Raw genomic sequence first — 72089 nt, 5'->3', positions numbered from 1 at the left:
TTTTGGTCAGATGTGAATGCAGGAGAAAGAGAGCAAAATATTGTGGATCAGGAGAAATGTGTCATCAAATAACTAAAAATAAATCTCAAAATAACACCCTGGGGTTATAAAGGATCACAGTGTGTGGTATTACCAATCATCCTCTCAAGCTGGCATATTGTTTGGGGATGATGTCTAACTACCAGGGTGGGTGTTATTGAAACAAGCCAAGGGGCTTGCCTCATTCGTTAAATACTTGTAGGATGGTAGTCAAAATAAACCATGCCAATTTACCACCATCCAATAATGATAGTTTTTCTGAGAGAATAAAATTTCCTTTTTCACTCTTACTTGATTTATATGTTAAAACTTTCTATTTCTCACTCTACATTCTAAGTAACATTTTTATTGTATTTGACTCATATTTGCTAGTTTTCTGCTCATAGTCTGATCTTTTCTACCAGCAGGGATTAGTATAGTGTATTTGCTATAGAATAGAAAGTCTATATTCCATACTGTGTTCATGAGAGGGCTTGTATAGGGAAGAGGAGGACTGGACAGCCCACAGATGTTTCTACAGTAATTTAACATTCATACACTCTAAATAAGTTGGGGGAAAATATGGATTTGTTACATTCTATATTTGACTTTGCTTTGCTCTTGATCTATTCATCTGATTAAAAAAAATATTCCCAAGCCAAGACAAGACACTAAAACTTGATGATGAATAATAACTTGTGGTTTCAGGCTCTCAGGTTAACTCTCTTAAGGGTAAAGAATAAATGAGTTTGGATTTTTTAAATCTCTTCTATGCTGTTAGTATTCTATCTAGGGATATATAATCTCATGAGCACACACAAAAGGGAGTTTTGACCCAGTTGGTCCTTCATTTAGCCCTACTAACTCTGTCTGAGGAATAATTGACAGTTCAAGGCATTTATACTGCCCTTGCAGAGTACATATTCCCAAATATCTAGATTGTGGCACTCAAGGTCTGTGCCCTCGGGAAAGCAGAGCTGGCAACTCCTGTCATGAAGCTCAGCAAGCTCTTTATGGCAGCAAGGCTTTGAATTCTCAATTTTTGGGGCAGGGTTGATTTTCTGAGACTCCCTGGCCTTTCCTTAGGGCTTTTGACCTGCAGTGGTTTCCACAGACCAAGGCAAAACAACCACTTGGTAGTTTTGTCTAGTTTTATATAGTTACTCTTACTTTTCATTTTAGCCACCTACTTCTTCCTTCACACAGTCTTGCTGGTACAGTGGGAACTTATCCACACTGTGCACTGGCTGTAGCCTTGCTGACCCAAGGTTACAAATGTTGACGTTTCTTCTGCCTGTATGGCCCTAGGATGATATCTCCAGTTTGTACACGCAGAAGGAAACAGAGCAGAATCTGGAATCTTCCTAGATTTTTCCTCATTCAACCTGGAATCCAGACCAGACCTTCAGTTGTAGGACTCTCCTTCTCTCTAAACTCTGACTAAGAGACCATAGGCAGCAATTGCATCTAAACCCAAATCACTTTAAAAAAAAAAAAAAGTCTCACTTTCTCACCACAGAGATTGAAGAAATTTGTTTGAATTTTTCTATCTGAAAGTAAGTACCTTCTATTATATCTTTTTTTCAAAGATTCTGATAGCAAAACTCTATGCCTCAAATTCCAAGTTCCATCTTAATACAAAAGGAAGCTTTTGGATTTAGAACTCTTCCCCTTCTTGTTATAGTTTGGATGAGAAAGTGCATGTGTTGAAAGCTTGGTCTCCAACACAGCAGGGTTCACAGGTGGGGCTTTTAGTCAATGATCAGATCCTAGGGCTCTCATTTTATAAGTGGATTATTCCGTTGATGTCTAGATGTACATTTGGGAGGTGGAACCTAGTTGGAGGAAGTAAGTCACTGGGCTGTGCCCTGGAAGGGTTCATCTTCTCCCTGATTCCTCTCTGTTTCTGCTTCCTTACTGCCATGGACTGAGCAGCTGTACTCTGCCACATCTTTCCACCATGAGGTTCTGCCTCAAATCAGGCCCAGAGCAATGGAATCAGCTGACCATGAGCTAGACCCCTAAAACAAATGAGCCAAAATAAAATTTTCCTCTTCTAATTTTTTTTCAGGCATTATGTTCACAACAATGAAAAGTTAACTAATATACTCTTTTATTTTTTCCAGAAAGCCATGACTTAGAGATACTGTCTTTCTCAGAATTTTTTTTTAAAAAGGGAACTTGAAATTTCAGATTATTTATTTCATTCTCTGTTGTACCCACTGAAGCAATATAAAGCGATTTATTCTTTGGATTGAATTATGAGGTAACAAAATTTGGAGAAAAGTTTTTAATGTTAAAACTTTTAGTTTGGTTCAGTGGCTTGAAACTAAACTATCTTAGAATTTTATCAATGATGTTCTTTGAAAACTCTCAATCTTCAATGATGCTTTTTGACAAGGTGCTAAAGGCCTCCACGTGTCCCTCACCTGCCTTCCAGGCTTCTCTGTCAGGGCAGTCAAGTACAGGAACAGACTCTGGACTTTTGAGCTGAGATTCACAGAAATGGAAGAGAAATTGCCAAGAGGCAGAGGCAGATTTTTATCAACCTGTAGTCCCACATAATATCAAAAGTTAGGTTCTGAAATTAGCGCTTAAGGCAAAAACTGATTTTATAAAAATTATCTTTGACAATTACTTAAGTCGTCTGTAAAGTACATTTTGCTCAATGGAAGAGTCCAAAAATATCTTTTATTTAGTCCCACAGAATTTTTATTCCTGAAGTAGAAGGTACGTTGTATGAAAAATACATCTGAGAGAGATTAATGGGACCAATAAATTTTAATTTCTCTTTTCCATAGAATACGGAGTTTCCCTAGGTTAAATGTACTTACGATGTGTCTCCACCAAAGTGCAGGAAAATGTTCCAATAAATATTACTGAAAAGTAAAGTGATACAAATATGCTGAAAGTGACCAGATGGTGGGGCTGTAGCTGTGGCTCAGTGGCAGAGCGCTTGCCTAGCACATGTGAGGCGCTGGGTCCGATCCTCAGTACCACATAAGAATAAATAAATAAAATTAAGGTATTGTGCACAAAAATCTTAAAAAATAAAAGGAAAGTGACCAGATGGTGACAATGACAATGATGGTAACAATAGCAGCATTTGCATGTCTCTGTGTCAAGCATATTATCTCATTTAGCCCTTACATTAATCCATTGAGGGAGACACTATCATGACCCCTAAATGTAGAAGAGAAAATTGAGGAGAAATATTTGGAGATGTATATATGTCATTATGTCATCAATCTAGATATAAGACAAAGATATATATTTCTCAGTGCTAGTTATTAGACTTACAGGTTTTCTGATTTAAAAAAATCAGAAAGTGGAGTGATTTCCCTCAATGCACAACATAGATATGAATATTTTCATTAAAACTACTGCAAAAAAAACTTTTTTTATTTCTGCTAGGTCTATGGGAAAAATAATAGAGAAATTAATTATAGGATAAATTTTCTCTTACTAAAGATCTATAATATTCTCTTGCTTAGGATTCTAATATAAAATAAATCATGAATTGCCTGAGAGGATTCAGGATTGGACAGCTGTATTTTCTAGGTGGTAGATTTCTATTGTTTCCACATGTATGCATCAATTATACTAATTTCAAACTCAATTTGTTACATAACACTTTAGTCTTACAGAGTATTTTAATATTAAAGTTTGTCTTTCTCTGCAGACTAATCTTCAAAAACACTTTCTAAATTGGTTCTTGACTGACAAATATGTCTATTCAGTTTAGCTTTTTGACATGTGTTCTATAATAATTGTGATTCTTTTTCCTGAGGCACAAATTGAAGGAAAGAAAAGCATGAACCCACTGGATTTGTTTTTCCCTTTATAAGCTTATACAAAGATGAGAGGACATGTCTTTAATTAAGTAGATAACTTCTTACAGTTTGCAGAAGTAGATGAAGGAAATGATAATCTCTCTGCTGATTAGAATGCCTGATTTCCTCTAGGAAACCTGAAAGAAAGCCAATTAGTGTTAGCAGATGTGTATGTGGTGGAGAAGGTGAAAGGAAAGAGGGCAATAGTAGCTTTTTAAGGACTTAAAGAAAAAATTCTTGGAGAAGGAGAATGCTAGGGTTCAGGCTTTATGTGGAAGGTCATAAAACTGTGTAGTTACAAATTCAAGGAAGATCTTTGGTATTAAAATGGACAGTGTACATCAAGTGTTTGTCAGGGGAATAATGTGTAAGGAGCCTAAGTGCAAAAACCCAGAAAAGCATTCTCCTAAAAGGGAAAACATATATTACATTTTCTTTCATTCTGTGCTCCAGAGCTAAACATTGTACGGAGTGTTAGATCAAAATAAGATTCCAAAATTCTTCAGAATTCAGTGTAACTCCCCAAGAAATTCTGAACATAGCTTAGTGTTGCTCAATGTGAATATAATGTGAGCCAGGTAATTTTAAATTTTGTAGTAACTACAAAAAAAGAGAAACAGATGAAATTAATTTTACTATATGCTTTAATCCAATAGATTAATAATATCACTTAAGCAAGTAATCTGCATTTGAATGTTAATAAGATGTTACTTGTTAGGTTATTGTACCTGATGTGTTGTCTACTACACTTACAGTCTATAGCACATACTGTGTGGGAACTAAATTTTCTCTAGAAATGTGTGATCAGTACTTAGAGCTCATAAAATTCATCACTAAAAACACAGATTCACATGCCTACGTTTTCCCAAGCATGCTTGAATCTTTTACGTTAACTGAAGCAAGTAACAACAACAACAAAATCATTTTCTATTAATATTCATATCCACATTGGCAAAACTGGCTCATATTTGATTTTCCTCTAAATAGCATCAGATCCAAACAATAATTTTTTTCTACCATTTATTGAAAAGCAATTTTCTTGTTTGAACAAAATCCAAGATTTTTATAGCTTATTGAGTACAGATCCCATTGAAAATATTATTTTAACATTTTTTGGTGGACATGAAATTCTGACTCTGCGTGGCTAAATTTGTCAGTGTTTGTGAACTTGGGTTTGCTAAATATTATCTACTATCTTTAAAAACCATTTCACACAAATAAAGAAAGCACCATTTTTTTTTTTTTGCTTTGATCACCCCAAGAAAAATGCATTTAGACTTTTGTACAAACTCATGTCTTTTATCATGGGAACCAACTGGCAGTAAGAATAGGCGTTTACATGAAGGCAGAGCCCATTTAGCACTTGAGCCCAAATAGTTGTTGGATGTCCTGTTTCCCAACAAGCTTCAGATCTAGCGTAAGCGGCAGCTAGTAAGTTCCCAAGGAAAGCGGTGGGACTTAGTTCCATATGTGTTTGCCTGTTGTGAGTTCCATTCAGAGTGGTTAGGCAGACAGGACACAGTAATCCTAGATCCCTTAACTAAACATCATCTGATTATAGTCTAATGCCACAATTATCTTATGTCACATTATCACTTTTTTACATAGCTATGAAGAAAAGTGATGGAGTCTTTTTATAAACAGACAAATAGGTGATACCTGGCAGAGGGCTATATCCTTATCAAGCTAATGATGATATTAATTACACTGATGAATTTTGAGGTTATATAGAAGACATTAATGAGGATGTTAATACATGATTTTTCACTCTTGTCCTTAGCCACAATAACAAAGGTAACTTTAAAGAGTTACATGTGACTTGTAAGTATCCCATTTATTTGAATAGAAATATACACAATTTCTGAGGCTAATTCTTTAACCCTCTTGCTGCAGACCATAAAGTGTTCTAAGCCACCACTGCCACCTCGTGGTAGTTCCAGGAACTGTCTGATACAAATTTGACTTTCCTCTGTACCATTTATTCATTTCACTCATCTCTGTGTTTCTTGTCTGGCCACAGTTATTTTCATTACATACATGTGAAGGAAGGATAGTGGAGTGACTAAGAGTATAACTCTAGAGTTAAACTTTCTAAGAACAACTTTTTTCATAACTTCCCAGTTATGTGGCTTTGGATAAATTACTCTTGAGAGTCATTTTCTTCATTTATAAAACGATAATAATAACACTTACCTCATAGAGTTGTTTTGAAGAATGAATAATATAATTCATGTGCAGAGTTAAAAATTAGTGATTTACATACAAAATATTCTCAATAAATGTCAATAAATGATAGCTGCTATATGTACACAAATCCATTTGATTATGACCCCCTTTTCTCTCTCAATTTTGGATATTTTTTTATTCCTTTCAAACCAATTCAAATAATGCCTGGTAAGTTTGCTATTATTAGTATAACTGATTAAAGAAATGATTGTATCAAAGAAAAATAAGTTGTCATGTTTTGATATGAAATTAAATATGATCAATACAATTTGTAAATCTCTTGGAAATACCCAGAAAATTCATTGAGAATCTCAGTAGAAATCATTCATCCTTTAACAAAAAACTTTTTAAAGATCATCAGCTGTCCATAAAACATTTTAAAATATTTTGTTCCATCTTTAAAAGTAAAACCAACAATCAATTTTTTTGCATTATGTAAACAATGAATGAATACTTTCTTGAAAAACCATTAAAACAGAGATGATGCAAAATTTTGTCTTGACTTCCTCCTCCTTCAACTCTACTAACTGCTTCAGAGTTTAAGACTTTCTCTTCGGCATATTTTCTCCTAGATCTTTTCCTATGAATTTGTCCATTGCTTCAAATTTCTAGAACATTCCCAGCTGATTCTGGAAAATTCATTTTTGGTCATTTGCGCTCTGACTTCCAGTTTCCTGACTATGTGGTCTGGGTTTAACAAATGTCCCCAAGAAGTGGATGGCAAGGGTCTCTTTTGCCACTAGCAGAAGTGCAGCCCAAGTTCTTCCACTTCACTTCTAGGTCACAAGGAAAGTCTTCTTCCTTTATATTTGCAGACTCTTGTCTTCTCACTCTTTCTGACTAAACCCATCTAACTAGACCCTGTGGGCAGAATTGACTTTTCAAGCAGGGACTGAGATCTTTCTGTGTTGAACTTTGGTCAACAGTTGTCTTTGAATTTCTACTCTGTTTTGTTATGGATTAGAGTGCCCTTGGGGTGGTTTAAGTAAGAGAATTATAAAGAAACCCAGGGGTTACTATTTAGGGTTATTATTTCATCACTTGTTCATTTATGCATAAAAATAAATATAGCCTAGCTTTGACCTTTATTCACACAAATAAAATTACAGTGTAGATATTGTTTTTTTTCAGATTGTTTAACAATCAGCTTGAAATAAATGTTAAAATATTTATTGAGCCACTACCACATGGGATAACTAATAATTTCATGAATCAAGAAATAAGTACAAAGTGGTATTTAAGAGTCTCCCTTTTCTCTAGATTTTCGTTCTAATAATATCAAATTTAGCATATTTTTCCAATTTTTTATGCATCAACTTTCAGACTATTATAAATAAACTTTATCAATATAATTTATATATGAAGTAGAAACTTTCATGTTTATACTAGAAATTATTTTTAGAAACAGTAATTTTGAACTTATTTCCTCAAGAAATTATGTGCCTTTAAAATCTTCTCATGTTAATTTCAAACTAAAAAAATCCCCAAACTTTAGTTGCACATATTTTATATCTTTCAAAATGAATTTGATAAAACCTGATTTGTCTTTCTACACAAAATGTCATATATAATTTTCTCCAAAAACACACATACTGGTTATTCTTTTCGGTGTAAAGTGTATCTAAAGAATTGCCTTATGCAGAATTATTTGTAAATCAAAGAACTAAATTGTCTACATAAAAGTGGAATTAAAACTGAAAATTACTGTAGTTTAGAACTAATTATAATGTGTATTTATTTACTATTTCTTGTCATCTTTGTTATGTGTAGAGTGAGTAGCTAAAGAAAATTCATTATCAGGGACAAATACTATTCAAGCAAGTTTTGTTCAGTTTTAATTAAACTGACAATTTACACTTACAATACTGTGTGTATATTGTAATATTGGCAAATTCACAGACTCATTTTCCTTTTGAATAAAATAATTCCCTTTTTATTAAATTCGCCATACAAAGCTATATAACCAGTATTAGTAGCTTTCCAATACTTTGGAATGCCCTTTTGGTACAATTTTTAACATGACATAAAACTACCTGTTACAAGTACAAACTTTGACCAAACTAAAAAACAAAAGCTTTAGAAAATGTGACTGAACAATATTTTAAAACATTTTTTGAGGGGAAATGTCATTGTTTAATGGCGCTGGGTTGGTAAAGATGGAGTTTGGGAGGGATATTCTATGACAGCAGTTGCTATGCTGATCAGGATAGTAAGTTGTGTTCTTTTTCTGATTAAAGTATAAATCTTTCATTATTCATGCATTTTTTAAAATAAACTCAAAGCTTCAGATGAAATATAAAAGAAAGTCAAATGATTGAGTTTCTTACATTGCATGAAAGTCTTAGTCTACCTGGAAAAGCTTATGTAGAACAGGTTCACAGAACACCTCCCTCTGCAGACAGGGCACACCTCTGCCGTGCTCACATTCCCTCCCAGCATTGGTGGAGGAGAGAAAAGAATGAATGAAAGCAAGAAATTGTATTTTATTTTGCTTTGTTTTTATACTATTATAGTACTGAAAAATACCTCTGGACTTAAATTGGGCAAGGAAATTTTTGGGGGGCTAGTCAGTAAATTGCATATTCATCTGGAATATGTAATTGCCCACTCCTTTTATTTTATTTTATTTTATTTATTTATTTATTTTTTTACTCTTGGCACAGTGAGCATCTTGCCAGCCTGGTCACAGAGTTAGGACTTTATGTGATCTCATTTTCGCAATTACTATCTATCATTCACAGGTAAGTGTTTAAAAAAAAATTTATGCTGTGCATTTGTGGATTTGGTGTCTCACTCATGGGCTACTTGGCTTACACGCATTTTTCTGTGGTTAGCTGCTTAACTCCGAAGCTGTTTTTTACCTTATGATTCATGCCATCCTTCTCACTATATCAGGTCTTGGAGGAATTGTTCTGGTGTCACTGAGTATGCAATTATCTTCTCATCATTTCTGTTTTTGTCTCTCAACTTGCACTCCTCTGGATTCTTTCCAACAATGAAAGGTGGAGTTCAAAACTAGTGTAAAAGTTTTATCTGAAATATAGGCTAACAATAGAAATACAAGGCAATCCAAATATTAACTGGCTTGGCAATTCCTCAGATGTCATGGAAATGCGATTATGTAGAGAATTTCAGTTTGTTCTTTCTTATCTCTTTCCAGATTTCAAGGCTATTGTGAATTAATATGAGAGTATTTGTATCCAGGTACAATTGTTATTTCACACTGATATCAAGTCAGTCACTAATTTTTAAATGAATGCTCACACACCCTATTTTCTGCTGGGTACCATGAATGATGTAACAGTGATAGAGAATGGGGATTTCCACAGTGAAAAACAAAGGTTCATCTCAGATTCCTGCAGAGGACCTCAGTCTCTGTCTCTTCTAGTGTCGGTCACATTCACTTCATGATTGCTGGAGGATTAAATAATGTTTGCTTAGCATCTGAACAATGCTTTCAATATGAAAAGCTCTCACGATTCGGTAGCTATTATATTATTTTAAAGAAGTCTATTGGCCAGGACCAAAATTCTTGTGTTGGATCATAAAAGCATAGAAATTTAGAATAAAAAGGTTTTTTGAAAGGCACGATTGCTAAGAAAGCTTTTATGACTTTGGGCTAGACTGTGGGACACAGGGGAATGAGAAAAAATTTAGTATGTGATTTATCTGGAGAAAGAAAAGAGGCCTATTTGATAAGCAAGAACGTAAGATTGGTGGGATGGATAATGAGGAGGAATCATATAAACTGAAAATGGAAAAAGAAGAATGTTGGATTTTGTGTATTAGCCAATGCAATGTTTAAAATATTTATTATAAATTTAAAGAAACACTTTTAGAAAGGGGGGAATTCATTCTTTTCCAAGGTGAGCTCATTGTATATAAAGAAGAGACTCAAGATCCCTGATCTAAAATAATCCTATCAATTTTGATTGTTTATGTTTTCACAATAGGGAGTTCATCTGGACAATAAGCTCTCTGTGATGAGAACTATTTCAAGAGATCATAGAGTTATTTTAGAACACTGGCCTTAAAAATAAAGTAAAAAGCATGTTCAGGAATAAAGGGAAGAAATTAAAGAGAAAATAAAATACTAAGTATCCACAGCTATTTTCAGATTAGCACTGGCAGAACCTAAAACAGAATGTGAGAAGTGTAGTACCCAAGTTGGTGCAGTCTTTCTAAAGTTTTCTTTATTCCTGGTGTCCTGCTCTTGTTTTAAAGTTTCGTTCTTTAAAAAATTAACTCTTATCTTCTCAAAGTCTTTAAAATATTGAAGTTAGTAACCTCCACACATGTCTTCATAATTTTATTTATCAGATACTGTGGGCAGGGTGACATCCAGGGCATGTGGGCTATTTCTGAGCTGCCTGGCTGAAAGTGAATTTGCTGTTTGCATGAGCCCCATTTCTGCAAGTCTCCCCACTGACTCAACAACACACCTCACTGGATGACTGGCTAGACAGTCTGGGTTTTCTTAAAGTACCAGCTATGTGTACATCATTCTCCTCCTCTCTGAAACAGGCCAATTCTCTGTTGGCCAAGTCAAAAGACATGGGCCAAGTCCAAATCTCCTTTCAACTGATGTGTATGAACCAATGATCATGGGTCTCCTGTTATTCAGACATCCATTACCTAGGCAGAGTTGCCAACTAGCTCTGGAAAACCATCCCGTGTTCTAACTCTAAGGCATTTATATTAGTTCTCTGTGGAGCAGGTCAATGCATAATAAATAGCAAGTAGCTTCATAATAGAATATAATTCCTAAAATAATAAACATCTTATTTGCTCAAAACTGTTTCTAACAGATCTGAAAAGGGTTTGAAACTTATGCCTACTTCCTAAATAAAGCCATGGACTTCAGAAATCTCAAAGGATGCGTATGTTATTTATGAACCTAACATAGTCAATCACAATTACTTAAGAAGGATGGGTGCCTAAGAAAATGAGACCTAGGACAAAATAATTTTCTTCTGAGAGATGAAACAAGGGAATATAGAATATGAGTTTATTTTGGATGTCATGTATAGAATGTATTTATAAAATATTTTGTCATTCTCAAGCTAGAAGTACATTTGTATAAATTAAATTTATTTTGCTTTACTTCATTAAGGTAGAGAAATATCAACCTACTGAAAAAAATTTGGTTTTTTTTAGTTGTAGATGGATACAATATATTTATTTTTATTTTTATGTGGTGCTGAGGATCAAATCTACTGCCTCACAAGTGCCAGGCAGGCACTCTACCACTGAGCCACAGCCTCAATCCAAGATTTTAATAATATACTTGAAAAAGATGCAAAGAGTACTATTGCCAGTATGTCCAAAGTTTTTTTTAGGTTTCTAAGTAACAATGCACAGACCTAGAAAAACTATCGAAAAAATATCTACCTTCATAAATAGTTTTCACTATAAAAAGAGATATATTTTTAACTGGATAAGTTTATATGACTGGGGTCGTTATATGAGTCTATGAAAAGTTAAAATAGACTAATTAATAAAAATAGGTTTTATTTCAGTTTCCAAATATTTAAGTGTTCTAAATACAATGTACAGCACAAGGAAATAAGAATGTGTCGGTTTTGTGCATTTATCAAAGGAGTTTTTTTTAATTTTTATATGACTTTAGAAATACTTTTAGAAAGGGAAAAATATATTCCTTAATATGGAATGAAATGATCAGTTTTTTTCTTTGTGTATATTTAAACAAAAATAAATGTGGTTTATTTTATATTCCAAAGAAATGGTCTTACATTGATCAATTCTTCCAAAACAGAATACACACAGAAAAAAAAATTAACACTTTCAGTGAACTAATGAACAGAAAATAACTATTTAATACACACGCCTTGGTAATCTCAAGAAAAACAAAATATGTGCAGTTATTTAATTCATCGCAGAACACAAAAATATAAAATGCAAAAAAAAACAGGCAACAATAAACAATATTAAACATTAGAAAAATGTTTAATTAATTAATGCCAAATAATTTTTTCACTAAGTGTTCTAAACTCAGTCTGCTTTTAGGGTCTGAAATTATTTTTTACAGATGTCAATTTACCCATATCATGAGACACATCACTTAGTATTTTCAAATCTATGATCAAATTAAACAGAGGAAGAAGACCTCTAGATCACTCACCATAAATCTTTACAGTTTGCAGTAGGACATTTGGTTTAAAAAATGAAGTTAGGTCTGAAAGTGAAGCTCTAGTCCATCAAACTGGATTGGAGGAACTTGTCAATATGTCAAAAGAACTGTTTGACCTCTGGAGATGATGCTCCCAAACCAGACAAAATTGGGCAGACTTTTAAAATTCCAAAGAAAGCACATGTAAATTAGAGGTTACTAAAATTTACAAACTTAGCCAAAAAACTTGCTGTAGGTTATATAACTCTTGTCTTGTATTTTTGTTCCCCAAGTGCTGAAAGATTCTCTGGTTTTCTGCTCTTTCTCTCATTTTATTAATTTGGAAGAAAATTTGCTTTCTGGGGAAACATGGTATGGCATATAATTCACATTACATCTTGTGTTTTAAACCTGATTGGTAACATTTTAAGTGCTACCCATGGCACCTAATTACTAGAGTATACAGAAGTTGGTAGAATACAAGGATTTGTGAAATCCCATGGGGGGAAAACTGTGAGATCTTTTAAAATCATTATATTCTTCATTTTTTCATGGGTATAAAATGATAGGCTTGATCTTTACTTTATAGAGACTCACAGGTCATAGATATGTATCTTTACAAAATGACAAAGGTAGCCATTGTTAGAGTTGAGTCTAAAAGATAACTGCACCCCTATCCAAATTCTTCAGTATACTTTCCATTATTTTAGATCACTTCTATCGTTGTTACTTTTTAGTAGCACGGGGTGGGGGGGCACTATCCAAATATTTGAGTAGAATTTATAAGTCTTCAGATTGTTTATATTAAAGCCCCAGAATTATTAATTTTTAGAACTGGAAAAGAATATAAAATCATGACTTAGCACAATAATCATAATTTTATGGATGAGACAGCTTAGGTCAAAAGATATTACTGACTTATTAAAAATAAAACATTTCAGTAAGTCAAAATAATATTCATAGTTACTGTCACAATAAATATTGACTAACTTTTTAAAAGTTTTCTATTATTCAAAGTTTATTTCTGCTGCTATAACAGAGTACATGAGAGAGTGGGTAATTAATAAAGAGAAGAGGCTTATTTTGCATTCTGGTTCCGAAAGTCCAACAGCATGGCACCGTCTTCTATTGGGCCTCTGGTGAGAGTCTCATGCTGCTCCATGTTTGGTGGAAAAGCAGAAGGGCAAATGGTTTATGCAAAGAGAGGAAAGAGGGCCAATTTCTTGCAATAGCTAAGGCATTCCCTTGAGAAAAGATTGTTCCATTCAGGAAGACTCTATTCCCAAGAAGCTAGCACTTGCCACCAGGCTCCATTTCCCAACATTGCTACAGCTAGAGAATAATACTCCATGTTGTGGCAGGGATAAACTGTATTCAAACCATAGCTTGCTCCAAATTCTTCATGTCTACTAACTCATAATCTTTTCACCATCCTTATAAGGATGAATACAAATATTGTTCCTATCCAGGGGAAGCTGGAATACAGAATACAGAAAATTCAAATAACATGCCAATTAGTGGCAGAGGGAAGACTCACATTCTGGTCTTTGATTCAAAAGAATTGTTCTCCATATGAATATTTTAGTGAATATTAGGTCATTAAGTTTCATGAGGATTTAATTGAATCTTATATGTAAAATGTAGAGAGGATAGTGTCCTAAGTAATGACAAACAACTAATATCAAATAATTTGATGTAAGACGATATAAATATCACCTTTGAAGATTCAGTTTTCTAAAGATGTTTGGTTAACAAATATACTTGACTGAATTCATTTTTGTGTATCTTGAATCAGAAGGCTTTATATAGTTTATATTTAAATGTAATCTTTTAGTTGGTTTTATTGCTGGAGAGACACTAATTTTTCTGCAGAGTGATATTTACTACTCTTTTCCTTGGTTTGATTTTACAGGAGATTCCAGTCAACTTTAATTTGTGCTATTTTAATATTTTACTACAGTTTTACTCCTTTAAGAGAGAATTTATTCCTCCTTCAAAATTTATGGGATTCCTTTACAGCTTCTTTGTGAAAAGAAAAAAATAAGTCAGGTTGCAATTAATTCTCTTACAGATAGTTTATGAAATTAGAGCTGACTCTGTCCCTTCCTTTACTGTGGTTTGTGAGGCCTTAAAATGTAATTTAAGAGGTGAGATTATAAGTACTTCCTCATTCAGGAAAAAGCAAGAGGAAGAAAGCTTGTCTCAGGAAATACAAAGACCTTAGAAGAAAGATTATTTTGTAAGCATTTCAAGGAGAGGGGTTGATCATGTGAAAGTCCTGTTCTTTCAAAATAGTCAGTGGCTCTTTGTTAGGTTACAAATTCAAATGTGGTCTCACAAATGCAAGTCAATTTAAATCAGGAGGAATCTTAGAGCACCATTTAAGTCCATACTGTTACCAGGACAGGATTAAGCACCCCAAGGCACTTTCTCAGTGGGAGACCAAGGTCTAGCATTAGAAAGATTGTAATCCATCATTAGTAAAGAGAACAATCAGAGTGGTATAATGGGAAGAACTGGGTTTCCAGGCAAAGATCCTTTCAGTAATATGAACTTGCAGCAGACAAGGTATATTCATTCAGCCAATCTCCTGAAATGCATCCACTTTCCGGAGCTCTTGGGGTGAGATGTGTTAATTTCTTCTGCATTTCATATCTGTTCCTGGTCTTCTAGTAGCAAGTCTCAGTCTGAACTTTCCCTTCCTCCCTTAGAAAAGGATATAAACAGAATACTTTAGAGATCCCTTCCAACTCATACTACGCTCTAAGAAATGTTTGAAAATGCAAGACAAAAATGGGCAAAGAAATGACAACAGAATATTTAACCATCAAAAAAGGATATTAATGATAGTAAAACCAAGATTACTGGCTTGGGGTTGTGGCTCAGTGGTAGAGTGCTCGCCTAGCATGTGTGAGGCCCTGGGTTCGATCCTCAGCACCACATAAAAATAAATAAATAAAGGTATTGTGTCCGACTACAACTAAAAAATATTTAAAAAGAAACAAAATTACTGATTTTTAACTCACTTTTCAGTTTTGAAACCAAAATAATCTACACAAATTGTCATAATATTGTAGCTTTCAAAGATAATCTCTATAAATAAAATTAGAAATAAAAACCCCATAATTTGACCTGAGGATCATAAGAACTGATTATTTGAATCTGGGTTCATTTGGCATTTATGATATCTCCCACCTCCATCCTTTCCAGAGCAGAACTGGTTAATCAATTGTAACCATCTTTCTCTGAGCTTTTTAAAAAAATTTTTTAGTTGTTGACGGGTCCTTTTTTTATTTATTATTTATTTGTATGTGGTGCTGAAAATCGAACCCAATACCTCACACATGCTAGGCAAGAGTTCTACCACTGAGCCACAACTGAAGCCCTTTCTCTGAGCTTTCAGGGTTTAGAATAAAAACATATCTATCATCCTGCCAACCACTTAACCCAGTTAATCTCATTACTCTTTTTAAGAAGGTAATTAATTTCAGTTTCAATGAGTTAACCTTGGATGGAAAAGACTTAAGATCAGCCATTGGCAGGCAGAGCAGCCAAATTCTTTGTGCCTCCAAGGCCTGTGCTCTTGATCACTGGACTGCATTGCCTCTTTTCATAGTAAAAACAAGAGAACTTGAAAGAAGATGAATCTAAATTGAACCACAGTGTTCTTTCATTCATTTTGTTCATAGTGCTTATTGAGCATCAGCAATTTTCCAGACAATATTCTAAATAGAAAGAATACATCAGTCATCAAAGCAGACAAATATCTATTATGTATACTTGTGATGGAAACAGATAATAAACAAGATCAGTAAATAAAGTATAAAATTTATTAGTAATAAATGCTACAGCGAATACAATAAGCCAAGGAACATCAGGTTAGAGGACTATAAATTAGATAGTTGTAGGGAAGTTGTTATGAGAAGTCACATCTGACTGAAGAAGAATTGAAGGAAGGGAGACAGTAGTAAGAAGAATATTGCCAACTGAGAGACAGCAGGCATATAAACATTTAATGAAGAAACCTGTCATAGCAGTTCAGGACACTGGACTAGAGAGATCAAGTTGTAAAAGGTGGTAGATGAATTCGGAGAAGAAACAGACTTCTGCTTGTACATTTAAACAAGAGAAGAAGAGGGTGGCAAGCTTTGACAAAAGGGTGGGTGATCCGATTCTGTGTGTACTGGCATTATTCAAATATGGATGGTTTTCCTGATGAGAAAGAATTAGAAATATATATTACAACTTAATAGACTTTCATAAAGAAAGACGCTGTTATTTGCTGAATTGTGCCCTCCAAATGCATATGTTCAAGTCCTAATCCCCAGTACTTCAGTATGTGAATGTATTTGGATATAAGGTTTTCAAAGGGTTTGTTAAATTAAAATGAGGCCATTGGGGTTGACAGATGTCTTTATAGGAAGAGATTGGAACAAAGAAACACCGGTGATGCACACACAGAGGAAAGGCAGGTGAAAACACAGACAGAAGGCAGCCATCTGCACACCAAAGAGGGAAGCCTCAGGAGACTCCAAAGCTGCCAATGCCTTGGTCTTGGACTTCCAGTGACTACAGCATGAGAAAATAAATTTCTGATGGTTAAGTCACACTGTGGAGTATTTGTTATGACAGCCCTAGACTTACAGGTATCCTTGGTAAATCATTCAGTCTTATGCACAAGGCCTTAGGTTCAATCCCCAGCACCACCAAAACAAACAAGCAAACAAACAAATAAATAGATCATTCAGTCTTATGCATATATTTCTTCTTATGGAGAACAAGCACACTCAAACTACAACAATGTGGCAAAAGTGATTTTTCTTTCTGTTCTTCCCACTATAAAAGTAAATATCTTTAATATAATATTTAATATAAATATATGGACAGAGTATATCCTACCCGAATATAGCAATTAGAGGCAATCAGTTGTAAGCTTATTTTACACATTAAAGGGAACTACTTTACCTAAATATAGGCCCTCTTTAAAGGAGTTACATACAACCAAAGTATAAATAAACCTAAATAAAATTCTAATTCCCAATCTTTTAAAATCTTTTAAAATACTACTGGATTTTTCTTACTCAACTTTTGAAAGTGTTGGAACTGAGTTTGATCAAGGTAGAAATCCTCTTTAAATAATGTAGAATTTCAAAAGAGTTTCATTTGCTACTTTTAACTTTTCAATTCTGCTTGTCAAAGTCTCTTTTTGACCAGAGGACTTAGTGTTAAGATGAAGTAAAAAAAATGGGAATATTTTCCCATAACATTTCTCTGTCCAAACAAAAGACAATGGAGAAAAGAAACTATATATCAATCCAGTGAAAGCAGAGGCTCCCTGGTGGAGGCTAGAGTGAATATGGAAATATAGACCTTTTTAGAGCCCTCATTTATACCCCCAACACACTAGAAAAAAATTCCTTCTCTCTCCCTCTTTCTCCCCTATCTCTCTCTCTCTCTCTCTCTCTCTCTCTCTCTACACACACACACACACAAACACACACACACAGACACCAGTCCTCTACAGAACTGTCAGATAAAATTCAGGATATCCACCTAAATTCATATAGACCTACTGTTTCAGTTTTAGCTGTTTAACTATATTCCAAATATTTATTTGCAAAATTTGGTAACCTTGCCTCTCTTTTCATTCTGGAGCTCCCTCCTCCTCCAAAATAACTTTATTTTATTTATTTTTTTTATGTGGTGCTGAGGTTCAAACCCAGTACCTCACATGTGCTAAGCAAGTGCTCCACCACGGAGCCACAACCCTAGCCCTTGGAGCTCTCTTCTTTATGCTCTGAAATAACTGATTGCTAAAATTCTGGAATTTTTCAGTCTAATTGGCATAATGTTGCTAGCTTGAAATCAGCCAGGGTGGGAGTATTAACAATGCAGAAGTGGATGGTATTGCAAAATCAGGGTTCATTTTGAGCTAGTTTTTAAGCACGTACCAGAGTGCCACTGCATCCGCAGAATGGACTTCTCAGAGCACTATCTGAAACTTCTGCTCTATAGGAATAAACTTGGCTTACAATTGTAACCACTGTGCAATTTACAAACTTGTTTTGCACATATTAAGTCACTGAATTATTATAGCAATCCCATGTTTTATTGAAGTAGACTTTTAAGAAAGGAAGCTTAAAGTAGATAAACTATGAGGTAAGCACCTGGTCAGGAACCACAGTGGAGAAGGAAGGAAGAATGGATGGAGTCAGGAGAGGCTAAACCCACAGATGACTCACTCACTGTCAAGGGGAAATGTGTCTATAGAATGAGAGGCCTGGTCATACCCACATTAACCAAGGAATCAAATGGTGGTAAAACTTGACATTAGGTCAGCTCTGATGTGATGCAATATGAAATACTTCCAATATAATGCCTAAGATATACATCAGTATTGCGACACAGCAGTTAAAAGGGGACAAAGAGAGGATGCTAAATGCTTTACTAGGATTGGACCAAAATGATATTGAAATCTTTTCCCCCTTACTTTTAAGATGTATACTCATAAAATAAATTAAACAACTGACTACAACTAAGAAATAAATATTTTTTTAAAAGGGGCGGACTGGGGTTTTGCTCAGTGGTAGAGTGCATACCTAGCACGTGTGAGGCCCTGGGTTCGATCCTCAGCACCACATAAATAATAAATAAATAAAATAAAGATATTGTGTCCAACTTCAACTAAAAAATAAATATTTAAAAAAAATAAACTAAATAAAATCTTTCCCAAATCTTTCAGAATTTTAAGTATGTCGATGTTCCTTGTTACCTTATCAATCAAGTAACAGATATGAAGCTCAAAGGTTAAATTCAGGTTTGCAAGAAATATAATCTTCATACTTCAGAAATAATTTAACTTCTATTTCCAAGTATCATTTTTTCTTTTGCTCCCCAAGTTGCATGTATCTTCCAGTACTTCTTGAAATAACAACTCTTGGAATCTGTCCTTGTCCATTTAGGCAGCTATATGAAAATACCTCACACTGGATAGCTTATAAACAACAGAGATGTATTTCTTACAGTTTTGGAAGCTGGGAAGTCCAAGATCAAGGCATCCTCTGATTTGAAGTCTAGTGAGGGCCTGATTTCTCACAGCACCTTCCTGCTACGTCCTCACATGGAAAGTGCTAGTTAATGCCTGTGGGATATCTTTGATAAGGACACTAAAATCATTTGTGAGGGCTCCACCCTTATGACCTTATTATGTCCCAAAGGCTCTGTCTCTTAATACTGTCACATGGGAGATTTGGCTTCAACTTATATATTTTGAAGAGACACAATCATTTAGACCAGAGTAGTCAGAAGAAGTAAATCTGGCTGTAGATCCTCTAGGCTTAATGGAGGTATATATAATCCTAGCTTTTTCTCAGCTCTCCATCTGGACCAGTTGATACTTGGACATTTTTCACCCCTGTTGATAGGCCTCCCCCTATGGAGCTCTCTTTCAGTTATTTCCTTATTCCTATTGAGAGCTTGGGAAACATGCAGATCCTCTCTGTCATGAAGTCCTCTGGCACTGGGGCTAACTAAGACCATGTTCTCACATAAACCATCAAATGATCATTTGTATTTTGCAGACTGAGTGCCAGGCTGTGTTGGTCAGAACCCTGGAATGTTGCTATTTTGCTGTGTAAGACCAAAGTCTTCAGGGTGTGAATTACTTTATTCCCTCTCCCACTTTCAGGTTGGTGGTCTCTGTGAAATGCAGGCTAGAGGCCCCTTACCCAGGAACATGATGCTACCTAAACTCTCTCATTCTTTCTCTCTCTTCCTCCCTACTCTTCTTCAGCTGGTGAAAGTTCTGTTTAGTTTTAAAGATAAGAGAAATTCACTCTGAATGTTTGGGGCATTCTTCCATATCCATTGTTCATGCCCCAAGTTCTAGGCTTTTGAAGATAAGAAATGAACACTTATTCTTTTGTTCTCTAGGTTCTATAGGCTCATCACTTCCCAGGGATTAAAGATAATCAGTCCTATTTGTCTGAATTAGATGGGAGACAAGGTAGGGATGCAGGGATGCTAATACTATTGTTTTACATGTTAACAAATTATTCATTATATTTATCAAAACACTGAAATGTACTTATTCATAATTTTGCCAGACTACCCTTCTCCCATAATCATTTTATAATTTGGCATGTACTAATTCTTTCCAATCCTATTTGACATCACATTTTTTTTCAATTCACTCAATCTCATGCCCTAACAAAATTCATTCTCTAAAAAAGATGGCAATTCAACACAATATGTGTGTCATATATGTAATTTTTAATTTTCTAGTAATCACATTGGGAAACTAAGAAGAAATAAGTCCTATTAAATTAATAATGCATTGTATTTAAACAATATGTGCAAAGTATTACTGTTTTGATATGTAATCAATAAAAATATATACTTTATACTCTTTTTTACTAGGCTAAATCTTTGAAACCCAATGCTAATTTAAAATTATAGCTGTCTAATCTTGCACTATAAGTTCAATGCTAAATACAGGAGATAAAGTACTGGGTAGTGTGACTCTAATATCCCTTGTTTCAATGAATGTCAAAATATTAAAAATGTCAAAGCTGAATGTAGTTTATTTTTATAACTAGATTAAAGGTGTTCTGATATTTATAATGCTTCTCTATTTCATTTCTGGGGGCTAACTATTGACATTAAAAACCTCACATACTCAAAAACACAGATAAAAATGTGTATCACATTAATTTTTTAATTTGAAAAATTATGTTTTTATATTTATGCAATTTTTACTATTTCTGTTTGTCCACAGTAAACTTATTAGTAGTAATAAAATGAGTTATGATTATTCTCTGTAAATACACAGAGTTGTTTTTGACTAAACAATAAGACCTGCCTAGTAGAGAGCATTTGGCAGAGCAAAAGGAAGAGATTAAAGATATATTGAAAAATAATATTTTGCTATTTCAATTAGTGGTCACTGATGGTATTAGGCTACATCAGTTTGGGAGAGCAAGATCAGTGTTAACGTATGAAAACTAGAAGAAAATCTAATGTCATAGTTTGGATTTGGAATGTTGACCCAGACCCCAGTGTCTTGGTTCTGTGGTTGGGGTTGTGGCTCAATGGTACAGCACTTGCCTAGCATGTGTGAGCCTCTGGGTTCGATTCTCAGAACCATATCCCCCCTACACACACAAAAAAAAAAAAAAAAAAAAGAAAAGAAAGGTTCACCAACAACTAAAGACATATTTTAGTAACAGAAAGGACAAGTACATATTTTCTCTTAAAAAAAAAAAAAAGTCTTGGTCCTCAGTGTGCTATTGGAAGGTGGCAGAATCTTTAAGAGTTGAGGCCTAGTGGAAGGAAGTTAGGGCATTGAGAGTATGCCCTTGAAAGGAATATTAAGACCTAGCCCCTTCCTGTCTCTTTTTATTTCCAGGCCACTGTGAATTGAACAGGCCTCCTCTGCCTTGTCTCCCACTATGATATATTGTGCTGCCTCCATCCCAAGCAACTGAGCCAAGTGACCATGACAGAAATCTCTTAAACCATGAAACAAAATACACCTTTCCTCCCCATAAGTTGATTACTTCAGGTATTTTGTCATAGTAATGGAAAGCTAACATAGTGTAGCAACTAGAAAAATTCTAATGAAAGTTTTGGCATTTGAAAAGAAAATGAAATAGCAAAAGAAACATGGTCTGTTTTTAATGTAAAAGAGACCCTATCTATGGGGGTACACATAAAAGACCATCTGTACATGCTTACCTGATGCTCACCTAGCACAATTCTTTTATGCATTGGGTATACTTTATAATATTATATATATATAAAATATTATAAAATATATATTTTATAAATTTTATATAATAATATAAAATTAATATAATTATAATTAATTATAGTAATTAAAATTATATTAATTTTTATTAATATAATTAATTATAGTATAATAATGTTTATATATAATAATGATATATATAAAATTATATATATAATTTTATATCTATATAAAATATATATTTTTTTACACAGTACCTTTATTTTTATGTGGTGCTGAGGATTGAACCCAGGCCCCGCCCGTGCTAGGTGAGCGTTCTACGGCTGAGCCACAATCCCAGCCCCTATAATCAATATTTTTGAAATAATACAGTAGAATTTTAACTTCTTTTCAAAACCTGTCACTAAATGCAATACTGAGTAACTAAGACACAGGTTATATGGATTGAACTCTTATTATGCTTTGACCAAAATTTAAAAATGTGGAATAATATACTCAAATTTGACCTACCTTATACTCATTCTTAACATAGTGGCTCCCATAAAGTTATGGGGCTGTGCTTTATGAATACCTCCTGTCCTGTGGTAACTATTGACTTTTAAATTCCTGAATAAGTATTGTGATCTCTTTATTTGTCCCAGAGTCTTAATTATGAGGTCACCTTTATAAATGTAAACTGTGTCTCCATAGTTCTACCAAGAACTCAGTCATTCTCTAACTAAAGTGTTTGCTTACCAGTGAAATAGCTACACAGCTCACAATGATACTGAGAACAGTAGCTTTAATTCAGTCCTTTCTAAAACCTATAAATAGTTCAATAATTTATATGAAACCATCTTATCTGATTTAAAATAGATTGTAGATATGTTCACAGTGTTTGTTTTTAAATTCAGCACTTTGTAAGTTTCCTGTATGTTATATATCAAATATAAAAAGTGTAATTTGAACCAAAATCATGTAGTTTAGAAATTTAATTTTATTACTGGAAGAATTGCTTTAAATAGGCCTATAAATTGAAGTAATAGCAAAATTGGGAAAATTTTGATATCCTTTAAATGTGGGAAGGATTCTTATAAAATTTTGGTTAGATTGATTACTTGGGGGAATTTTAAAGAAATATTAGGGGAAAAAATTTAATTCAGCAAGAATGAAACATGTTGTAATTTAATCTCATGCAGTAAAATAAAAAAAAAAGTCCATGACTCTTTCCCAGTAAAGAGTTACATAAAACTTGAAAATGTCATTTAAAACTATTTCTAACTCTGTAAGAACTCTCAAGAAAGCTTAATGAAGGCTTTTTATTTCAGGACATAAATAAAGCCTAAAATGATTACTAAGAAATACTAGATTTATTATTTCCTTTAAAGAACTCATGTAGCTAAGATTTATCATATTGATGGATACTAAGAAAATAATCTATGGTCTTAATTGCCAAGTTCCCAAATCATAAAAAATGATACTAGGATCAAAGGATAAAAATCACTTCTTTGATTGCAGAATACAAACTTTATAGAATCTCTGTTACCACACGAACATCTCTATGGGGAAATCAATTTGTAAAATGCACAATTATATTATTCAGAGTTTCTTCAGAGAATTAAAAATTCATGTTAACATTGAACTATAGTAGCATGGTAAGTACCCTGTACTTCAAAAAAAAAAAAAAAATTCAGCAGGACCAAATAGATGATATCTAAAACATCCCTCATAAAGTTTTATAATTCTATGAAAGTTTTCAAATTTGGGAGAGAAATAGTTTTTGTTTTGGCTTAGGAAACTTGTATTTTTGAAGTTAGTATCTATAGCTTTACCGATGAGCCAATGACTCTGAAATCCATTTGCTAAAAATCCAATTTCTCTCTATAGAAACAGAAACCTAAATCAAACTAGTCACTGAACAGCTCTACCTAGTTCCCCCAGCAGCACCTAAAACACATCTAAGGTGGAAGCTATTGCCATCTAGAACCATCCCAGGTTTTTATATCATTTATCCTTGTGTATGTTGCAACCACACCTATTCCTCAGAGCAAAATCCGAAGACAACTTAAATGGCTCTTTACGTTCAATTTTTTCTAAAGTCATGTAACAAACAATGTGAGACAGTAAAGTCCTTTCCTGCTCCTGGAAGTTATCAGTAGAAGAAGACATTATAACAAAGACACATGTTTTCTTTAGGTGAGAACTTTTGTTTTCCTCTAGACTCAAGAGAGACTACCTTGATGGTCTTCATCAGCTAGAGGAAAAAAAGAAGCTAGATGAAGAAGGGCTGAGTGCTATTTTTAGAGACATGGATCTTTATTAGCTCTGGAGGCAAGAACTGTGAAGAGCTCTCCATAGTCCTTCATATGAGAGTATTAGTGAGGACTCCACCCTCAGACCTGATTGCCTTCCAAAGGTACCATCTCCTCATATAATCATGCTGGGGTTAGGATTTCAACATATATAAGTTTTGGAGACAGAAACAGTGCATATGCAGAGTTTGGAGAAAAGTAATCCCCCCATTTACTTCCTATTTCTCCTTATAAAGAAGAACATTCATCCTTTCTGTCTATATTATATGAGATGAGAAGTTTAAAATCTTCCCTCTCCACACACTTTAAGTTTGAACTGGTGAAGGACACTTGCCCAAAAGTTGCTGAACCATCAAAGTGGCAGTGAAATACGAGTTATCAGGGTGTACTAAAAGGATCCAGAGAGAAAGGAGCAGCAAAAGCAGGGAATACCAGGAGGCCCTCTTTGTTCCCATGCATCTAAATTTCCCTCCTTTAGACTAGAGACTGAGGCTTAATGCATTTTTTTTTCTGGTTTCTCCTCCACCGCCTGACTGAGGGCCATGAACAATCAGTGGTTTCATCAGGAAAAGATGTGAATGGATCTCTTGTAGGAAAATAGGAAGAAGAGGAAGCCCAGGGGAAGGAGGAACTGCTTCATGAATAGCCATCTCTCCTAAGTCAGAAGATTGCAAGGGACAGTCTTATATCAGATTCCAGATAAACAAATAATCCCCAAAAGTGACTGGACATTGACTTCTCCAGGCATTTTTACCCTGAGAGGCAGTGGTCAAGAGAAAGGGAACAGCATGTCTGCCAACAGCCACTTGTGTTGCTCAAGAAAGCAAATGTCACCACTCCCCCACACTCTGCCAGTGATCCATACAGTCTTGGGGGAGGAAACGAGAGGAGAGGGATGAGGTGAACCAGAAGGTATGCCCTCCCCATAGGTCTAGTCTGTGCTGAAGGAGTAGAATTTTTAATAGAAGAAAGAACTGTTTTAAAAATCAAAAGTGACTAAAATATTCTGACATTATAACATTATACTGAGCTTCTATAAACAGATTCTGTTTCCCAAGACAGAAGGAGTCTATAATTAGAATCAGTTTGGGAAAGATAAAACTGTTCCATGTTTTCATCAGTATAAGCTTGGACTTGTCAATCAAGCACGACATGACTATTGGAGCTCCTGAACATTTCCCAGATCTGCTTTTGTCTCTCGTTCTGTTGTAACTGCCACAGGTCAAGTGTTCTATGTGATTTCCTCTCAACCTGGCTTTCCTTTCTTCTAGACAGTTATCTTTCCATGGCTTTTCCAGTATTTTTCTTTATCTTCCTAATTTGCCAATTTAACAATCATTCTTCAATGGTACCAGAGTCTGTAAATCTTTTTTTTTTTTCTTTCTTGACGTTCAGGCTCTTTATGATCTGACTTCCTACTTACTCATTTTATCTGTTGCACAAAATTTATATAACTGCAAAGCTGAACTAGGTAGAATTCCTGAACATTCCTTCCTTTCTCAGCCTACATATATTTGCACTTGCTTTTGTCCCTTGCTTGGAATGCTGGTGATTTTGCTAGGCAATTTTTCCATTTTTCAAGATCGACCTAAATGTTAATGGGCCACACTTCTCATTTCTTCAGGCTGAACCCAGTGTTCCTCTCCTAGGTTCTCTCCGTATCCTGTATGTCATATCATTGTAACAACTGCTTAACTGGTTCATTGTGATTGTTTGCCATCACCATTGAAACAAATTAGACTTGTTTTATGAAGATCCACAAGAGCACTTTTACTCAGCTCTTAATGTCAGGAAAAGATGTGCTTCTCTTGAATAACTTCTTGCATTTGAATACTAGGGCACATAATTTAGTCCCCCACCCCCTTTTTTTAACCAGGGAGTGAACTCAGGGGAGCTTAACCAGTGAGCCTTTTTTTTTTTTTTAAATTTTGAGAAAGGGACTCTCCAGTTCCTTAGGGCCTCACTAAGTTGCTGAGGCTTGCTTTGAATTTATGATCCTCCTGCCTCAGCCTCCCAAGCTGCTGGGATTATAGGCATGTGCTACAACACCCAGAAATTTTCTCCTTTCTTTATAAGATTTTGATACTTTCAAAGTCATCTAGCCTATACTAGCAGATTAATTACATGCCCTTGAATGAAAAAAAAATGAATGCTACTATGTTCCTTTTACTGTAGTCACTAGAAAACTCAATGATAGTTTGTGAACTATCTTTAGTTCTTACACAGTTCTTCATGGTATGAGGTTGTGTATTAACCATAATGAAAGTTTTACATTATGTTTTATTCCTTTTTGTTCTTTATTACTCATGTTACTTCATAAGTTCATTTTTTCCTTTTTTCAATCTTTAAATAGAATACATATACATACCACTTCATTTTCTTTCTAAAAGCAAAATAAGATATAATCAAAAGTAATGATCATTATTTAATGAGAGAAAATTAGATGTCAATACTATTTCACACAGTTTAACTGGGTTTAGCAAAAGAGAAGGTTGAATTAATTTTCTTGTGGACCTTGTTGTGGCAGAAATCAATAAAGTTTACTAATTGTACTTTTAATTCAACTTTCACTGTTATACAAACTGCAATCTAAACTATAGATATTATCACTTAGAAAGATTATGGGTAATTTAATCAGATTTTTCAATAAAATATGCTCACATGAAAGGCATGAAATTATCATAAATATTATGTCATTTTAGTTTTACTAAACCAGACAAGATTTTCTGTAAGTACAGCCATGATGAAGACATAAAATTACAAAATGTTCCCAGTCACAATGGAAATGACTCTAACATTGGAATAGCTCAAGACTTCCTTAATGTGTTCGTTATTGAGTTATCATCTGTACCCTCCATTCTTCAATACAGAGAGGAAAATGATTGCTGAGACCACGAGTTGAGAAAGTTTATACTTTAGAAGAAAAAACAGCAAGTGGGTTAAAAACCAGGATTTTTTGTTTGTTTGTTTGTTTTGTTTTGCTTTTAGGTGGAAAAACTTTTTTTTTTACTTAATAGATTTTATTTTTTTAAAATACACGACAGTGAAATGCATTACAATTCTTATTACACGTATAGAGCACAATTTTTCATATCTTTGTATATAAAGTGTGTTTATAACAATTCATGTCATTATATGTGTACTTTGTTTTTTGTTTTTTTGCATTACAATTCTTATTACACATATATACCACAATTTTTCCATATCTCTGTTTGTATATAAAGTAGGTTGATTGGTAATGCTAGTTTTCTATTTACCTATTGGATTAGAAAGTGTTTCAACTTATAAGCACTACTGAAGTTTTTCAGAAGAGATAGAATTTCTCATGTATTTTGTTATGGATGCATAACCACTGAGAGTCTATTCAATTAGTTTTTAATTTCACCTTTTCCTTTTATGAAACCTCCCTGGATGGTAAGAAACAAAAGAGAAGAAATCAGGGATCTTACCTGAACAAGCACTTGCTGGATAGACAAATGGTTTAATGTAGGATAAATAGCTTCTCTAAGAAGGAGTTGATTCTTTACCATTAAGCCCTGAGATTTTTTTAGGTGTAACCCTTTATATTTCTATGCATGTATCTGCTAGGATTTGAACTATTTGAAAAAGAGAAGCACTAGAGGAAAACAGAACATTGTATTAAAATAATTCAAAAAATACATTATACATTATTTAAATCCTGATGAAAAAGAATAATTAAGTTATTATATTCTGTCAGTAGACTGAAAGTCCCAAAAAAGAAGAAGCAATGTCTATGTTCTACGAAATTTTATATTTAATGTACTTAACTTCACAGCAACACCTTATGGTACAGATGAGGATGATTATACAAATTAGGGGACTGAGCCTAAGAGAGGCAAGAACTTTCCAAAAGCTTCCTTTTAATACCTGGCTAAAACAAAGGCTTGGAAGCCATTGGTTGAGAGGCAGCCAAGATTAAAGGAAATATTCTGAGGCACCGGCTACATGGTCTTGTGAATTATTTAGCCTCTTTGAGAACCTGTAAGTTGATAATTAGACTTAGTGATAATGATCTGTTAGTGTTATACTAAAATGAGATTGTGCATTAGAAGTATAGTAGGTACTAAATAAATATTTGGTGTTATATTATTAAATAATTAAATAGTGAAAAGTTCTACTATTGTTCTTAAGTATTAAATTAGATTAATATTTATGATGGCATGGCACATGTAAGTACTAATGTTACATCATATTGTATTACCAAAGATCAAAAAAATTATTAAAGTTTTAAATAAGAATATCTATTATAAGTCTTCATTTACTAAGCCTGATTTTATTTCTGAATTCCTGTCTTACTAGTTATCCTAATCAGAAATTATAAATATCCAGGCTACCCAGAGCAAAAAAGTCTCCTTTGAAAGTTTAAGCTGAGAAAATGCTATATATTTGAGCTCTTGTCTCTGTAATTGCATAGCTACTTACAAATTCATATCTTGACTATTCTTTTTTATTTTTCTAATATTCTATACAGAACTACATTTTTAAAAAAAGCTTTTAGTGAAAGAAGTTACCTTACAAAACCTGCCTTTTTCTAATGGAGGCTGGCGATACACCATGTTCCCTTTCTGCTCACCAAGGGCCATTTCCTTGTTTAGGAGAGATTTGACACTGCCATTCCCAATTCGTGAACCCACATGTCACTGTCACAGGCCTTGTTTTGATCTTTGAAGCACCTCTTCCTAAACTAGTATTCAGACTCCTTGCTTTTAAGAAAAGGAGACCTGGTGCCTCCATCAGATATTATTAACCTGAGGAGAAACACGAATCCTGCCATGACAGATGTGGCTTGTGACATAAGCATGCTGTTGTCTCCAAGAGTCTGGCATGGACAAACAGTCCAAGGGTTCAGCCCAGCCTGCCGACTGGCACTGCACATACAGGAAAGCATCAGAAATAGGGCTGAATCTGTTTCACATTAGGGGAGCAGGAATACAGTAAGATGATTGCACTGTGATTAACTCACTGAAAACAATTTATCAGATCAAGAAGTTGTCACACCATCTGTCACATAAATGAGACAGTAAAACAGATTTGGTCTATAACACAGTCTGATGAAATGCAAACCGGACCTGATTGTTCATTTTTTAATTCCTTGTTTTTATTACCATTGTGGAGTGAGTTTTCTAGTTTTAGTAGTCATTCATCAAGAAGTCAGTCTTCTCCTTGGTGTTGTGTGTGTGTGTGTATGTGTGTATATATATATATATATATATATACACACATACATACATACACACACACACACAGAGTCACTGTGCCAGTTAACACTTTGCTCTTTGCCATTTCATTTTCTGAAATATTATTTTAGGGGTGACTGCTAGGAGACTGTATCCAAATAGTCGATCATGTTTTCATTCATTTTAGGAATCAATAAATTTGAAATTTCCTTCATTAATAATGCCTATCATTTTTTGAGGACCTATTATGTGCCGGGCTAAATATTTAATAGGTAGTCATTTAATCCTCACAGAAATTGTCACAGATTTTACAATCTTCTTGTTATGGATGGAAAATCTGTGCTTCCAAAAAAATTAGATAATGTACTCAGAATTACACAAAACCTAAATGAGAGATGTAGAATTTGAACTCAGGTCTTTCCCACCGCCCAAACTGTTTTTCATCACTTAAGCTTCATTCGGATACAATTCAGTTAAAAAGACTATTTCTTGAGACCCAGTAGCTTAATAATGTAGGGAATGTGGGTAAGTATACAGCAGATTTAAGTTGGTAGGAGCAATATATAGGGTATAGTCTAGGCAGACAGGGTATAATTATAATTATAACTGAAAGAAGTTTATTTCCTACTCCATTGCCCCACACCAATCAAGTATAATTGTCTAAGCCCTATGGCAAAAATCTAAAAATGTGCTATTGAGGAAACAAAAGAATCTATAGATATAAATGCCTTGATGATAACTGGAAAACTGGTTTTCAGTTCAACATAGACAAGTTTTATTCTGATACTTTATAGTCTGAAGATAAGTGAAAAATGGAAGATTTTTTAATCATTTGGAGAAGTATACATATACACAGCCATCATAACAGTTACCAATTTGCTGCCTCTTAGATCCAAAGCCACCCTCTTTTGAGCTGGAGTAGGCCCTTGTAAATGTTTCTCTTTGTCAGGAGACAAAATGTCCTGTTGATAAAGAAGCAAGGGGAGGGGATTGACATCTGTGAGGGGAAGAGGTATCTCATCCCTGTTCAAGTGCTATATATCTTGCTCCAAAAGCTCAGCTGCCAATGATGTCTTTCTCTTCAGCAGGCAGCCTCCCTACTGACAGGAAGCTCCCCTATCTTTGGTGTGAGTGGTGCACACCCTCCCAAAGAGTATTTCAGCATAACTATGTTCATCTTGGTGGGCAGCTTTCAGCAAGTCTCTCTGGCACCCCAGTTGATGGCTTCCAGCTTTATAGTTACCGTCAGTGGCACTCAGAAAACTTTACTGTCCGATTAAGAAAAGGAGACCTGGTGCCTCCATCAGACTTGGCAGAAGTCTAGATGTCAACCTTGGAGCAGGGCAGGGGGTTTCGTCCTTGGACAACTCTCTTTGGTTTCTGCAGTTAGAAATTGTTCCCTACATCTAATTAGCCCTGCACTTCTATTACCCTTCAAGCCCCAAAGCAAATACCCCCATAAATTCCTTTATGATTCCTAAAGTAATTGTCTCTGTTTTCTTAATTTCTCTTAATAATATACTAAACTCCCTCATAGGCTTCTTGGGACTTTTCCCTTATGTTTTAACTACAGGAAATACTTATTGTTCCACAACTTTCAGGTTAGGAAAAAGATTACATTGTGTATTTTTCATATTTAATTAGAATGATATTCTAGAAGCATAGAAGAAGTCAAGATTATCAGAAAATCCAGAATCACATTCTTGAGGGCATACAAGATAATCTGTGTACCAACAAGATAATTCAGAAAAATTTGAGCACAGAAAAGTGGTCCTCAGTCTTCCTTTCTAGAAACAGAAAGGGTCAGTGCTCACCCTTTATGCACAGAAAGAGAGCAAAGGCTTAGACTTCCAGCAAACTCAGGACATCAACCAGATGAGCAGAGTTCACTTTATTTTTTAAATTAGAAAATATAGAAAGAATGTATTTTAAATTTGGAATGTATACATAAGTCTAGCACTTTATAATTCAGTATTATGTTGACTCTGATCTATTTAAGGAAAATTGAATGAGAGTTTCTTAAACTCTTCAATGCTCTGAGTCTCTGAAATTCCTGCTTGGGAAGAATTCTGGCATCCTTTTTTTTGCCCCTGGAACACAGGGCCACTATTACACAGTTAGGGCCCTCCTCTCCCTATTTAATCTAGCATACTTGCCTAAATGGGCCTAGTCTTTTCAGGAGAGTGACCCTGAGTGTGATTTCATTCTTTCACTGCAGCTTAGTCATGACTTGTCCTTGTTCAGGTGTATCACCTCAGGAATCTGGGTACCTACGCAATCATCCTCCTCAGAAGCATCCACATTAGAGGTTCTGGATCCCAGTGGATTTGAACACTTACCCACAGAGAACCAAGTTTTTGTCTTCTTTTTCCTGAGAAATCTTTGCAACACCAGGTTTTGTTCCAGGGGCTGGTGATTCATATGAAAATCTTGATGATCTTTAGAAAGGACTGATAGGGAGGCCTGGCCACCCTGAATAAATCACTCTCCCATTTCTTCCCAAAGACGGATGTGGAACTTATTGCACAAACTCACTCTCTTTCTCTCTCTCTCTCTCTCTCTCTCTCACACACACACACACACACACACACACACACATATGCACGTATATACACAAGGCACACTTTAAGTTCTTTCATGGTCACCTATATTTTTTGTCATAATTTTTTTTTTTTTACCTTTTCACTGGACTCCAAATCCTGAATGTAAGTTCAACTTCTAATTTATTTCTGTCCTTTCCTGACTCACATAAATTAGTATTTTTGTATATGTTAAGTGAACAAAATATTTATTGAATGATAGAATAAATGAACTGCATTATTTTTAAGGCTGATTAGTAGAACCACATGATTAAAGTTTTGCTTTAAAAATAATAAATCACTGACAATAACAGAATTGGGACTCAAAATTACTTACTTAAGGACTACTTATAGTTAATTAGTCATTCAAAAACATGATTAAGCACTCATTGGACCTGGTACTATGCTAGGTGATAATGTTACAAAAATAAGAAACCTGCTATCAAGGAGTTCATAGTTTTTAGAGGACAATTGGAATATACACATATATTTACTTTTCAATGTAATGAGGCCAATGAAGATAACTCTAAAATACAGGAGAGCAGAGAACACAGTTATGTGGTGCTCTGTAATTCACCAATACACCCGAGCACAATTATTGGTTAAATAATTGCCTCCTCTAAAAGATGGTAAGCTTTAAGAGGTCAGTAGCTCTGTTTGTTACAGTTCATAAAAAACGAAATTAAGATTGCAGGTAGAATTAAAGTTGCTTATTAACTGACTTTAAATAAGAAAATTATTTTAAACTATCTGTCACGTAGGATGTAATAAAAAAACATTGTTTTTTATCTTTTTCCTCAAACCTGCTCCTCCTCTGGTATTTCCAACATTAGGAAATGAGACTTATTTTCTTCTAGCTGCTGTACCCATAATATTTCTAGTCATTCTTGACTTCTCTTCACATTCAAGTCTTCAAAGATCCTGGTCAGCTCCACCCTAAAAATTCATCCAGAATTGAAGTTTAGTTTTGATATTTTTTGATTCCTCCCATGATCTCTGATTTCCTTTAGGAATGGAAATCATTCTTCTAGTGTGTCAAATTTCATTGCTTTCAAATTTGCAAAGCAGTTGGCAGATAAACTGTGTGATTTTGACCTGTATCAAGTTAGTGATAGACTAACTACCATTCCTGGCCTCCCTGTTTCCACCCTGGCTGCATCGTAGCTTCTTCTTTCCCTTGTGGTCATCAGAATGGTGTCTTTGTATAATTATTCCATGCTCTATTTCCATCTTAATGAAATAAAATAGCTCTTATCATGACTTACAAAGTGATACATGACTTGGTCTCCAGAAGCCTCTGTTCTCATTCTTTTTTCCTGATCCTTATTGTGGTATTCCGACAGCCATATCATCCTCCTCATTGCTTCCAGAACTCTCCAAGCACATTCATACTGAAGATTTTCTACTGCACTGAAATGTTCTCCCCAGATATCTACCCACATGACTGGTTCTCTCCCTTCTTTCTGATCCCCTTGACACCTGTCTAAAACAGCCCTCCCCACTTTCTTATTTTCATGTCTCCTTGTCCTATTTTATTTTTCTTTGGGTGCTTGCCCCCATCTGTTTGTTTGGAACATAATGGCCAGGACAGCAGAGATGTGATCTATTTTTGTGATTGTTCACTACTCTACTTTTTTCACCCCAATCAGAATATGAGTCACGGGAGGTACTCAGAAGAGTTTTGTTGTTGTTGTTCCCAGGGATTGAACCTAGGGTCTCTCCACCACTGAACCACATCCTCAGCCCTTTTCTGTATTTAATTTAGAGACGAGTTCTCTCTAAGTTGCTTAGGGCCTTGCTAAATTACTGAGGCTGGCTTTGAATTCATGATCCTCCTGCTTCAGCCTCCAGAGCCACTGGGATTACAGGAGTGGGCCCTGTGCCTGGACTCAGGAGATATTTTTGACAGATGGAATAACCGATGCTTCAGTTTTCATCACACAATTTATCTACTCTGTGGTCTTCAGTCAACTGCTTCGCAAATTTGAAAGCAATAAATTTTGACACACTTGAAGAATGATTTCCATTCCTAAAGGAAATCAGAGATCATGGGAGGAATCAAAAAATATCAAAACTAAGCACAAAAAGAAGTCTAAGTTTCAAATATTGACAGTGTATTTACTTTGGAACCAGATGTCAAGTCAAATCCTAATTCTGCCATCTACAAACTGTGTTATCTTGGGCAAGTTATATAATTTCTCTGTGGCTACCTTTTTCATCTATGAAAGACTAAAGTTAACTGAATCTTTCTTTGATGATTCAAATCCAATCAGCATTATTGTTTTTAAAGTTCTTTCAATCGTATCCATTTTCAAAAGCTACAGATGTGACACCTGCCCTTGATACTATTTAACAAGAAAGGGCATGTGGATAAGCTGCTGGACCTGAACTTTCCCTGTCCCCCTGTGGTGTAGGGTATTGGTCATGTATCCTGCATCCTCTCTTGGACCTATACAGTATTGACCTTAGGTAGCTACATATTGTTCCTTCTCATAGCCCACCTACCCAAGAGGAAGCTCAAGCCTGGACAGTTCACATGATTGGTCCAAGGCAGAGTTTCTAAACTTATTTGTCCCAGTACCTCTTAATTATCTTGGAATTATTGAAGATTTTAATTGTTTTATTTGGGTCATATATATTGATATTTACTACTCTAGTGATTAAATCAAAATTTTAAAAAATGTTTATTATTCAAGATAACAATCATAAATCCAGCTTCCATTAACAAAAATAACATGAAAAAAAAAATGGGAGACAACAGTTAGTGCATGCCTGTATCCTCAGAAGCTCGAGAGACTTGAAGAAGGATCTCAAGTTCAAAGCCAGCCTTAGCAACTTAGCAAGGCCCTAAGCAACTTAGCAAGACCCTGTCTCAAAATTCTTTAAAAAAATTTAAAAAGGAGTGGGGATGTGACTCAGTGGTTAAGGGCCCCTGGGTTCAATCCCTGGTACCAAAAACAAAGTTTGGGGGCCATACACAGAGATCCCCAGATGTCCCCCAACTACACTTTCAAAACTATTGGTTCAAAGTAATACATTACTACATCCAATGAATGAGAGGCTAAAAAACAAACAAAAAAATCTCCATTTGGTATTTTCCTTGTCATAGGGTTTGGCAAAATTTCTCAAATTCAGGCCAGTGAATCTAGAAAAGAACTTCTCTTATTGCTTCTGAGAAATGAATCTCTTAAGGTAAAATCTCTCTTCAGGTAAAATCTCTCTTGGTTTGCCAATGAAACCAAAACCTTGCCTTGCAATACCACAGTTTCTCTCTCCCTCGCTCAGTGTGTGTGTGTGTGTGTGTGTGAGAGAGAGAGAGAGAGAGAGAGAGAGAGAGAGAGAGAGAGAGAGAGAGAACAGAGATGTGTATACAAAAAGAGAGGATAAAAGAGAGAAGAAGAAGAGTTGTAACAACAAAGATCTAAAGGATAAAACTAAAATTTAGAGTTGTCATTTGTTATCCCAGTTGAGGAATTCAAAAAATGATGTATTGATGAAGAACAACATCAAGTTTTCTTGCTATTTCCCTGGCCTGATATTTTGGCAATCACCTTACAACAGAAATTGTCATCCAAACAACTTCTTTTTACTGCACATTAGAAGTGCAGAGAAGAGGTCATCTCTCTTTCTTCAGGTGATGAGACAAGTAGAATTCAGCCAGTGTGCCTGAGAGGGTTCCAGTTCATGCTTTTTATCTAGAGTTGATATTGGGAGGGAGAGATAAGGCTGAGCAGATACAAACTTACAAAGAGGACATTTTTTAAATCAGGACCTATGTGACTGGGGTCCATGACTCTCCAAAGAAGGAAAAATTCCTTAGTGATATTTTGACTGGACTAAAGGCTGCATGAATATACTGAATGCCTTACCCAGGACTGGCCAGGGGCTGACTTCCTTAAACCTATATAAACCTATATAAACCTCTACACAATAGCCACTCTGGGTGGGTCTTGGGATCCCTCCATTTTTAGGAAATCTGCTTTCTTGGGGGAAAAAAGGAAGGGTTGGAGGTAAACCTTCCACTATTTACATTTTTAATATTATGAAAAGTTTATTTACTTCATATTCACATTAATGCATTAATTGAAGTACTCATGATAACATTTCAACATGCACAAATATTCTCATCATAAAATGCTCTTTTGCAATGTCTTGGGCCATTTAATAAATTGCACTATGATTCTATGCCTCCAAAATCTTTAGATATGAAACACTGAATAGTGTTTGAACTCTGCAGGCAGTGAATGAATTGCTGATTAAACTGCTTACATTATCTAATTAGAATGTAAATACTCTAAGAAACTGGTGAATTATTTATTACAAGTATAATATCCATCTCTGCTTTTTCCTGCTTTTCTTCCCCACCATTATCCTATACTGAAGGAGCACTGCTGTTTTTTTATGCTGGTGAAATAGCTGTTGCAATTCTTTGTTTCATTTCCACACTCCTAGAAAGGCTGTCTAATTCATCACCTAAACTGGGACATTTTGGAAAGTAAATGGTAGTGACATCAATACTCAGTCTGTAGCATGGAGTATTGGATTGGGTCTCATGAATTTGAAGAATAAAATCCATAGACACAAGGGTGAGAGTAAAGTAATAGGATTAATTAGAGTAATAGGAAGATATTTTTATTTCTGTAAATATAAATGAGATTAATTTTATGTATTTATGAACTTTTTTCTGCTATTTATATACTTTTTTCTTTTTATCTTCTATATGGTTTAATTTATTTGTCGTTATTACTTATGTAATAAAAACTTAGTGTTCTGTGTTACATTTAATAGTATGTTCTTATTTTTCCATTTATCATTTTATTTTTATTAATTTTTGTCATAGATAATTTAAAATTTTAATGCTATAATGGATAAAATTCATCTTTTTACCTGTATGGTCTAGATTGGTGCAATTTTTAAAGCAGTTAATTCTTAGGTTTTTTTTAAATTTTTTATTTTTTACACCTGAAATGTATTTTGAGAGAAAAAATGAATACCAATTGAACTGTTTGCCTCAATCTGTTTATCAAACAACCATTTTTATTCTACAAAGAGGCAATGCTACATTCCCCAGTAAACACAATAATTTACATCTAGAATATAAATGTATTTATATTTATCTATAATTTAATCTATAATATAAATATGTATCATAAAACACAATGCTTTTGCAAATCCTCAGGGCTAAATCCTCCCTGTAATTCTTCACTGATCAAAATCTTTATGGTTATATTTGAGACCAGGATTATTCCCCAGAGAAGCAAATTATTGGGAGAATCAGTAGTTATTTATCTGTTATATTTTAAAACAATAAAAGTTGAGTTTTGTTAAAAGAAGATAAATCACTAGGAGTATAGATAAGGCACTGGATTAAATATATTTCTCCCCTAAAACACCTCTAACGAAAACATAACTACATCATTCTAGTGAGTGTTTCTTCAGAACATTTTTGTTTTGAGTTATTCAATTTGTTATTTGGGAAATGGAGCATATTTTCTGAATTCCTACAGAAGAAAATTGTGGGTGTGATTCTCTTTGGCTGTGTTTTCTGATCTAGTTTCCACTAATTAAGCAGTAATTGAGGCCCTTACACTTTGAAGTTTCACTCATTACCTGGCTTCTATAAGTCAACAAAAGACAACATCTAAAGCCCTCAGTATTGGACCATCACTTTGGGGACTGCTAATTGAATGTAATTATTTTGTGCCAGGGTTCATACTTGTAACATTGCCTTGTAATAATTTAAATTGTCTGCATACTGCAGGGGGACTCTTTGACGCCAGAGTGGAGACGGTCAGGCAGCCACTTGGGCCTTGGAAGCAAAGTCTAAAGTGAAGAGACATTGTCATTTGGCTACCTACTCATTAGCTGCTCTCTCTGGATGTCTGTTGTTTTGAGTGGACAGGATGTGTAGTGACTGAATTTTGCCCCTAAAAATAGCTGTGAAAACATGCATTTGGGATGTACAGTAATTGGTTGCTTAGTTGATCACAGATATTTTTAAAGACTTGAGGAAAGGCAAGATATTTTTAAACCAAAACCTTGCCTTGCAATACCACAGTTTCTCTCTCCCTCGCTCAGTGTGTTTGTGTGTGTGTGTGTGTGTGTGTGTGTGTGTGTGTGTGTGAGAGAGAGAGAGAGAGAGAGAGAGAGAGAGAGAGAGAAAGAAAGAATGGATATGTGTATACAAAAAGAGAGGATAACAGAGAGAAGAAGAGTTGTAACAGGACAAAGATCTAAAGGATAAAACTAACATTTAGAGTTGTCCTTTGTTATCCTAGTTGAGGAATTCAAAAAATGATGTACTGATGAAGAACAACATCAAGTTTTCTTGCTATTTCCCTGGCCTTATATTTTGGCAATCACCTTACTTACAACAGAAATTGTCATCCAAACAACTTCTTTTTACTGCACATTAGAAGAAAGTTTATTGTAAAAGGGGAAAATTACAGGTTTGAACCTTTAACCAGTTCTGAAAAAGCTCTCTGACCCACACAGTAGGTGCAGTTGAGGCTAAATTTTTGCCTGTGCTTGGGTGATTAATCTTACGTTGAATCTGGTCTCACTAGCTCTAATAATAGGGCTTGCCTTTGACGTTTTGTGGACCTGGGAAGTAAGAGCATCTTCCTTGAGTGTTAGAATACTCCCGTTTTGCTAATGGTGCCAGCAGGTCTACACCCCTGGAAGTTAAAGCTAACATAAGCCTTTAATTCTCAAATTGCATTCAAGTTTAGAATGAAAAGAAAAAAAAGAGAAAAGAACAAGAGCAGGTGAAGGACAACCAGGAAAAAATACTGATGAAGATGAACAAATGCAATATAGTTAACTGTAAATGTTTGATTTACTGGAATCCTCTCTAAATACTTCTTTGTGATGGTTGGAAAAATAAAATGACCACCAAAGTAATAAATGACAACTCTTTCCTGATATGTGTATGTTTAGTATATGTTTATTAGACATAATTCAAGTACCATAAAATACACCTTTCAAAGTTATAATTCAGTCATTTTTAGTGCATTCACAAAGTTGGGTAGTCATTACCACTAATTCTATGACACTGTCATCACCCTATGAAACCCCATATACATTTTAGCAGTCACTCCCATTCACTGCTGTCCCCTATCACCAATTCGATAAATTCTTTTCCTCTTTCTGCCTCTAAGAATTTGCCTATTCTGAACATTTCATTTAAATAAAATCAAACAATACATGGGCCTTTTGTGATTGACTTGTTTCACTTTCAATGTTTTTAGGTTTTATCCATATTGTAGCATTTTCTGAACTGCATTCTTCTTAATGACTAAATAACATTCATTGTATGAATACACTGCATTATGTGTTTCCACTTAACACTTGTTGGATTGTTTTTACATTCTGCTATTTTGAAAACTTCTACCATAAACATTAATATACAATATTTTTGTGTGAGCATATATTTTCAGCACTTTGGGGAATATACCTCGAGGTGAAATTGCTGGGTTATATGGTCATCCCATGTTTAACTTTTTGAGGAAACACTAATATGATTTTCCAAAGTGGCTACACCATTTTACATTCCTATCAGTAATCTGAGGGTTCCAAATTCTCTACATATCATCACCAACATTTGTTATTCTTTTTTATTATAGCCATCCTAGTGAGTGTGAAGTAACATCTCAGTTTTGATTTGCATTTTTCTTAGAAAAATTATGTTGAGCATCTTTTCGTGTGTTTAATGGCCATTGAAAACCTATCAATTCAAGTTCTTTGCTCATCTTTAAATTGGGTGATTTTCTTTTCATCATTGAATTTTAAGAGTTTCTTTATAGATTTCAAATGGTAGTCATTAGCACATGTATGGTTTGCAAATATTTTCCCCATTCTCTTGGCTGTCTTTTCTCTTTCTTGATGTGTTATTGCCCGATTTATCTATTTTTATTGTTGTTGTTGCATATTCTTTTTGTGATTCATCTAATAAAGAATTATCTAATCCTAAACTGCAAAAAAATTTACCCCTGTGTTTTCTTCCAAGACTTTAATAGTTTTAGCTCTTCCACCTAGGTCTTTATTCCATTTTAAATTAATTTTTAAGTACGGTTTGAGGTTAAGAATCCAAATTAAGGGCTGGGGTTGTCTCTCAGAGGTAGAGTGCTTGCCTAGCATGAATGAGTCACTGGGTTCGATTCTGAGCACCACATAAAGTAAAATAAAGACACTGTGTCCATCTATAACTAAAAAATCAATATTAAAAAAATAAAGAATCCAACTTAATCATTTTGCATGAGGATATTTGGGTGTCCTAGCACCTGTTGTTAATAACACCATTCCTTTCCCATTAAATGGTCCTGGCACCCTTATCAAAAATTATTTTACTCTGTACAGGTTTATTTCTGGGCTCTAGATTCCATTCCATTGATTTATATGGTTATTCTTTTGCCAGTACCATACAGTCTTGATTACTATAAGTTTGTAGAAATCTCTGGAATTGGAAAATGTGAGTCTTTTTTGTTGTTCTTTCAAGATTGCTTTGCATGCGTATGTAAATTTAACGTAAGTATAACCATACTTAGAATAGAAATTTTTTACCTGAATCTAGAAAGTTAATTTGATTTTATAAAGTGTTTTTAAAGACTTTATCATAATTTAAATAGTTTTAAAATAGTCTTGAGTGCTTCAGTCTATAAACCACGGTCTAGTGATAAAGGAACATTTTTAGTTAATGTTTTTAACTCACCAATTTACTTTTAGCAAATTAGTGTTTTAGAATGTTAAATTACCGAGGGAGTAAAGAACACAACATAATATTCTGAATGTTGTACTTAGTGGAGAATTTTTGTCAGACTACCTGTGTTTTCCTTTCAGTTCTGCTTTACTCATTGCTGGTGACTTAGAGTAAGACACTTTGTCTTTTGAATCTTGCTTTTCCTGTAGTTTGATTACAGGTTCATTTTCCAGGGAGCTGAAAGGGAGAATAGGGGAAGTGGGAGCACACACCCACTAGTGCACACATCAGCCTCACTCACAAGCCACCACCCAGACCTACTTACTTAATCACGGGGCTCTAAAGGAGGCTGGGAAATAGTTCTACTTCTAGCAACCAAATTCTTAGCTAAAATTCCGATTAACTCTCAGCCACTGATGAGAGAAATGAGAGAATGCAGCCACCCTTCTGTTCAACTCCTCAATTAAGGTTCAGTCATCCTTCACTTTATTTAGATAACCAGTCTGCTATCTTACATGCAAAAAGGTTTTTGCATATTTAATGATATATTTTTTATAACTACAATAATTTTCTGAGACACTTTTTCTTTCCTTATTTTTAGTTTTATTGAAGAACTGCAGATGGATTGAATTCTATAGAAAGTTTATAATGAAAAGCAGTAGTCACTCCCTTTGCCCACAGCATGCAATCTATTTTAGTTTTTAATTCTATAATTGTTACTTTCATATATATATATATATATATATATATATATATATATATATATATATATACTTGAACTTCTATTTCCTGTTTTAACTAATTTAGACAATATTCTGACATGGAAGATGAATATTTTCTCACCTACTGTATCCATTCCCTATCTATGCAGTCATATTAATGTCTTATACTTGTTTTATTGTGAGCTTCTTTATTGGTTATCTTTATAACTTTTTTTTTTAAGTACTGGGAGTAAACCCAGGTGCTTAACCACTGAGCCACATCCCCAGCCCTTTTTATATTTTATTTTGAGACAAGATATCCATGAGTTGCTTAGGGCTTCACTAAGTTGCTGAGGCTGGCTTTGAACTCGAGATCCTCCTGCTTCAAATTCCTGAGCCACTGAGATTACAGACATGTGCCATGACGTTTGGCTTTTTTTATAACCTTTATTATATGTATATCTCTGATTTATATTCTATTAATTTTTCAGAATATCTTCTGTTATCTGTAAAATTAGGATATTAGCATCCCTACCATTTTCTCTATCTTTTCTCTCTTTATTCCCTTTTTGGTCAACTAGTTATATTTGTAAGTTATCAAAATGGTTTACAACTTAGTTCATCCTGACAACTCTATAGAGTCTTTAAGTAAGCTTTAAAAGTTGGAAATCAGAGGATTTATGTTAGTAAGACTATGTAAATAATATGATATATTGGGCCCAATGATAATTTTATTTTCATATGTTATGTTTCATTGCCACAACTGTTGGGCAAATCAAAGAGACTATTCCTAGCCTTAGTGTTAAATGAACTTTTCTTTTTATATCTCATCTCATCAAATGCTTGAAATGATGCTTCTTTGGAGTTTGCTTCTTGTTTGAAACAAGTTTTGGATAGTTTATAGTCTCCTTTATTTAACTTCTTGCAGTATTTGCCTTTGTCATATACTGTTTTTTCCATTTTTCTGTAATTCAGTTGATAAGTCCTTTTACTTACATTGCATTCCTTCAGATCTCCCTTCACCTGCCTCACCTGAAATGCTGACCTCACATTGTTGCCATCTTCCTGGACAGTCCCATCAACTGCTCTTCACAGTTAAAAACTTTGCCTCTTGGATTAAATATATTATACTTTATGCATTCAGTCTGCCAAAACATTTCAAGTTACCTTCTCAAGAAAATTTCTCTGAAATGCAAAATTACTTAGTTCCTTTTTATGTAATATTTGTTCATACACATACATGCAAGATTTAAACAAATATTTCATTCTGTGCTCACACTCAAATGCTAGTTTGGCCAGGTAAGGAATCTAGGTTGAAATTGTTTTATCTCATAAGTTAGAATGCTTTGTTCTATGTATCTTATAAAATGCCATATTAATCTAAGAATGCTGCTTCTATTTTGTTTTTTAACATGAGGTCTTACCATGTTATCTAGGATTGTCCCAAACTGGGCTCAAGTGATCCTCTTTCCTCAGCTTTCCAATTAGCTGGACCAGGGCATACATGACTGTGTCTTGCTAATTCTTAATTGTTTGCACTTTTTTTTTCTTTCTATGAACTCATTTATGGCCTTATCTTTATTATAGGTGCTCTGAATTTCATCCTTTGAGCAAAACACTCCTGAATTCCTCAAAGAAGTTTCAATGTTATTTTAGGTAGGCCTATGTACCATGGGGAAACACTCTTAATGTACCAAATCATCAACTTTTGAAGAACCAGGATAGGAAAAGCACAACTGATATAATAAAAATACCATAAGTATAATGGTATTTTCTTGGTGATTGATCTTTCTTCCAAATGCATTAAAAATTTATTTATTTATTATTTGTTTGTGGTGCTGGGAATTGAATCAAGGACCTCATACATGCAAGATTTAAATTTTAAAATAATAATAATATTGGACTGGAATAAAACAGAGCCATGTATATAACTGATTCCAGAAATGAAAGACTCTATAAGCACAGACCAAGCAAGGGAAGAACAACAGAGAAACAAATTGATAAATTTGATTTCATATATTTGAGGGGCTTAAATTGAACAAAAATATAATTAAAATATTATTAAGAAAATGAGAAACAGAAAATTATTGGCAAAATAGCCATAGACAAAGTTTTGATATTTTTACTATGATTAAAGGAACATGAAAAAATACTCCAAAAGTAAAAAAAAAAAATGCAACTACCTGAATAGGTGATTTACTTGATAAGAAATAGAAATTAAAAATAATTTATGGAAAGATTTATTTTTTAAAAATGCAAAGAGCAAATATTTGACTTTTTATATATCAAATGGTAAAAACAAGAGGATTTTTTTAAAGAAACATCAACCAGAATTTTTTTTTAAAGTGAGAGAGAGAGAGAGAGAGAGAGAGAGAGAGAGAGAGAGAGAGAGAGTGTGTTTTAATATTTATTTTTTGGAGGACACAACATCTTTGTTTGTATGTGGTGCTGAGAATTGAACCCAGGCCGCACGCATGCCAGGCGAGCACACTACCGATTGAGCCACATCCCCAGCCCCAGAATTTTTTTTAAATACTTTATTTTTTAGTTGTAGTTGCACACAATACCTTTATTTTACTTATTTTTATGTGGTGCTGGGGATCGAACCCAGGGTCTCAAGCAAGTATATAAAAATGAATATTTAAGAATATCTAACACTGAGCTATTTATAATAAATCTGGATGTAACTTCATGGTCTAAAAATAGACTTTATCTTTATGTAATGTTCATTTAAATGAGTTAAAAAATGTTACCACATCTACACACTGATTGACAAAATAAGATTCCCAAGATACAGTCTCACGAAAAAGTCAAGCTTCAAAACAATGTGTACAATATAATTTCAGCTTTTTGATTTGAATACTTGAAAACTCACACCTTTTTGGATTTTAAAGTTTATTTCTAGCACCATGTATGATATGAAAGTCCAGAAAACACATACAGTGACAGAGTAGTCTTCTCTGAATTATGACTTTAGTTTTCTTAAATCTGTATTTTCTAAAATGAGGAAGTATTACTTTCCTAAGCAAGAAAAATGGATTAATCGATTTTCCTACTTCTATTTCAAGATGGGGAATAACTTGTGACAATCAGAAATCATCAAAACAGATTTTAAATTGAGCCAGCTTAGGATAAAAGCTTCAAATCTTCTAACCTCACTTTTCATACAGACATTCATATTAAATGCAGTTGCAGTCCATCTTTTTTTCCCTATATATTACTTTCTTTCTGTGGTCTCATGCTTTCCAATTATTTAAAAATAAGCACTCATTCTTTATTTAGACAAAATGTTATTAGTCATCCCTATCATTTTGGAAGGATACTTTTATAGGATATTATAATAGGTCTTTCCTTATGAATTTGACTATTAAGTGCAAATAGTTCACACTAAATACAAATATAAGGAATAATTAATTTAATTAGGCCAGATGATATGTTTAAAGCTGCTGTTCCGGTACTCAGAGTGTAGGTTGAGTACTTATGCAGATAATTTGATTACTGTAAACAGTCAACTTTGCCTGAACGATCTGGATAATTGCCTCACCTCTCCATTTAAAATAGCCTGAGGTTCTAGCTTTATTTTTGCATCCTACTGGCCACTTTCTGCAGAGATCAGCAATCAGAGAAAATCAGATTATCACTCTGTTTAACCTTCCTGTGCCTTGAGTAATTAAGTCAACAAATTAGCTGAAGTCTCCTATGCGGAAGGGGATTGGTAGACTGTGGTCAAAACACATATTTATGAATTTTCCCTTAAGCTGCTTTTCTTGAGGAAGCTTTGATAAGAAACATATGATCTCAATTATCATTAACTTTCTGTGGTTTCCGTGTTTGGGAGCTTGAACCTGACTTGAGAAGGCTGAGGACCCCCTTCGATGTGTGCCTGAGCAGTATACTGCCAGACCATTCATATTTTCCATCTTCTTATCTTGCACTGAGAGAGGGGACTTAAATCACTCTTCACTCACTCATTGCAGACTCAATGGCTGGACTACTTCAGCAGGCTGCTTTGGGTTTCTTTTTGGTGCCCTTTGGAAATACACTTTCCAAAGATGCTAATTAATTAAGCATCTTTCTTTAGACTAATTTTTTTTTCTTGTTTTTTAACTGATAGATAAAAAAATTATACATATCAACCGAGTGCCATATAATGTTTTGATCCATGTATGCACTGTGTAATATTTTAAAAAATAATTTAACTTTTATTTTATTTGTTTGTTGTTATTTGCTTTTATATGGTGCTGAGGATCAAACCCAGGGCCCCACCCATCCTAGGCAAGCACTGAGCTACAACCCCAGCCCATACTGTGTAATATTTAAATCAGATGAAAAGTATCTTATCTCCTAAAGTTTTTATCATTTCTTTATGGTGAAAAATCCTTTCTTCTAGTTTTTTTGAACTATATGGCACATTGTTATCCATAATCAACTTCTCTCTTAATAGATAAGGAAAAATATGTAGATGTAAAAAACAATTCTTAACATAAACAGACAAAAATCGAATTAAACTATTATTACTATTATTGGAAAAGGTGACATTATTTTTCTTTTGTTTTTTTCAAATTTTAAATTTAGTTTCTCTATGTGAAAAATATTTAAAGAATATCAGTTTTTAATAGCAGATTGGCCATGATTTCATTTTTTAATATACACATTGAAAAACTACTAAAACTATTAACCTTTGGTTCAGAACTGTACATAGATTTAGAGAAGGGACCCATGGAACTTGCTTGCTGAAACACACAGGCCAACAAGCCCAACTGTGACTGAGTGCACAATTTAAAATGGGCATCTCTGGAAGGAATTCTTTTAAAAATCAAGTTATGTGCATATATAAATACATGCATGTATAAATTTATACAAATAAATTACCACAGGGAATTTTGCTATATGTATAAGTAAAAAGAACCAATTAAATATAAGTATATGAGTGATAATAAAGGAAGGAGAATAGGGATGGAAAGGAATGGGAGGGAAAGGGCACCATGAACTGAAATCTAATTCCATGCATGTATGAGTTTGTCAGGATGAACTCAACTACTATGTGTAACTATAAAAGTCTAATAAAAAAAGTTTAAAGAATAAAAAATAAGATGGGCATCTCTGTCTCACAAATACCATGGAAATACATATACCAATCAAGTTTTAATCAAATAAAATATTCTGTCTGATAGATACCTTTATCAACAGAAAAAATTACTTCAAAAAAACAAAGAAAGTTTAGCTTCCAGAATCATTTTAAACATATTTGTGATAAGAGGAAATTTGGTTATCTATGTACCCATTATATTGCTGCAAATGTAAGAAAAATATTTTAAATATAATTTCTGTAGCATATAATTTTCAAATCTAATTGAAAGTTAACATCCTCTTATAGTAAGTAGTTAGACAATATACCATTTTACTTTTCAACTCATTGCTTTTATGAGAGAACAATTATCTAGTGTCTTCTATGCCAATAGGAATGGAACTGCTAACACCACAGAAAGTGCTGGGTAAATAGTGTGTGCTTATGGTACTAGGGTTTGATATTGTGGTAACACACTTGATTATAGTTTAATCTTAAAGAATTGTTGTTCATGCTCACTTTTAGAACAATATTTATAGTATGCTACCAATGCATTAAGAATTCAACCTATTGCATTTTATAGGGCAAATAAAATGTTTCTGAAGGTAGAGTTGGTAATAGTGACATTATCACTATTATTGAATAATTATTAATTAATCATTAAGCCCTCATGAAATTTTCAATTAAAATTAATGTTGTAAAATTGAGTTATCCTGGGCAAGAGACAATCCCATTTGGAATCAGGGCCAGAAAACAAGTTTCTTTCTTAAGGGGACATAGCTACATCCACCTATTCTTCAGAAATTTGCAGGAATTGAAGAGCACTTTATAATGCATAGATTTTTTTATCAGTCTTATTCTACAGAAGGTAAACAGAGGGTGTTTGCAGTTTTCCTGGAATGTATGAAAAATAGCCCAGATTAAATCACTGAAATGAGTATTCACCAAGGTGTCTAGGAATAATAGAGCAATTTAATGAAATTTCAAAAGAGGAGGATTTAATTTCCATATACTGAGAATATATACTAGTGACTTTATTAAAATGACTTGCCTAATTGGTCTCTCAAGATATGACTTGAAAAAATAAGATTGTATTTTAGTAATGAAAGTTATACATGTCTGTTGTAAATATTTGGAAAATTCACAAGATAAAAAATATTTGGTCATCAAGTAGAGATTTTTTTACATATTTTCAGTGAATATGCATTTTTCATAATTGGGAACACATTGCCTATTAGAACTTTAAATCACATTTTTCTTCACTTAGTGTTATAGCATATTATACATAGTATATCATTTAGAATTTATTATGTTTCAAGGGTCAGTAAACCTAACTCAAACTGGCTGAAACAAATCCAGGAAATTACTAGCTGCGGAACTAAAATGTCCTGAGGCAGAAATGAATTTAAGCAAAAACCAGAGGTTCATCTGGGTTCTGGTTCCATTTACCTGCATTTCTCTCATATTTGCTTCCTTTAATTGCTTTTTCCTGGTGTTAGCTCCCATCATGGTATAGAACCAAACCCATTAGTATGAGTTCCAGACTTCACACTCTTTTACCACAGTATTCAAGGAGTTTCTTTTCCAAAGCTCTTACAAAAGAAAATCTGTGTTCCAACTCTTCTTGGAAAAGTCTTGAGATATGCTCCAACTGGGCCTACTTAGATCAGCTGTTCATCCTTAAAACAATCAGTATGAATAAGGATTTTGCTCTGACAGGCTTAGCTTGGAATACATATGTACACTACCCTGTCCACATGGGCTAAGAGTATAATTTAATAAACTTTATTTATTTATTTATTTTGGTACTGGGGATTGAACGCAGGGTTGTTTTATTACTGAGCCACATTCCCAGACCTTCTTATTTTTATTTTGTGACAGAATCTTGCTAACTTGCTTAGTATCTTGCTAAGTTTCTTAGGCTGGCCACCATTTTCTATCCTGTCTCAGCCTTCCTGAGTTGTGGGATTATAGGCAGGTAATACCTCACCTGGATAATTTAATAAAACTTTTTCTATTACATGAAAATCACCTTCACAAATGTCATTGTAATATTTTCATACTATCTCATTTTACTGTTATGCCAACATTTTATTTAACATTATTCTCTTATTAGACATTTACTCCAGATCCAATTTTCTCTAATATGAATCATGTTGAGAACATGCTTTCCTATAAATTTTGAACTGTAATGCATTTTAGTCTTTTGGAATAGTTTACTGCAGGTATAATTATTGAGTCAAAGAAACTTTTTTTTTAATTTCTTATGTTGCTTTTTGGAAGAACCATGCATCTAATATGTAAAGCTATGTATCACACCATTGCTAGCATCATAACTAAAAAATAAATATTTGCTAATTTATCTAAAGAAATAATGTACATCACAGTTATTTTTATTCAACTTTATTTATTAGTGAAGTTCAAATTCTTCTTTTTTTAAACATTTATTTTTTAGTTGTAGGTGAACACAATACCTTCATTTTATTTTTATGTGATGCTGAGGACCCAACCCAGTGTCTCACGCATGCTAGGTGAGCACTCTTCCTCTGAGCCACAACCCCAACCCCATCAAATTCTTCTTTAGTAATAATTGAGCACTACTGTGTGCCAGTTACTGGTCTGCACATTTTATACATACAAAGTCGTGTAAACATCATAAAACCTACATAACTAACTCACCTGAAGTAAAATAACTAGTGGATGGATGATCAGCCAGAATTCAAATTTGTGTCTGACTTGAATCTAGGCTTTTAAGAATCTTGCAAAACTATTTCCTAAATTGTGACTAGTAACTATTTGTATTTCCTACTTTTATTTGATTATAGCATTTACAACAATTCATGTGGAGAATTCTAATATCTGTTTGTCTATAAAATTCAGAATAAGCTAAAGATATCACAACTTAAAATGACTATAGAATTGAAATCATCCTATGAAAAAAATGAAAAATTCAGGTGAAAGTAAAAGTAGCCACATAAATACCCATTATTCCATCATTTAACATATGGATGATAAACTAGAACTCTTTCTATAATTTTTATCATGAATGTTTGCAAAATTAGAAAAGAATATCTTGCTTTAGCTGTCCTCTCTACATCCTTGTCCTCTAAAATGCACATTATTTTGGAAGTTCTTTGATAGTTTTGTTAATGTTTTGTCCAGCTTCTAGTGGTTCTAACAGGCAGATCAGTCTGTCACAGATGAAAAGCAAAGTCTACATTAACTAGAGATCTCTTGTCAATCTGTATTTAGAATGCTTACAAAGTTAGAATGGGAAAGAATACATTGCCTACAGAGTAATATTCTCAGATTACGTGAACTATGTCACAGCAAAGGGACAATCAACCAGCTAGTGTCTGTGTGGCTGTACTAGCTTGAAGCAGGATCACATTCACAGATTGCCTTCATGATATATATGTATATCTCCACAATCATTAGAGTAAACCAGATGAGAATGTAATGTCAGATCTTTGAGTAGCCAGCGTATTACCTAAGACTCATTCATCCTGCCTCTTTCCCTGGCATGCATGCGTGCGCGCGCGCACACACACACACACACACACACATCACGTAGTTAAACTATAAATCATTCTTGGGTACTGTACCACCACCATTGATAAACTGATTCAGTTGAGGAAACGTGGATGCTCTTTCTGACATTATGCTGTGTTCTCTGTACCCTTCACTTGTGGAGGTCAGTCTTAAATTCTTCCTTACAATAATTTGAGGGATATTATGCTATTAGTTTGGAAAAGTCCTGAAGCTTCAGTGTCAGTCATATTAGCCAATACTATTTATGCCCCTTTTCTAGTAACTATTTGATTATCTTTCTTCATTAGTATATCTTTTCCAGGTCTAATTGCTCTCCCTAAACATTTTATGAGCCTCTTAAGCCCTTATTTCAGTATCTTTTGAATCTAAATTCCATCATACAATTAGAAAATAAAAGCTTATATTCATATACACATATGGACATAAAGAGATCAATTTTAAATTGGAAACTAAGCGAAGAATTGATATTTAGTTAGTTATATTCTAGGAGAAATGCATTTTATGACAATGCTAAGTATGTTTTTCTTTAAACATTAACAAAAATTTACTCTAAAAGATTTTATGGGCAACCCAATTGGGACCCCCTCCATTTCTGTTTCAAAAATAAATCCTGTTACTTTGCTCTAAAATAAAGAGAAATTTCTGTAATAATGAGGACAAAAGGTGAGGGAAAAAAGTATGTCAATTCATAAAATATAGTTTTTAACAAACAATATTAATTTTATTTTGAGATTTTTGATCTTTGTATATTCAATTTTATTTTATTTCACTGATATCATTCTAGAGAGTCACCAGTAGAGGGAGTAAATAATTTAAAAATCAAATTAATTTTGATCTACTTTATTTTTTCAGTTTTATAGGGAATAACCTATTTCTTCAAAGTTACTTTTAACTTATGCAAGACTTACAATTCTATAAGTCACTCAGAAAAATACAAAATATAATTATAATTTATAAATCTCTAGCTGATATAAAGCATAATCATACATGTTACAAAAACAATGTGGACTTAAATAAGACAGACCTGGATCTTCCTTTTCCTGCTTGTTTGTTTCTAATGTCAGACCTTGAAGCAGCCAGCCATATTACTTCAGACTCATTTTTCAGGTCTTCCAGATTAGAAAAGAGTAAATAACAGTGATAAGATGTCACAAAGCATCTCTGCTAGAATTAAATATGATGATGTATATAAATTAATTAACATAACAAATTAGGATTTTTTTCTCCACCTCTATGTAAGTTATCTTGCCTTCCTCTCATCTCTGTCTCAAGTATCATTTGCCTCCAGCCTAGCCAACTTTGTCACAGCTCTCTTGTGGACTTCCCTCCTCTAGTTGCTCTACCACAGAGCACTTTTCTGTTGTCCCCTTATCTGTTATTGATATTACCTAGAATTTCAGAACACGGTCCCCTCAGAAAGAATACAGTGCCCCAAAGACATCGTTCTCTTTTCTATTCCATTTCTTCAGCCACCACAGCACCATCTCATGATATTGTTAGAATGTATCAGACTTTTCTACAGAGTTTGGTAAATTGAAAGGTTGTGGAGTGTCAAGGGACCAAGATTAAAGTCTCTAAGTAAATATGACTTTTCCCAAAGTCCAATATTAAAAACAACAACACATGAAATTTGTTTTTCTCCTCAAGAACATCCACTATTCTTGAACTCACTTTCCTGAGTTTTCTGGGAAACCCTCCCTCCCAAACTTCTTTTCTATGAGTTACCACTCTTAGGGAATGGAAACCCAGGAAATGGATGCTGTCTGGTCTTGCTTCAGGCTCACTATCTCCACAGAAAATTTCTCCAGACTAAGTCTTTGGGTTTTGTCTAATAGCTTAGTCCTTGGGCAGGACACCCTAGGTGTCATTTGGTGATTCAAATTCCACAAAACACTCCTCCTGCACACCACACTCCCTCCCCAGGGGAGGAGTCGGCTTCAGCTGGCTCCCCTTGGAAATCTTTAACTGTATTATTGTCAAGTGGTCATCTGTCCACTTGTGAGTGCTTGTGAGCTCAATGAATGTGAACACACACACACACACACACAACACACAATCTCTAAAGGATAAATTTTTATTCTCACAGTTCATTTAACTCTTTAGGGAAATGAAACAGACTTTCCTAACTGCATTATCATTTATTTGCAAAGTCACCTATTTTTATTAGATATTATTAATTTACATTTTAGTCAGAGCAGCATAGTAGTTCTTTATTTGGTCCACCTGAACTCACTCACATTATGCTCTGTGTACCTGACTCAAATAAAACATAAACCAAGTGATGACTCATTTATATGGTAATTGTTACTGCCTTAACCACACACGTATTTGGCCAAAGTTTTCAAGGCATCAGTTAAGGGCTGTGGAAAAAGTGCCAGTTTTTTCTCTTTCTTTCTTGTGTTGGGAAGCTCTATTCTCTATTCTCAGATAAACATGTACACTAAAGTCATTGAATAGGGATTCTGAAGGTCTGTGGTTCTGATAGTTTTGAGATAGTGGAATTTGTTCATTGAAATTCTGAGGTTTCCATTGAACTTCAAATTTAAATTTTTTTGATTGCTCAAAACAGCAGGAGGATGGAGAACCCTTTGGATCTAAGACCTAGAATGCCACTTGACCTGTAATAATGGAGTAAACATGGATAAGAACACAAAGGAAATGGATACCTAGCATGAGAATGGTTGCAGAAGTCACAGTATAGCAGACACAGAGAAAATAAATGTCTTAGAGCTCAACCAGTATAAACTGATTGATGGAAACCAAAATATATTGAGTTTTCTTGTGCTTTTATTGTACTTGGAACACTTTTTTATTAATATATATAAATCTGGGTACAGTAGGGAGCAATCTATGATTTAATCAGTACAGTGGATTCTGAGCAGAATATTTATGTAAGAAAAGAGTGTTCCTTAAATGAGTAGATGGACACTTGGTTAAAAAAATCATTTTTATAACTTGATATTAAAAATTTCTGGAAAATATTCAACAAAATAAAAATGAAGAGAAAGGATACTGGGAACCTAACCTCTGACAGGGAACATATCAAATCTGATATATTTAAATAAAAATGAAAGAAAATTATAAAACAAACAATCTGTTTTTGTAATGATGGTATGAATATGAACCACCAGATTGTCCATGATAGTATGCAATTTCAAGTTCTTGCATTTTAACTCATTTTCAATAGCTTGAGAATTTCGTGCCATAACAGAATCCCCTACTTCCTGACACTTTGTGACTTTAACCTTGGAGTAAGTACTACTTACAGTGGAATTAGATAAAATACATTATCTCTAGTTTCTTTAATCAATTTCCTTTTTTGAAAAAATATAGCAATCAACTGGATGTGGTGGTGCATGCCTGTCATCCCAGTAACTTGGGTGGCTGGGGCAGGAGGATCACAAATTCAAAGCCAGCATCAGCAACTTAGGGAGGCCCTAAGCAACTTAGCAACACCCTATTTTAGAATAAAACTTTTAAAAGGCTGAGGATGTGCTCAGTTGTTAAGTGCCCCTGGGTTCAATCTCTGATACCAACAAAATACATATATGCATAACATTCACATTTTATGATTATTTTTTAGGTGTCACAGTTAATAAATTTAATGGCCATAATATAGAAGTAACTATGGTTACCTGTATGAAAACCAAATACCAAAGGAAATTTTCCTTTTACATTCAATTAACTTTGAAATTTGTTGTGATCTGTCCCATGAATAAATATTTATTCTTTTTCCTGCTGTTGAAGGGTTAAAATATCAAGGTAAGAACTGTAGCCATATCTCTTCTAAATTCTAAAATCAGAAAGTCATAGCTTGATGTGCATATTATTTTCTCACTAGACACTACATAGAGAAAGAATTCAGAGAGAGAGAGAATTCCTATATTCAGTGAGTTTATTTTCAGAAGACAATTTAAAAATTCATAAAAGACTTTGCCTACTTTTTTAGAACTAATAATATTTCAAAGTTTCTTACACTTAATCAAATTTTCACTTGTTCATTGATAACTTGGGGCATTGTTTTCCTCACATATGCCCCTCAGCTGACTTGAGGGACAGCACATGGGAACATGGGGGCAGATACTTCTAGAAGGCAGAAACAGATGCTGTTAGCACAGGGAAAGTGAAAGATATTTAAGGGATGGGGGGAGGTCTAATGGTAGCAAACAAATAGGACAGTTAAGATCTACTAAGATGGAGAGAAATACAGATTTACCTAACTGAAGGAGACTGTTGCCTCCAAGTCAAGAAGTGTAAGATAAATATAAATACGACCTGTGATCAAACAAATAAATGTACCTTGTGATTCCATTTCATTGTCTAGACCTATTATTAATAAACTAGCATTTCTGGTTTCTTTTTATCTATCTATATGTAAAAATTCTTTTCATTATATGTCTGTGTGGGCATATATATATATATTTTTTTCTTTTACTTTTCTGAAACGAAACTCAAATGGAACATGTATCTTCCTTCTTCAAATCAACATATGTTTATTGAATTCCTTCTACATGCCAGGCATCATGCCAGTCAATGGAAATAAATCAATAAAGGAGAACAAAATAGTAAAAGCCAGCATCTTGTGCTCCACACGCAAATTTTTAGCTGGTTCTCACTCAAATCACCTATGCAAAGAGAAGAAGGGCAACTCCTTTGGCAGTTAGGATAAATAGTTACCAAAACACAGGAAAAATCAGATGCTAAGTGCTATGAATGGTTTTCTTATTTCCAGAATGTCATGCAAAGGGTTCAAAGGGCAAACTTTTTTGTTTTTAAGGCTCACGATGTAGCTGACATTCTTTCCCCTTTATCACCTAACTGTAGACATCTTTGTGCATACCCAATTCTTGTCTAAGAAGTGCCACACAGTACAGCACCTGCTGCACAATCAAAAACAGATCACACGTAAGGACTGAACTGGCACAGGGGTGGCAAAAATAACCAGCCAGACTCTGCAGAGGGGAAAGGATTTGGGCAGCCTGATCCTATGCTTGACTGAATTGGCTATAACTTTTATTAAGAAAGATGGAATTTCTTAATACATACAGAAGGGTGAAATTCCTGGGGAAGGAAAAGTTGCCATCATAAGCATTCTCAAATATATAAGGACATGGATATTGTTGTGTTCATTTTGATAAAGTCTCTTGCCCTTTCAGGTAAACAACTTAAACTATGGTGGTTTGAAACGTAGGGCTGTTTTATCTTTTGTATGCTCAAAACTGTTCTTCATTATAAACCAGTCTTCTGAAGATCTGTGCTTTTCCATTTAAGATCTATTGGAAAATAAATAATACTGCTTCCAAATATCTTCAGCAATAGAACGTTCAAAAGTTTGATCATATGCAGACCTCTTTGTTATGATATAGTAAACCTTTGATTGCATCACGCCTATCTAAACATGTTTCTCCTGGCTGTTTCTCAGTTTGTCTCTGGAAATCAAGATAGGTTTTCTTGGTTTGTTTCCTGTTTTGTTTCTCTTAAAGTACAATGTTCCTGTGGCACTATGGTCTGCTGACTCTTTCTCTTATCAATCTTCTGGAGGAAAAAAAAATGTAAGGATGTTTGTTTTTGCAATAATTAGGAAGGAATTCTACTTTATATATTCTCACAGATAGCAGGAAATGCAACCATTGGCCACAATCCTAATCACTAAACTTCAGATTCCTTAAAAGCTCTATTATTTTAACTACCACTCTCCTAAAAAATGGCTAGTTGTGGAAACCTCAGGAAGAGCACAGGAAATAACTGCCTGAGAAAATGTTAACTAGGGAATTGGGTCATATAACAAAGTAGTAAGACATGATTGAAACTATGCCCAAGCACTATTATTTAGCTTCTCAAAATGTCTTTGTTTGTGGCATTAAATATGTGTGAAGAAATGATGCTGTTCAAAATATGAATATTTTCTCTTAGAATTGCCCAATTAGGCAAAAAGCCAAGACAGACATCCAGCTAATGGCTGACTTTGCAAGGAAAGGGGAAGTGGAGAGTCCAGTCGGTATTCAGGCAATTATTTCATGATCTTGCTGCTAAGAGAATTTATATTTAAAGATTCCAGATGAGTGGTTACAGAGGCTGCCTCCAATCTACTTTGTGTGCGCACCAGGAATTGAAGTCAAGGGCACTTAACCACTGAGCAACACAGCCACTCTTTGTTATGATATAGTAAACCTTTGATTGCATCACGCCTATCTAAACATGTTTCTCCTGGCTGTTTCTCAGTTTGTCTCTGGAAACCAGCACACTTAATATTTTATTTTGATACAGGGGCTTACTAGGTTGCTTACAGCCTCGTTAAATTGCTGAGGCTGGTTTCGAACCTGTGGTACTCCTGCCTCAATCTCCTGAGCTGCTTACAGGTGTGAAGACGTAATCCTGCTTACAGGATTACAGGTGTGAGCCACCATGCCTGGCTCCAATCTACCTTTTAATTTTTATTTTAGATATCCATTCAAAATTATGTAAAGTAAGTATTGGAAATTTTTCTTCTTAAATGCTTTTGACTGATGCTTTGCTCTGGAATCTGCCAAGGAAAATCTGATATTTTCTCTCATCACTGAAGACCAATTTAGATGTACACACATTCTATACTAGGAAGACCCATGTTTACATTCTGACTTTGTTACTAGCGGTGTGTATAAATTTGGGCATGGTTTTAATTGCCACTAAGCCTTGATTTCTCCATTTGCAAGATGAGAAAATAATAGCACCTTGCTTTGGCTTAAAGATACACATTTAATTTTACATTTGAATATTTCTGAATTTTGAATGACTTATGTAAATGAGGATTGAATTTAGTGTTCCCTATCTTTCCTAAATAACAAATAATAAATGAAAATAATATAGCTTATAACACCCAGCATTCAGAAACAAATGAAAGGGTCACACTTGAATCACTATATTCTTGTAAGGATTAAATAAAACAGTACTTGAATTACTCTTGCCACATATTACTAAATGTTAGCAATAAGTCTGCTACTATTTTAACACCAACTACCATGATTACCACTTCCAAACTCTCTGTCTCTGTTTTTTTTTTTCATACATAAAGTAAGGGAAATCAAACAACACACAGAGTTCAAGTGAAATAACCTACCTAAACTCTCTGCATGGTGTTTGACACATAAGAGCTCATTAAAGTTTAGCTACTACTATTATTCATAGTTACCAGCTATGACCACTAACTCTTATTAGGAGGAATTAAGTCCCTAATTCTTCTCAAATTATTTAAGCCTAACTATAAAAATATGAGAACAAAATATTTCAAGATAGAATTTTCTTTCATTGTTTATTTCATGAAGATTACTCAGACACTAAAGAAGACCAAAAAATCACTTAAGAACATAGAGAAAATCAGTGCCTTTCCCTTCCTCTGCCCAAGGAAAAAAGATGTGTACATTACTAGGTACTGAAAAAATTCTTGGAGGACTATTGACTCAACTGCAGAGTATTTTCTTTGGCTTTTAAATGAGTTCAGTACTCATTTTCCTGTCATGTCTCATCCTTCTTACTAACCCTACCAGATGTACCATGACACACTCAGGCAAATAGGTACACATACAAGTTGCCAGAGCTGGGGAAGGTAGCAAAGGAAACTCAAAATGAGCAGCATGTGGCTGATTATACCTTACAGTAATTCAGGGAAAAAATAGTTTACAGAGGCTGTATCTACTACCTGCCTCCTCTCATCACTGATTTCTACCTCTCTCCTCCTCCACCCCCACCTTCTTTGTAAAAATGTAAAACTTCTTGTCTACTCTGCCCTTCTCAGCTCTCTTTTATAAAAGACCTCTGTTTAGGCCACAGTAACTAAAACATTTGTTCTTGCCTGGTCTGAAAGGGATTGGAAACATATTATGAAAGAGAAAAAAGAACTTAAGGGAAGAAAATACAAATATAAAAAGATCATCCCTGCAAGTTGTACTGTATAGTATAGTATGATATATATATATATATATATATATATATATATATATATATATATATATATATATATATATTCTCCCCTTAAATCTTATAGTTTGTTTTCATGATTTCCTATTAATGAGACATGTACCAGAAATGCCCAGGACCTTAATTCAAGAGAAAAAGACAAGAGCATGTAAAAGAAAATAAATATAAATTTATCTATTTCTTTTTCTTTTTTTGTGGCAGTACTGGTTATTGGACCCAGAGGCACTTTGCCACTGAGCTATATCCCCAGGTTTTTTGTTGTTGTTGTTGTTGTTTTGAGATAGGGTCTCACCAGTTGCTCAGACCGGCCTTGAATTTGCAATCCTCCTGCCTCAGCAGAATCAGAATCACATTCCCTGAATCTCTGTGATTACAGGGATGTGCCACCATACCCAGCTTAATATATCTATTTCTTTTTGCAAATTTTACAAAAAAATACACAAAACCAATTTTTTAAATATTATTATGAGGATTTTTTTTTTTTTTTGGAAGTGACTTAAATCCAAATTAAGCTAAATTAGGTAAAAGGGATATCTATTGATGCATGTAACCAAATCTCAAGAAAACCAGTGGAGGGCACAGGAGGCAGTTAGCTGGACATACACAAACACACACACACTCACCAAAAACCAAACCAAAACAAACAAACAAAAAAAACCCCCAAAGTCCCCAAATCTTTCTGATTCTAGTCTTACACTAAAAATCTGTTAGATCTAGTATGCTGTGATACAGTCTTGCCTCTAGAGTGAGACTGAAAGATGCTTTCTATTGGTTATGTTCAAAAATCCCAGGAAAGATTTCTGATTTGGCCTACCCCAAGTTGGGTGGGTTATTCATTCACTTCTATTTTGAAATTTATTAAATGAGTATTTTGAGAATTAATTCTGTGACAAAACGTAGCACTATGTTTCACTTGACTTTACACTTGCCTACTAAGCTACATCCCCAGACCTATTTTTTTTTTGTATTTTATTTAGAGACAGGGTCTCACTGAGTTGTCAGCATTTTGCTTTTGCTAAGGCTGGCTTTGAACTTGTGATCCTTCTGCCTCAGCCTCCTGGGCCAGTGGGATTACAGGCGCGAGCCCCCACGGACAGCTCACTTGACTTTTTTGACTTTTTTATTCCCCCTCATGAGTTATAATAGTTAAATCAAGAATTTGCATCTTTTACTTAAGCAAGTCCATACTTACACAAACTAATCACATTGAATAAAAATAAAGGATTTAATTCTGCTTGTGTTACTAGTTCTCTATCTTGTAGCTTGGAACAAGGGATTATTCTCATATTGCTTCAATTTTTACACTTCCTTTCAAAAAATCAAGCAATACAAGAAGAACCACACTAAATTCAGCCATGTAATAATAATGAATTTGTTTTTATGTAATTCTTTTTAACTTTCTTGAAATCAAATCACAGTGGTTAACTGAGTAGTGTGGTTTGCATGGTCGCAGAAGAAATTAAGAGCAAATGATACTCAAAATGTTCATGAAAATTCAATCAGAAACCTACTGACTAAAACCAACAAAAGCTCACTTAGCACAGAGGCTGTTTCCATGTTAACACAGCACAGCTGTGATTCTGTTCATTTTAGCAATAACATGGTGAATTTAAAAGTTTGTTTAAGTATAAGGGGTACCTTTTTTTTTTTCATTTGACGTTTGTATACTAGTTTCTGTTAACCAATTCTAAATGTGAGATTAGTAAACATATGAGGGCTTTATCGAAATGCTAGGGGAAAAGGCAAGATTAGAATACAGGAAAAACTTAAAGACAGTTTTTTGTTTGTTGTTTGTTTGTATTTTTACTGTTGTGGGAAATGCCACTGAGAAGGGGCATGGGGAGTTCCTGGCAGAAGACAGGATGCCATAGTTCTATAGTTCTAGATTTTGATTAATCATGATAACCACATAGTCTAGAGAACTGAATTAAATTTCTAACCCACACAGTAGGCAAATTCCAAAACTATAGTCATTACATTTGCTGTTAAGCAAAATTTTTACTCATTTTATTAGTCTTTGTCCCACTGTGTGTTCTGTATCTGTCCTGGAAACATATTAAAGACAATTTACCTAAAGATCTCTTGGTTGAAATCAGTGTATTGTCATGCACAACTATTAAAAAAATAAATAATAAAAAATAAACAGCACACAGAGGGAATGTCTGTCACTAGCTTGTCATGATTAAGTGTGTTTTGCAGTGCTTAGGATTATTCTAGAATAGTTAGCAATAAATTAATCAATCTATTTTTTTTTGCTGTGAATGGATTATGTCTATTGCAGTGCCTAGAATTAAGGATTGTTATTTTTTGAGTAAGAATCTATAGAGTATAATTGTATTGAGTAATTTGAGTGAATAAAGCATTGAAAGGGGCAAATAAAAAAGATCTCTTGGTTGAAAGCTAAAGGATTATTTTTAAAAAGTGGGGAAAACCCTGAAATATGAGGGAAACTATTTCCCCAGTCTCCTAGAAGGGAGGAAACAGATTGGCAAGGGTGTTTATTTAAATTACTAAATTACCTTTGTACCAAGTTGAGGCTGGGGAGGTACTTATTTGCAAAGCTGTAATAGAATGTCTGTAGCAGAAAATCTTAAATAAGGGCAAAACCACTTTAGGACCTTGGCTGGAAGTTTGAACTATGAACATGAAGCAATCAGCAAGAAAATAATATAGCATTATTTCATTGATACAGATTGCCCTATAAATAAGCATAAATAAAGGAAGGGAGCAGTATGCCCAATTGCTTTGGTACTACATTTTCCTGGTAAGGAAGAAAATAAATAAGAAAGCATAATAATTTGCTTCAAAACCAGAACAATAATGATAGTTTGAAACATCTTTAAAAAAAAAAAAAAACCAACTGGTCATTAACACTAAAGACCTATCTAAACTGGGAAGGGTAGACTACGATGAGACACAAAACACGTTTTTCCTTCTTGAGCTTTTTTTAGTCTCTCAGTGCTATGAAATTAGAGCAGCAAGCTGAAATGATTTATGAAATGAAAAATTCCTGCCCACCCAGTTCACAGACAATCATGTGCAATAACTACTGTGTTCTGCTATTTGCCATAATATTTAGCTCAGATGTAACCAGAAAATCCCACTACACACAGAAGAGTCAACCATAAAAAGAAACAGATTTCATTGCATTCCTCTTATGTGTTTGTATACGGACACACAGAAAAATAATATATGCATATTTGTGCACACATCAGTAATTTTCCTTTTATCTTATCCTTTTGCTTTTCTTTTTGTTTTTCCAGAGAATTTAATTTGCTTTTACTTTTGAAGTAATTCCTTTATAAACTTCTCACTTCCTTTCTCCATATTAACCTACTGATCTTTTAAGTTCTCCACAAGATGCAGAGCCAGGTTTTACCTGAGTACTTAAGCAAATAATTACTTAAGCGAATAATATGGAATGATTGTGCTACAACAGTGATTGTGTTATTTGCTGGCTTTCTTTACAATTTTAATTAGTTTTATTAATTATATGGCTGCTTAAGAGTGTACAGTCTGGTCTGAAATTGTAGATAGTAACTTTGTGCTGTTTTGCAAAGATTTATAGAACGTATAGAAGAAACCAGCATTAATTGACACATGTAAGACTACTGGAAAGTCTCCATTCATATACATTTAACCTAGAACAAGATGAGCTACTGGGTGAAAATGAATTAAATAAAAGTAGTTGTATGCTTTCCCCTAAAGACTATATATTTTATCAGAAAGTCCTATACACTAAAAAATAGAAAACATCATAAGACCATTTACAATCAGCCCTTCTACTAGTTCAGGAAAATTAAGAAATTTTCAAAAACTAAAATAATTGGGAAGGTCAATGAAAGTGGCAAGACTTGTGATAGGTTTAAAAGATAGGTAGTTTTGGACAATTAGACCTTGTGTACTATATATGGCTCTTGTCACAACACATGTCTAGAGTTGATAAGTATGACCAAACTTCAGTATTTCCAGTTACTGGTGTTTTCCCACATCCTCTGAATATTTGAGCATTCAAGGAAGTGTGGAGAGCTACAAAAATTGGAAAGCAGTGTTTCTGTAGGAGATGGTATGATGAAGAAAGGGATGGGTAGAGAGAATTTAATTTTCTTTTACTTTTGCCTTGGGTGGATGTTAGTTAGGCAGATGGAAGTTTCCTAACTATTCCCAAAGGAAAGAGTCTTTCATGACATTCTAAAGAGTTTTCTGCCACCAAACCACCTGCTGGCCCTTTCTCACCCAGTACATATTGCTGGAATGAGGATTACTCATTTTAAAGGGGATAGGAAAATGGGGCAGGGGATAGGACACAGAGTTAGGATGTACTCAGTGCTTTCTCATTCTTTTTGCTGGGTTTAAAATAATTTATTTACATCTTCTTATAAATAATTTATTTACATGTTCAGATAAAGTCTAATGTGCTTCTGAGTGAAGTATCAGAATGTTTTTCCAATTGAACTAAAGCCTACCTTTGATACTGCTGTGTGATCTTAGTGTAGGGCAGATAACTAAATTTGACATAATCTCCTGCTTCATGAATTTGGAAGTCTTCATTCTAAAACCTATATTTTTAAGATGGCTCCATATTTGACTTCGGTGAACTTAGAATTAACACCAATTTGTTAAAATTTTTTTTTAATTAAAATCTGTTTCTTGATTCTTTTTCAATCTTCTCTAGTTAGCCAAATTTTCTAATTCTTAAATTTAACTGGACTAGGGGAAAAAGAGAATAACCAAATTCCTCTTTGTTTTTTTTCTATTGAGGAGGAGAGCAGATATTATTGTATTCCATTCTTCTAAAAGCAAAATGTGAATGCTACACTTTAGCTTCTAAAAGGAAACACAGAATAGCTATATATAGTCATCTGAAACTTCAGTTGGGAATGATTTAAGACCTTACTTAAACTAGTATAAAGAAAAAAAATTAACTAAAAATATTAGAGAGCTATATCACTAAAATTCAGATGATACTCCACCCACCCCCCAAAGTAAGGCTGAAATACAGAATCTCAGAGAAATCTATCAAGATCTCATCTCTCTTTATCCAATAGGTCTCTTCACTTTGGTGGATCATGGCCAGTAATCAAAAGCTCACATCCTATTACAGAGGGAATGCTTTTCCTCACAGCTCTGGACAGGACATTCTTACTGGCTAGTCCTTGATCATGTGCCCACCTTGTGGCTTGGAAGAAGATGATTCAGTTTAATTCCCAGTTGAATCATATGGAATGCTTATCACAAAAAAAATAGGGGTTCTGTTACAAAAGAAAAAAAGGAAAAGAATAAGTCTATTTTAAGACTTCGTATGGGCAGAGTCCCCAGGATACTGATAATTTGGCAGTCTGTATTGTTAGACTTTGTGACAGCACCCTATTATTCCTAAATGTTGCATAGGGTGTGCATTTTTTCTTTCAGTTTAAGCTTTAATTTAGTTTTTCAATACCTTGAAAATATTACAAAAATGGAGTAATGTGAAATATCCATTTGTTGAAGGGCTAGTTGTACTCCAAATGTACTTCTAGCAAGGACAATCAACACTGTATGTTTTCTAGCATTTCTGTCTGAGCAAACAATAGCTAACATGAATTGAGCTGTTTTACACATCACATGCGCAAATGATGTACACATCTAATGCAAGGTACTATTCTTCATGACCTGTACATATGAAGTCATTTACTTATTCACAATTGTCCAATGAGGTAGGTGTCCTTATCCTCATTTTGTAGATAAGAAAACTGAGTGAGTAAGGAATTGGATAATTAACTCAAGTTGCAGAGCAGTGTTGAGATTTGAATTACAACTAAATACCTTGTTTAAGTTATGCCAGCCAATAGTTTGCATAGATTCATGGTTTTCCATCTTTTTTTTTTCTGGCCAGCTTAAATTCACCTTTCTAGAAAAAGGAGTTAATTAAACAGAAAACAAAGTTCATGTATAGAATTTTTCATTTTTAGGAGGAAAACTGCATATTCTCGAAAACCTATTTAAAAATAACAACAACAAAAAAGCAGATATGTTTTCTTTCACCAGCAGTAAGCAGACTGTTCAAAGGCAAGTTGACAAAAATATTCATTATACTTTAAAACTTTTGATTGGTCAAACTAAAATTCAATCAATATTGCTTGTATCATTTTTAATGTCTCTCTGATAATTTAAAGGGCTCCAGAATTTTGAAGTTGTAAACACGTGGTTTTCTTTTTGTGCCTCAACTCCTAAACAAAACCACATGGATAGAGAAATGACTTCACATGGCTAGTGAAAAATACCAAGTCATTTGCTCCTCTACAGGATGGTAATAGAGTCAATGTGAATTATCTTGGCATAAAAGGCATTGGCAAGTATTGGTTAGGACTTGTTTGGTTGCAAGTAACATATTGAAACTTAAGCCAAAGGGAAAAACTGAAACCAAAGCCTCAAAAACCCTTAGAATATTTGTTCTTTTTTTTCTGCTTCTTGAATTTGTTCATTGCTTAGCAGTATTTTCTGCCATCTCAGTCTTTATAATAAATACAAAATACGACACTACTCACATTTATAACTTCCTCCAACTGTACCTAGAATTTCTATCCTGGATCCCAAAGTCTCAGAGAGACTAACAGGTTCAGCTTGGTCAGCCAACTCTAGTCTGGAACAAGGACAGAATAATACATGAGGATGAGAGAGTGTCAATTCTCAGAATAAGAGAACTCTAGACAATCAACTCAAATGAATTAGCACAAAGCCTGTTATTTAAAGTCATCTCTCAATTTTCACTCATTTAGCTGACTCATTTAGCTGAACTTGAGTTTTGACTATTTTCCTGTAATATTTATAACTATGGCACATTCTCTGCAGCTTCTAAAATGCATAACTCCAAGTCAGTGCACATGATCTTGAGAAAATTTGCAAAGGAACACAAAGAAAAGTTTTAATTAAAAAAAAACAAACAGAAAATTATAGTAAATCACCTGACCATATGATCTGTGTCCATCTCATCCAACATGCACTAGTTGCTGAGCAAGAAGAAACCCTAATTGAGGTAATTTTCATCTTTCTTTCTCCTTCTAGCTGCAGAAGAAAATAATAAAGATCAACTATAAAAGAAACAGCTGGAAGAAAAAGATAACAAGGAGGAAGAAGAGGAAGAAAAGGTTGATGAAGAGGAAGAGATGGAAGAGGAAGAATGGAAGAAGGTAGATAAGAGGGAGAAATGTTCCAATACAGATTATGCATAATTGTCTGATCTATTGGTATGTTGATTTTTCTACAAATCACATTTTTCTTAACCTGGATAGCCAAAACATTTGGGATTTACTACTTCAGGGAAGAAAGATGAAACTGAAGAGAGAGAATACTCAATATCAATACTTTGTTCAGATATTCATTTCCCTTATTTTGAGAAATTAAATACTGTTTCAAAAAGATGTGGGGAGAAAGGTTTGGGTAAAAGGTAATTCAACTGACCCAGGAAACTATGATTATAATAAGATTATTTCAAATTGAATAAGGGTCAATTACCAATGGGGCAAAGGCTTGAGATAGAAATAAAATTATGACAAATATAGAAAATTCCATTTCTTGAACACTTATGGTTACATAGTAAAATTTGTAGTCATTACTAATTCCATAGAAGAACCAAGAAAATGATAACATCAACTGTTTTCATCCAGCAAAATGTGTTTTAGGACCCTTGGGTTAAAAAAAAATTAAAAATGATACCCATGCCCATCAATGTATACATATTTTTTCCTTCCTATCTTGAGGCCCTGGGAACCAAGCTCCCTGGCACTTGAATCATTTGTCTGTATGTTCCAATGGAATTGCAAATTTGCTAGAAAATTTTATATTCCACTTTAAGATTTAAACCTACTTGGTGTTCAATATTTTAAACTTCTTCTTTCCTCTACTCATTTTCCTTACTTCCTTCAACCTTCTAGGGCTTAAACAGCATCACCAGAATAAGACCTCCTTGGATGCTGTTCCTTAGTTTGGCCATGATAAAAAAGACTCTTTTAAATGTACTTCCATAGAGGCCACATGTGTACCATATATAGGCCTTAATATAAATCATGAGGAGAGGGCCTCCAGCATCCTATGAGTAAAGTCTTGAACTTGGTATGCTATAGTAGTTAGTCTTTGATCCAAGGAAACCCACAATTGAATTAGCAGAGATGATTTCTTTTTTGCTTTCTTCTTTCTCATGCCCTTGGTAGATTTGTAGTGTAGCTCAGAAAACTGTATCCCTAGAGACATATAGGAATCATTCTATTTGCATTGTCTGCAGCTTCTCTGACTCCAATAAGTGACTTTTAGCAAGGGAAAGTGGTAAAACTAGACAGTTCAAGGGAATGAAACTTGTCATGGCCCCATGGTAATAGTCTGTCATTATTCCAGGGTGGGGAGAAGAACAAAATATTCATTATAACCAAGTGATAGGTCACATTATGTTAAGGATCCCTAACATACTACCTTTTCTATTTCCATTTGCTTGTTTGAGCTCTACCTCTAAATGGACTGGGGGGACAATGCCATGTGACAGACAGTCATAATAAAAAACCCTCCCAGCTTGGACCTTCTAGTCTAAGTAGTCATTGGACCACTACTCTCTGCTGGGATCACGCTTCCAGAAAAAAGGGACCAAAAAGCCATAAGTATATGTGCCTAAAAGTGTTGGGTTACAAATAACAGTTCTTTAAATACCCTGCAAGCTCCACATGAAAACAAATTATACCTAGATTTCTCCTGGGTAGCCATGTGTCCCTATCACCAACAATGTGATTTTGCTTCTATATTTTTGCTTCATCTTATTTACAAAAGGATTTAAAGTGACTTTTAAGATACATGAAAACTTTCAATTGGCATTTTCACAGAAGCAAAAGAATATTAGTACAATAAATGAAGTTAGGAATGGGGCTCATCTCAAAACTATATAAATAGTCTTATGAAGAAACCCAAATTTTATGATAGGGCAAGGAGAAAGGGACATCTGATCAGTAAGTTAAATCTGACCAGTCTGGTTGTCACAAGTTCCTAAAAGCTGTTTATGAAGAGGCAAGCCATCTAAGGGTTCCTCATGGAGGAGAAAACCCTCAGCCTTCACAAAAAGCTAGATAAAAGAGCTGGTACTTGACATAGGTTTCCTGGTCAGTGGGGCAGGAATACCATATTAAATCGCTAGTTTGGATCACCTATGCTTCCAAAGAAAATCAGAAATAAAAATCAAATTGCCTTTAAAAAAATAACATTTTTCTTGTTTATATTTATTGAGCTTGACACAGGCAGATTTATTGGCAAAGATGTTAGAATGTGAAAGTAAATCCCTTGCCTTAGGAGGCTTCTTGTGCCACACATTTGAATTAGCTCCTGTGGAAATTCACTGAGCCTGTATTGCTAGAGGGCAAAATGGGTCATGTTTAACCTTAAATTGTGAAAGGAGCAATGCAGGAAACCAAGAATAGTTGGGAACATTCTTTCTGACTCTTACCACATAATACATGACTTATTTCTTTAGACTATGAATAGGCTTATCTGTGAGTCTGCCCAGGAAAAGTTCACCACCAAGCCAGAGTTGATATAAAAAGTAACAAGAAAATTGAACTACAACAGTTTTAGGAAAGTTAGTGGAAATCTTCATATGGTTGATAAATGCGTATATGAATAGACTTAGAATTTATTGCATCATCCGATTTCTCAATTGAACTTGTTCTGATAGTGATTATTTTATTGACTCTTGAATAATAAAAATTCACAGGACAATGAAAAGAGGACTTTTGACCCCTTTGGGAGGTAAAGCTTACTCCTTCCCCACCCACTGGGGAATGGGCTACACTTAATGACTTACTTCCAGAGGATAAAGCTCAGAAAGAAAAATTGTGGAGAAAAACAGTGGAGAAAACTGCCTTAAATAAGTGATGTAGGCTACCATCACCAGTAACATCATATGGACACCTTGTACTACCTGATATGTTATGAAGAAAGGGGCATCTTACCTGTAATATTCTTCCACGAAATCTGGAACTGAAATCTAATGATGAGAAAGACATCAAACTCCATTTGGGAGACATTCTACAGGACATCTGGCCAGAACTTCCAAAGGTAATGAAAAACTAAGGAAACACTAGGCAATTGTCACATACCAGTGGAGACTGAAGGAATAAGATAACAAAATGCAGCGTAGGATCATTGGATATCCTGGAGCAGAAAGTAGAAATTAGTGGGAAAATGAATGAAATCCAAATAATGTCTGGAGTTTAGTTCATAATAATATATCAATGTCAATTTGTTGGTTTGATTGATGTACCAAGGAGATGTAGGATGCTAACAATGGCAAAACTAGGTATGGTATCTAGGAACACTGATTACCTTTGAAACTTTTCTTAGATCTAAAATTAATTTAAAATTAAAATCCTATTTTTAAAAAGGATTCTTTAAATATACATTATTAAATATCCTGTGATCTATTCACATTGAATAAGGCATAACACTTTTAAATTTAAGAAGTAAAACTCTCTAAGAGGAGAAGACTCTACTAATTAAACATGAATTAGTTAAGAGATAAAGCATAAAAGTCAGGCTAAAAATCATTGGATCACAATGGACATGAAAAATTACTTACTGTAATTTTGCAGAGAGATGAAATTTTCCATATTCTTTTATACTCCTTAAGAGATGTTCATTCTCTTTACACTTCCTCCCCCATAACATGAGCTTCCTAATATTAACCATGCAAAGTCACCTGAGTCTTCCTTTAGAAAGTTCAAAAGGGATTTCTTTTCACACCCGAGTTACTGTAAGGTATTTTCCTACTTTATTTCTCTGGCATGTTTATCTTGTATTAATTACCTTGCCTTTGCCATGAAGGACAGCAAATGGTGCCTGACATCCTGCTATGCTGAACTAGTAAGCAATGTAAGGAAGCCAGCTATTTTCCATCTCCATTGTGGACAGAAAGAACAGAGGCTAGTGCTCAAGTGAAGGAACTGCAAACACAGTTCTCCAGGAAATCTTTCATGATCTATTGCTGCCAATTCTGACACCAAGAGGATTTGACCTCTTTTTCTATGTTCAGTCATACATTTGAAACAAGGTTGATGAACATAGACTGGGAGGTTGGTCCAAACTGAAATAGAATCAAAGACTGAGGAATTGAAAAGGGAAAATATTCATGCTATATTTTCTCCATGAATATAAATGCAGGGTATTTATTTAATAAATAAACTGAAACCTTCTCTACAAAAAAATTTGAGACATTTGGAAACAGAAAGGAATTAAAATTAAGGAAGTTCATTTCAGTAGCTCATTTAATCCCTAAAATGTGAAGAGCACTGTATTATATTTCTAGAGAAAAAGAAATACAATTCTCATAAACCTAATGGAGAAATGACATAAATCTTTCATCATGGGAATTGACAAACTTTCTGAAAATGTGATGAATGGCTCATACAAGCTTCAAATGAGGCAGCTGCAACATACTGCTGACTGCAAGGGCTTTGTGAACTCTTTGGGCAAAAAATTAACACAAAGGGAAAATAAATTCTAAAGATTTGGAAATAGAAATGAAGTTAAAACTTTTCTCCTTTTAGCCATTAACATTAAAATTCACAAAACCATTGAAAGAAATTCAATTCATTAAATGAATATGTATTTTTGACCATATCCAATCATACTTTATAGATATGCATTTTTCCCAAATAATACACAGTATGTGTTGTAGGTAAGTTAATATTAACAAGGATTACAATATTACTTTCCAAAAATTATTCTTTTGTTTTTCATGATACTTCAAACTTCTAGAAATGTTCTCTAGCTGAGAGAAGAATATTCTAGCCTTGTCTCAGCTTTGTTTTCCAGCTGTCTTCTAACATAGTTTGATGATGAATATAGAATGGGTTGTTTTTTATTCTCCATACCACACAAGAATGTTGCTGAATAAGATTCCCAAAGTTCATTCTGATTGGAAAGGGTTAGGCCTCACATGTACCCATGAAGATAAATGTGAAGTTATCGTTTGATAAACATAAGGGTTTTGTTGAGGAGAGTTCAATGACTACTCAGAATGAAATTCTCAATTTGGAAAGAGTGAAGCAAAGAATAAAGGCCAGGTAAGGAATGCCAAATATGTCCATCATATTTTCTATTCCAAAGTAATAAATGGATACCAATTTTTAAAGGACATCAAGTTTAAACATGTTGCAAATTCTGCCACATTTTTTCCCACCCTAACTATCCAACTTTATGTCCCATCAATCTTTTTCTACTCTAGACAAGCCAGTCTCACCCTTCTAGGAATGTGTAATGTTTATAGCTGATTTTGTGTTTCCTGATATACTCTATCTTTGGAAGATTCTTTTTCTCCTTTCATCTTTCACAGAAGGCCCAACTCAAACCTACATTCCATTTTTATTTCCACTGTGACTGATCAAAATTCAATTCAATAAAATACTTCTGTACTAAGCAACTAACATGTAGAAGAGTTTTTTTTGGAGGCACTTTTTAATTTTTATTTTTCACGTTTAAATTTATATACCTCATTTTATCATTCAATATATAGGACACTATATTTTTAAGTCTTCTGGTATTAATATTTAAATTATTTGCTTGGCTTTTCAAAAACAATACATCTTAATTTGTCTTTTTAAGAGAGTAGTGATTTTAGAAGTGTTTCCTTTTGGGTAGGGATAGAAATTGCTTCTGAGTCACAGCAAGCAGTGGGTTGGTTGCATTTTAAACTCCAAGGATCCCATTCAGATCAACAATATCCCAAGGAATAGAAAACTGAGGACCTCCCTAGATATAAAGTAAGTAACAGCAAGCATAAGGAGAGGATTGCTGTGAACTGATGGAGGAGAGTAGGCTCATTGTGGTTTACTAACTGGAGACAAGGTAAATGAGATCGTGCACGTACAAGCCTGGTAGACGCCAGGGCCAGTTGATGGGAAGTCAGGGAAGGCCCAGCTAGCTTCTTTCAAGGGATACAACAAAAGAGACATCTTGGAAATTACAAAATACATGTATGAAGATTTGAATTTGGTGCTAACACACCTTATATACAAACAGAGATATGAAAAATTGTGGTATATATGTGTATTAAGAATTACAATGCAAAAAATAGATTTTTTCATGCTTTATAAGTTGTAAGATATTAGAAACAAAATCAGAATTCATTAATATTATTTACCAAAATGAATGTGAGTTGTGTGATCTTTTTTTAATTTGTTTTAAGTAGTTACACATGACAGCACAATGATCTTGACAAGAAGAAGATTGTTTTATTTTAAGAGCATGAGGTGTTTGAAATACTCATGGAATAGCTACAAAGAGATGTTTAGAGTCTAGAAAATTGAAGATTTCGACTTACTGATAGTTTAGGGGATGTAGACCTACCCACTTAGAAATGGAAAGATATAAGATTGCCTAAACTAAGGCAAGACTATGTAGAAATAAGAGAACTAAAGACAAAATACTGCACAAGAAGCAGGTTAGGTATCAAACTATGGCGATTGAGTAGTGTCAGGCACAGAAAGAGAACAAGATTAAAAAGGAGAATATTCAAATATGTCTAATACAGTTAAATTAAGTATATGAAATTTGGTTTACTAGTTTTCACCATTGCCTACTTAGACTATTTCCCCTAGTTTAAACTTTGCTAAAACAGAATTTGATTTATTGCTGATACATATTGTATTAATTTTGTCTCAATCACTAGGCTTGGTCAGCAGAAAATGAACCTTGTGATATAAATATGGTTACCTCTTCCCTTCCACTGGGCACAGGTCAGAAAATTTGCAAAGATGGGAGCATGAAAAAGACTCACCACCGCAAAATGTGTCTTCTTTGACAAAAAAAAAAAAAATTGTTATTCAAAAATTCTAGTCAACATTCTCCACCCTATGTGCCTATCATTAAAATGAAAAGGAGTTCTGCTCGGACAGAGGTAGCACCAAATATATAGAAATTTTGTCAAGAAGTATAGATTGAGGAAGAAGTAAAGTAAAGCATTTTGTTTAGGATAGGAACTAATGAAGATGGAGTTTCAAAAAGCCTTCAAGAGAACAGCTACTACAAGTGCTGAGAACAATTATTCTGGTGGAGAGTGTTGCCTCACCAGTGGAGTGAGCT

The 72089-nt window shown here is 34.2% G+C and overlaps 1 long non-coding RNA gene across 2 annotated transcripts; it reads right to left on the bottom strand.

The window, feature by feature from the left end:
- Positions 1-11803: 11803 nt before the first annotated feature.
- Positions 11804-68711, bottom strand: LOC124101073 (uncharacterized). 2 transcript variants are annotated; one of them, XR_006854527.2, is made up of 5 exons: positions 68587-68711; positions 67961-68162; positions 64940-65039; positions 64523-64617; positions 11804-14913 (listed from the first exon to the last, which is right to left on the bottom strand). It is a non-coding gene; the product is annotated as an uncharacterized LOC124101073 (long non-coding RNA). The 2 variants fall into 2 exon arrangements; XR_009228015.1 differs by lacking the exon at positions 64940-65039.
- Between the last annotated feature and the right edge of the window lie 3378 nt (positions 68712-72089).

Source organism: Marmota monax, unplaced genomic scaffold (assembly GCF_021218885.2).
Source record: "Marmota monax isolate L192 unplaced genomic scaffold, Marmota_monax_Labrador192_F-V1.1 WCK01_AAM20220418_F8-fsc00166, whole genome shotgun sequence".
NCBI classification, from domain to species: domain Eukaryota; kingdom Metazoa; phylum Chordata; class Mammalia; order Rodentia; family Sciuridae; genus Marmota; species Marmota monax.
The sequence above is the reverse complement of the archived record's forward strand: the minus strand, read 5'-3'. Positions and strand labels throughout refer to the sequence as shown.